Below are 72089 nucleotides of genomic sequence, written 5' to 3'. Positions count from 1 at the left end.
CATCGTGAAAAGATTCCCGTGTACAATTGCGAGCAATTTGTTCAGCAAATTATGTTGCTAGGGACCATCATAGAGTAACCAAGGAAATAGTCTTACATAAATGTGCATTGTGTGAATGAGGTCTGTGCAATGGAGGCAGCCCACACAAGTAATTACGCATGATTATCCATGTCACAAAGAGAGCTGCCCTTTTTATTCCTAGATGCTTTTCTGTTAGTTTTGCTAATCACATTTGGAAGCCCAGAGATTACCAATTCTAAGAAATCTAAGTTTTTTTTCCAACAGTTGTTACATGGAGATCCGAGCAGGTGCAGTAACATAAAGCCAGCAGAGGAGCATTTTAATTTTAAAAATATTTCAAAAATAAATATAATAGGAAGAAATGGAAAAGAACTTGTACAAAATATTACCGTCTCCACTCCAGTACTTTGTCCTTTCGCGTAAACCAGCGTCTAGATTTCTTGGTTTCTATTTAAAAAGTGCTGGAGTGACTCAATGGGTCAGGCAGCATCTCTGGAGAACATGGATCAGTGACATTTTGGGTTGGGACCCTTCTTCACATTGAAGAATGGTCCCGACCCAGTGGATCAGGCTGCATCTGTGGAGGGACATGTGTAAATGACGTTTCAGGTCGGCACCCTTATAGAGATACCTGAAATGTTGTCCTGTCCGTTTCCCTACACAGATGTTGTCAGGCCCTGCTGAGTTCCTCCAGCAGTTTGCTATTTGCTCTGGGTGCAATTCTTGTTATTCGGATAATTCAATCGTCGCAGTGAAATGCACTGGAGTCAGAATTTGTCCTCAGTTAATGATTAGTCACTGTGATAAACAACATTCCATATCATTGTCTTGTCCGTCACCCCCCCCCCCCCCGCCCACACCAACCTCTCTCTTTGAGCCCAATATCTGAGGAAGGATGTGCTGGCATTGGAGAGGGTCCAGATGAGGTTTACCAGAATGATCCCGGGTATGATTGGGTTAACATATGATACGATACAATAGAACTTTATTTATCCCAGGAGGGAAATTGGTCAGCCAATAGTCATAAAACGCAACGAGGTACATGAAACAGGAAATTAAACTGACAACGAGGATTGGGGATGTGCAAAGAATGGGGTGGGTGGGGGAGGGGAAGGGGAGTCAGTCTACCCCACGACAGAAGGGGGAGGAGTTGTACAGTTTGATAGCCACAGGCAAAAAGGATCTCCTGTGGCATTCTGTGCTGCATCATGGTGGAACCAGTCTGATGACGTTTGATGGCACTGGACCTGTACTTGCTGGATGTGGAGAAGATGTTTCCACTAGTGGGAGATTCTCAGACAGAGCCCATAGCCACAGAATAAAATAACGTACCTTGAGAAAGGAGAGGAGGAAATTTTCTTTAGTCAGAGGGTGGTGAATCTGTGGAATTCATTGCCAAAGACGGCTGTGGAGACCAGGTCAATGGATATTTTTAAGGCGGAGATTGACAGATTCTTGATTTGTACGGGTGTCAGGGGTTATGGGGAGAAGGTGGGAGAATGGTGTTGAGAGGGAAAGATAGCTCAGCCATGATTGATTGGCAGAGTAGACTTGATGGGCTGAATGGCCTAATTCTGCTCCTAGAATTTATGAACTTTCTTGTATGAAGAAGATCCAACCCAAAACGTCACGTATTTCTTTTCTCCAGAGATGCTTCTTGACCTGCTGAGTTACTTCAGCTTTTTGTGTCCATCTTTGGTGTAAACCAGCATCTGCCAACACATCTTTTAAAATATTTCCTTATTTGAGTTCTGGCCATCCATAATTAAATAAAGTAATCACCAACCTGCTCCTCTGGCAAGAATTGTTGGAAAATGCTGCAACATACATCTTCTTGAGAAATGAGCAGTTTCACCGAACTATAATATTAATCTACCTCTAACACTGAAACTACAGCTTCATGTGCGAGTTACCATTAGTCATAACGCAGCAATGAATAACTAGAAGTTAGACAAAAATGCTGGAGAAACTCAGCGGGTGAGGCAGCATCGATGGAGCGTAGGAAATAGGTGATGTTTCATGTCAAAACCCTTCTTCAGACTGAAAGTCGAGGTGGTGGCGGGGGGAATAAGCTGGAGACGATAAAGGGCAGAATAAATCAGGGCCGGGAACAGATGACCTCAGGAAGGGTGGAGCCCACAATGCCCCATTGTTGGCTGGGGAAGAGTGATAACGAGTGGGTTACAAGGATGCGAACAGTGGAACTAACTAGGGGGGGGGGGGGGGGATGGGGGGGGGGGGGGGGGGGGGGGGGGGGGGGGGGGGGAGGGGGGGGGGGGGGGGGGGGGGGGGGGGGGGGGGGGGGGGGGAGGAGAGAGGAGATGCAGGAGTTAATTGAAATGAGAGAAATCAACGTTCATACCACTGGGTTGTAAGATACCCACTTACAAACTAAACCAAACTAAAATTATTTCTTATAAGCAAGTATTACTTACTTAACTGAAACTAGGAATACCCTCTCTCTCTAGGAAGGAAGGACATTATTGCTATAGAGGGAGCGCAGCGTAGGTGCACCAGGTTAATTCCCGGGATGGCGGGACAGACACATGATGAAAGAATGGGTCAACTGGGTTGTATTCACTGGAATTTACTATAGAGAGGATCTTATTGAAGCATTAAAAGGATTGGACAGGCTAGATGCAGGAAAAATGTTCCCAATGTTGGGGGAGTACAGAACCAGGGATCACAGTTTAAGAATAAGGGGTAGGCCATTTAGGACTGAGATGAGGAAAAACTTTTTCACCGAGAGAGTTTGTGAATCTGTGGAATTCTCTGCCACAGAAGGCAGTGGAGGCCAATTCACTGGATGTTTTCAAGAGAGAGTTAAGGGCCTGTCCCTACGAGCATGCGACTCCATGTGGGTAGCGCAACCTAACGTGGTCGCTTGAGCCGTATGGCCTCGCAGGGCCGGTCCCACTTCGATCGCCGGAGCCGTATAGAGTTGTGCGGAACTGGTCCCGGGCATCACGTGGGGCTCCGACAAACTGACAGTTCAAAAATTCCACACGGCAACGGCCCGCCGCCTCGATGCCGTACGCAACGTCTTGACGCCGTAACGTCACGCGCGAACTTCCTGCGGACTTCGCTCGAATTTCACGTCACTCACCCGACCTCCGCGGGGCCCCCGCTTCCGGTTTGGTCAGGCTTGCTGCATGCAGGTGCATGCTGAAGGGACCGGCCCTGTATGGGGATCACTCGACCTCCGCGCGACCCCCGAGCGGCCCCCGCTTCCGGTTTGGTCGCGCTTGCCGCATGCAGTCGCATGCTCGTGGGACAGGCCCTTAAGATATTGCTCTTAGGGCTAACGGAATCAAGGGATATGGGGAGAAATAGGAAACGGGGTACGGAATTTGGATGATCAGCCAGGACCATATTGAATGGCAGTGTTGGCTCAAAGGGCTAAATGTCCTACTCCTGCACCTATTTTCTATGTTTCTAAGGTAACTAATAAAATCCGTGCATGCAGTAGGCCATTTGGCCCTTCGAGCCAGCATCGCCATTCAATGTGATCATGGCTGATCATCCCCAATCAGTACCCCGTTCCTGCCTTCTCCCCATATCCCCTGACTCGGCTATTTTTAAGAGCCCTATCTAGCTCTCTCCTGAAAGCATCCAGAGAACCTGCCTCCACCGCCCTCTGAAGCAGAGAATTTCACAGACTCACCACTCTCTATGAGAAAAAGTGTTTCCTCGTCTCCGTTCTAAATGGCTTACTCCTTATTCTTAAACTATGGCCCCTGGTTCTGGACTCCCCTAACATTGGGAACATGTTTCCTGCCTCTAGTGTGTCCAAGCCCTTAACAATCTTATATTCTCGAGTGACATTTGGTGAGTGAGAGAGATTGGAGCATGGTGGGAGTGTCCCGGCAAGCAGGCCCGGCATGCCACTGCGGATCCACAGCAGAGGTTTCCCTCGACACGGTCAGAGGACTGAGGATCTCCCTCCGTGGGCCGGTCAGTGAGGACTTGCCCGGTAGGCCCGACTTACCCACCGCGGACTCAAAATTGTCGACCGGTGCCGAGGGGAACTATGCCACCGAGAACAAGGAGGGACCCGAGAGTGAGGTGGAACCCAAGCGCGAGGTAATGGGGACTGCCGAGAAGGAACGGAATGAAGAGGGGCCCGGCAAGGGAGGGGGGGCTGCTGCCACGTGCGGCGGGCAGACGATAGGACTGTTCAGTTCTTCTGTAACATTGTCAGTGCCAGACACGTGGCAACACTTGTGTACCGACGAGGTTGTGCCCAAGACAAAGCATTTCAATGTACCTAATACAGCACTGTGGCGCAGCAGTAGAGTTGCTGTCTTGCAGAGCTTACAGCTCCAGAGACACGGGTTTGATCCCGTTTAGGGTCGCTGTCGCTACAGAGTTTGTTCATTCTCCCCATAATCGCGTGGGTTTTCTCCAAGATCTTTGGTTCCCTCCCACACTCCAAAGACGTGAAGGTTAGTAGTTGCTTGGTATAAGTGTAAATTGTCCCTTGCGTGTGTAGAATAGTGTTAGTGTGCAGGGATCGCTGATCGGTGTGGACCTGGTGGGCTGAAGGGTCTGGTTGAAACTAAGTTAAGCTTCATTCAAGGGAAGCAAACTGAGATGGATACATAGAAACATAGAAATAAGTACAGGAGTAAGCCATTTGGCCTTTCGAGCTAGAACCGCCATTCAATATGATCATGTCTGACCATCCAAAATCAATACCTCATTCCTAGTTTCTCCCCATATCCCTTGAGCCCTAAGAGCTATATCTATCTCTCTCTTGAAAACATAAAGTGGATTGGCCTCCACTGCCTCTGTGGCAGCGAATTCCACAGATTCACATCTCTCTGGGTGAAAAAGGTTTTTCCTCATCTCGGGTCTAAATGGCCTACCCCTTATTCTTAAACTGTGACCCCTGGTTCTGGACTCTTCAGAATTTAATGTTTCTATATGAGCCCCTCTTATCCTTCTAAATTCCAGTGAATACAAGCCCAGTCGAACCATTCTTTCATTATTTGTCAGTCCCGCCATCCCTGGAATGAACCTGGTGAACCAACGCTGCACTCCCTCAATAGCAAGAATATCCTTCCTCAAATTAGGAGACCAAAACTGCACACAAAGCCCCAGGTGTGGACAAAGGAACAGTGGGAAAGATGAGCCAAAAAAGCGGGCGAATCAGTCAGACAATGCATCCAGCAAAAGGAGACACAGAAACAGCCTTTGTTGCTCTGTGCCATACATCAACTGTATATCGGCTTGACAGAAGAACATTTGGGTGTCCTTGTAAATGTCCTGGCAAGTTGATTCTATAAATCATCAGGAAGATTTAGTCACCTGCCCCGAGGATGTAATCTCTAAATGCATTGACCAAGAGCCACTCTGCCTGCACCAAAGAGATGCAAAAAATGTGGGACAATCTCGCAGTTAGTGCAGACTCGCAGCCAAATATCTGCCATCTCTTCAGTTGGCTTGGATCTGCAGCAGCATGTAAAAATAAAGTATCCTGCACAAGATCCTAATACTTGGCGGGAACAGGTGAAATATGTTACACTTTGCACTGAAGTAAAACCTACCGAACAGACTGCAAGGAAACAGCACACACTCTCAGTTAGAAATGCTTACAATACAAATTGTTTCACACTGTATGCACTGAAAAATACTGCTTTTATAATATATTAGACCAAGTGCATCTGTTTTCCCCAATGGCGTTTGCGGTGGGGGGGGGGGGGGGGGGGGGGGATGGCGGGAATCAGTCTGGTGAACCCAATTTGTACTCCCTCTATGGCAACAATGTGTTTGAGCATTGGGCATTGTGACATCACACGATGGAACGTTCACCAGGGGCTGGGGCTGGAGCTGTTTCTGTGACTGAGAAGCCAGTGTTATTTGAAATATTGGGAGGGGGAGAAGGATTTGATTAAGAATGTGTACATAAACACGACAAAATGTAATGAGGAGCGGATACTTAGAAAGAAAAGTGAAATCTCTACCGAAATGGAAAAGATGTCGGTGATTCTGCGTCTGGTCTTGGAGTTGCAGGGAATCAAAGGAAGAAAGGCGGCCGGCAGCCGTCCATGTAAATGAATCCATTCCAATTGGACATCTGCGAGTATTGGGCATTGTGACATCACACGATGGAACAAATCAAAAGGCAGAAAGGCAGCCGGACGGCAGGCGGCAGCCATACAGTTTTAATATATAACTAGACCAAGTGCAGACCCGTTGGGTCTGTTTCCCCAACGGCGTTTGCGGGGGGGGGGGGGGGGGGGGGGGGGTGAGGTGAGGGAGGGGAGGGGGAGAGGAGGAGGAGGAGGAAACGAGATAGATTTGGGAGGGAAAGGAGAGCGGGGTAGGGGGGTGAGAGATGGGGAGAAAGATGTGGGGGAGGGGGGAGGGATGGGGAGAGGGGGAGGATGGGGAGGGAGGGGGGGGGAGGGAGGGGGGTGGGGGGGAGAGAGGGGAAAGAGTGGGGAAGGAGAGTGGAGGGGGAAGGGGGAGAGAAGTGGAAGAGTGGGGAGGGAGGAGGAGAGGGGTAGGGGGAGTGATGGAAGAGGGGCAGAGGGGTAGGAGGAAGGGGGCGGTGGAGCGAGGGAAGGGGGTGGCGTAGAGAGGGAAGGGGGTGGGAGAGAGGGGATGGGTGGGAGAGGGAGAGGGGTGAGTAGCGGGAAACATAGAACCATAGAAATTAAGTGCAGGAGTAGGCCATTCGGACCTTCAAGCCTGCACCACCATTCAATATGATCATGGCTGATCATCCAACTCAGTATCCTGTACCTGCCTTCTCTCTATACCCCCTGATCCCTTTAGCCACAAGGGCCACATCTAACTCCCTCTTAATTATAGCCAATGAACTGGCCTCAACTACCTTCCGTGGCAGAGAATTCCAGAGATTCACCACTCTCTGTGTGAAAAATGTTTTTCTCATCTCTGTCCTAAAGGATTTCCCCCTTATCTTTAAACTGTGACCCCTTGTTCTGGACTTCCCCAACATCTGGAACAATCTTCCTGCATTTAGCCTGTCCAACCCCTTAAGAATTTTGTACGTTTCTATAAGATCCGCCCTCAATCTTCTAAATTCTAGCATGTACAAGCCGAGTCTATCTAGTCTTTCTTCATATGAAAGTCCTGACATCCCTGGAATCAGTCTGGTGAACCTTCTCTGTACTCCCTCTATGGCAAGAATGTCTTTGAGCATTGGGCATTGGGACATCACACGATGGAACGTTCACCATGGGCTGGGGCTCCTGCAAAGGCAAATGAATCCATTCCGATTGGACATATGTGAACATTGGCCATTGTGACATCACACAATGGACGTTCACCAGGGGCTGGAGCTGCTTCTATGGGTGAGAAGCCTGTTTATTTTTGAAATATTGGGGGGGGGGGGAGTGGCGGGGGGGGAGAAGGATTTGATTAAAAACATGTACTTAAACACGACGAAATGTAATGAGGAGCGGGTACTTAGACAGAAAAGTGAAATCTGTACCGAAATGGAAAAGATGTCAGCGATTCTGCGTCTGGTTTCGGAGTTGCAGGGAATCAAAGGAAGAAAGGCGGCCGGCAGCCGTCCATGTAAATGGATCATTCCGATTGGACATCTGCGAGTATTGGGCATTGTGACATCACACGAAGGAACAAATCAAAAGGCAGAAAGGCAGCCGAACGGATGGCAGGCAGCAGGCACAGAGTTTTAATATATAATAGATAGATATAACAAGAAGCCTTTTCCCTAAAATCAGCTCAGAACCATTGAAAGAAATTTCAGAGATCCTTAAAAATTATCAGGGTTTAAACCAACAATGGACCATTGTGGGCTCCACCTTTCCTCGATCATCGATCCTGGCTTTCATTTGTTCTTTTCATACTTTTCATTCATTTGTTCCTTGTACCTTTTCAAACCTCTAGTTTCCTTCTCCCCTGAGTCTCAATCGTAAGAGGGGTCTTGACCCGAAATGTCACCTACTCCTTTTCTCCAGAGATGCTGCCTGACCTGTTGTGTTACTCCAGCATTTTGTGTCTATTTAAGGAGACTTATCCCTCTGCTTGTAAGGTTTAGGAAACCCTGAACTATTGTAGCGTTGTGATGAGGCGTACCCTGATCCTCTAGTCTAGCACTGAGGTCTAACTCAAAGTCAGCCCCGTTGAGTTTGAATGTCACCCGTGCCCTCTGGCTTCAACAGTTCCAAGTGAAAGGAACTGGATCAGTTTTCGTCGTTCTCCTGACAGGAGCGGACTTAGGGGCAAAAATGATCTGCAAGTCACGGTGTGGCTCAGTGTAGCTGCGGAAGGATGGTTGTGATGGGACAGGGAGAATAATGCCATGTATTAACTGTAGAGGCAGTGGAGAAGAAAGCGTATTATGCGCTCCCAAGCTGAACCAAGACTCTTGCATTTGGTACCAATGATAGGATAATTTACATTGATAGGATAAATGCACAGATTCTTTTACCCAGAGTAGGAGAATCAAGAACCAGAGGACATAGGTCATAAGATCAGAAGTTCATAAGTGGCAGGAGCAGAATTAGGCCAATCAAGTCTGCTCCACCATTCAATCATGGCTGGAAGAAAGAACTGCAGATGCTGGTTTAAATCAAAGGTAGACACAAAATGTTGGAATAACTCAGGCGGTGAGGCAGCATCTCTGGAGCCTGAAGAAGGGTCTCGACCTGAAATTTCGCCCACTCATTCAATCATGGCTGATCAATATTTCCCTCCTAACCCCATTCTCCTGCCTTCTCCCCATAACCTCTGACAACTGTACTAATCAAGCATCTATCTATCTCTGCCTTAAAAATATCCATTGATTGCATCCACAGCCGTCTGTGGCAAATAATTCAACAGATTCACCAGCCTCTAACCAAAGAAATTCCCCCTCATCTCCTTCCTAAAGGAACGTCCTGTAAGGTGAGGGGAGAAAGAAAGGAACCCGAGGAGCAAATTTTAAATAAAAGAATGGTATAAAGAATGAGTTCCTTGAGGCAGGTACTATCACAACGTTTAAGAAACGTTTAGTCAGGTACGTGGATAGGATAGGATTAGAGAGATACTAGACTAAGTGCAGACCCGTTGGGTCTGCTTCCCCAATGCAAGATTCCACCACTCACCTGTTCCCCCAAACCAATATTCCACCACTCTCGCATAGCCCCCAACGGCGCAGACACAGCTCATTTCCACTCATCCCCCAGCACCCTCCCCGTCCTCTACACCCTCCCTCTTCTTTCCCTTCTCCTCCCCTCCCCAATCCCTCCCTCACTTCTCCCTCATTTCCCCTACCCTCAGTCACTCCCTCCCTTCCTCCCACCATAACTCCTCTCCACTCTCTAATCCTCCTATCCCTCTATCCCCCTCTCCTCACCTCCCCTTATCCCCCCCACTATCCCTCCTGACCTCCCCCACTGCCTTCCTCTCCTCTATTCCCCACTCCCTACCTCCCCCACTCCTTCTATTGCCTCTCCTCCCCGCTCTCCCTCCTCACCCCCACTTTCCCCCCCTCTCCCTCCCTACCCCCTCCTCTCTCTCTCAATACCCCCACTGTCCCCGCTCACCTCCCAGGATCTTTCTCCTCCCCTCCTCCCATCCCACAATCCCTCCCTCACCTCCCCCTCCACCTCCTTTCCCCTCCCCTCAGTCATTCTGTCCCTCCCTCATAAAAAGCAGCATCTGCAGTTTCTTCCTCCACAGGTTAGCTGTGGTTTAGATCCCGTTGACTTGACGATGGGACTAGTTTGCATTGTGTGTGTGTGAGTTACTCAAACTTCGCGCAAACTGCTCGGCCAACCTGCAACCCGACTCTCCCTCCCTCCCTCTGCCCACTACCCACTCCAGCTCAGCCGCCACTCGGCCCGACTCGTCCGGCCTGACCACACACTGCTGCCTTTCGGCCCATCCCCGCCCTGCCCACCCGCCTGCCTGCTCGCTACGGCCATTAGGCCGGGCCAGGCCACGGGGTGGGATAGAGTCTGTTTGTCTCTGTGGCTACCACGAGTTTGGAAGATTTCCTCCGAGAGGGCCGTGAGGGTGAGTTGCTGCAGCAGTGGCGGCGGTGGAGGAGAAGGATGGTCGCAGCCATTCACCCGGGGGGACGGGTAGACGGGACCGCCATTGCCGCAGAGGGCGGATGGGGGAGAAGAGTGAGTGAGGGAGGGAGAGGCCACGGCCTCCACTGAACCACACCTTGGCCGCCGCCGGTGGTGGGGGAGACGGTAGACAAGTTACTGTGAGGAGGGGAAAGAGTAGTTTGGGAGGAGGAAGAGGCCACGGTGCAGAAAGGGGCATCGCTGTCCCAGCCGTGGCATTGGCCGACAGGAGAGGAGACCAATCTGCAGGGCGTTGACTGACAGGAGAAGAGACCAATCTGCGATTGCATAGTTTTTAAGATTTTTAAACCTTAATAACTTTTAAAATATACCATCACTCGGAACAAACCTTTTTGCACTTGCAGCACAAGGGAATGTTGAGTAAGGTGGCAAAAGTTTGTAGCATTATTATGTACCGTTTTAACGCCAATAGAAAAACCACGCAAACTGGACAGCACAAGATCAGAGTTTGTTATGTATAGAAGATGGATGGATGGATGGATGGATGGATGGATGGATGGATGGATGGATGGATGGATGGATGGATGGATGGATGGATGGATGGATGGACAAGACCAAGCGCAGGCAGGTGGGACTAGTGTTGATGGGACATGTTGGTTGGTGTGGACAAGTTGGTCCAAAGGGTCCGTTTCCACGCTGTATGGCTCTATGTTCTATGACCATCGAAACAATTAATAATATTCACATTTTATATTTATGCCACACTTTTTATCTTCAGGGAGTATAAATCAAATGAACCTTAGATACAAAAGTTTGATTCAAAGTTTGGTTGTATTGAGAGATGTGAAGGCTGATCAGCACCCTGCAACAGATAGCATGTTTGGGACTATAGAGTGAGCTGCTGGTGAAGGTAGTTGAGTCACTTGCATTTGAGTCACAACATTTAAAAGACATCTGGACAGGTATGTGGATAAGAATGATTCCAGGAATGAGTGGATTAGCAAATGATGAGCGCTTGACAGCACTGGGCCTCTACTCGCTGGAGTTTAGAAGGTTGAGGGGGGACCTCATTGAAACTTAACTGGTGGGAGAGTCTAGGACCAGAGGTCAGCCTCAGAATTAAAGGAACTTCGTTAGTCAGAGAGTGGTTAACCTGTGGAACTCACTGCCACAGAGGGTTGTGGAGGTCAAGTCAGTGGATATTTTTAAGGCAGAGATTAGAACGGGTGTCAAGGGTTAGGGGGAGAAGGCAGGAAAATGAGATTAGGAGGCAAAGATCAGCCATGATTGAAATGCGGAGTAGACTCGATGAGCCAAATGGCCTAATTCTACTCCTATAACTTGTGAACTGGTGGATAGGAAAGATTCAGATGATTGTGGGCCAAACACATGCAGGTGGAACTAGTGTAGATGGGGCATCTTGGTCGGCATGCACAAGTGTGGCCGAAAGCCCCGTTTCCATGCTGATCGACTTCGTGACTATCTGTACACTTTGGATGGCTTGATTGTAATCATGTATTGTCTTTCCCCTGACTGGTTAGCATGCAACAAAATCTTATTACTGTACCTCGGTACACGTGACAATAAACTAAACTCAAACTTATATTTCATATTCACAGCTTTGTTGAGTTTGAGCTTTGAGGATTTTTTGGGCGATCACTGTGGCGCAGAGGTAGTTGCTGCCTTACAGCGAATGCAGCGCCGGAGAGCCGGGTTCATTCCCGATTACGGGTGCTGTCTGTAAGGAGTTTGTACGTTCTCCCCGTGACCTGCGTGGGTTTTCTCCGAGATCTTCGCTTTCCTCCCACATTCTAAAGACATACAGGTTTATAGGTTTTTCAGAGGGAACTGCAGATGCTGGAGAATCGAAGGTTACACAAAAAAGCTGGAGAAACTCAGCGGGTGCAGCAGCATCTATGGAGCGAAGGAAATAGGCAACGTTTCGGGCCGAAACCCTTCTTCAGACTGATCGGGGGCGGGGGTGGGTGGGGACAAGAAAGGGAAAAGGAGGAGTAGCCAGAAGGCTGGGGGATGGGAGGAGACAGCAGGGGGGCTGAGGAATGGGAGGAGACAGCAAGGACTAACAAAATTGGGAGAATTCGATGTTCATGCCCCCGGGGCGACAGAGGTTTACCTGCATCTCTTCCAACCTCATCTATTGCGTCCGCTGCTCTAGATGTCAGCAGATCTATATCGGTGAGACCAAGCGGAGGTTGGGCGATCGTTTCGCCGAACACCTCCGCTCGGTCCGCAATAACCAAGCTGACCTCCCGGTGGCTCAGCACTTCAACTCCCCCCTCCCACTCCGCGTCCGACCTCTCTGTCCTGGGTCTCCTCCATGACCACAGCGAGCAGCACCGGAAATTAGAGGAACAGCACCTCATATTCCGTTTGGGGAGTCTGCACCCCGGGGGCATGAACATCGAATTCTCCCAATTTTGTTAGTCCTTGCTGTCTCCTCCCCTTCCTCAGCCCCCCTGCTGTCTCCTCCCATCCCCCAGCCTTCTGGCTACTCCTCCTTTTCCCTTTCTTGTCCCCACCCACCCCCGCCCCCGATCAGTCTGAAGAAGGGTTTCGGCCCGAAACGTTGCCTGTTTCCTTCGCTCCATAGATGCTGCTGCACCCGCTGAGTTTCTCCAGCTTTTTTTTGTGTAACCCCAGGTTTATAGGTTAACTGGCGCGATAAATGCAAAAATTGTCTCTAGTGGGTGTAGGATAGTGTTAATGTGCAGGGATCACTGGTCGGTGCTGACCCGCTGGGCCAAAGGGCCTTTTTCCTTGCTATATCTCTAAACTAAACTAAACTAAAAAAAAATTCATAAAGAGCTTTTATTTAAAGCAGAGTTATGTCGTTGATGAATTGTTCCTAAAGTGGAGGAGGTGAGCGGTGAAAGTATTATTACACAGAGTAGTTGGTGCCTGGAATGTGCTGCCAGGGGCGGTGATGGAGGCAGATATGATAGTGGATCTTAAGAGGCTTTTAGATCGGCCCACGGATATGCGGGGAATGGAGGGATATGGATCACGTGCACGCAGAGATTAGTTGGCATTTCGTTTAACACAGATATTGTGGGCTGTTTTTTCTTGTGCTCATTTGTTCCATGTGCTAGAATACTGTGATTTGTTTTAGTTTGAGAGGTTAATTTTAGAGATACAGCATGGAAACAGGCCCTTCAGCCGGCTGAGTCTGCGCCGACCAACGAATGCCCGTACACAATTTTCAGAAGCTAATTAACCTACAAGCCTACACGGCTTCGTACTGTGGGAGGAAAGCGGAGCACCCGGGGAAATCCACACGGTCACAGGGAGAACGTACAAACTCTGTACAGACAGCACCCGTAGTCAGGATCACACCCAGATCTCTGGCGCTGTGAGGCCGCAACTCTACCGTTGCGCCACACGGTCACATTCTGTTCCTGGACAATGAGAAATCACAAAAATAAGTTTGGCACCACCTGAATGACAGTCTCTACTTCTGCCACACTGCTGGCAATGGTGGCACAGTGGCGCAGCGGTAGAGTTGCCGCCTTACAGCGCCAAAGACCTAGGTTTGATCGGGTTACGGAGTTGGTACATTCTCCCTGTTACCGCATGAGTTTTCTACAGGATCTCCGGTTTTCTCCAAAGACGTACAGGTTTGTAGGTGAATGAACTTCAGTAATATTGGAAACTGTCCTATTGTCGAATAGTGCTAGTGTGCATGGACTCGGTGGGCCGAAGGGCCTGTTACCGCGCTGTATCTAAACTAAACTGTTAATTCATGCATTGCACATATTTCAGTAATATGCGCAAAGTTAATTTGCTGACTGCAAATGCACAGTTGCACAGATACAACTCGACGAATGCTCATAAGAATCAAGAATGTAATTAAGTCGCGATATTCATATATATCGCAAATTATTCACACGCACCAGGTGTAGTAAAGGGGAAACTGGTGTTAATGCTGGAAGAGCAGATTCAAGTTCAGAGATGAGCAATTTAAAGATAAAGAGGAGATGAGAACGACTTAAAATACTGAACGAGAACCATTGGCCCTTTAAAAATAGATCAATAGGAAAGAAACACTCCAGGCAAAGGAGGCATACAAAGAGATTGCTCCAATTTTAAACTTGGAAGTTAAAAGAAGCTTGAACAGTGTTAGGAAATGAAGCTATCACATTAATCAGGTACCAAGGAGAAAGAGGCAAACATACTGCCCTCACCCAAGGCCAGGGGAGGTGATCCAACTTTCCCAGCTTGACTAACACAGCGTTATCACCCAAATTACCCCGACCCCCACCAGGAAAGGGTTAAACGATGATACCATGTAAAATACAAATGAAGAACCTATTAAAATTAATTGTGTCGGAAGGAACTGCAGATGCTAGTTGAAACCGAAGATGGACACAAAAAGCTGGAGTAACTCAGCGGGAGAGAAGGAATGGTTGATGTTTTGGGTCAGGTCTGAAGAAGAGGTCTCAATCTGAAACGACACCCATTAAAATTAATTTATGCTTTGAGCAGCTCAAGAATACACACATCTCTTTCACAACCAGGGCTATGGGCACGGTGGTTAAGTGGTAGAGCTGCTGCCTTACTGAGCCAGAGACCCGGGTTCGATTTTCAAACCAAGTCGTGATGCAACTTGACAATATGTTTCATATGGTGCATCTCGAGTTATTAGTGAGAGTCATTGGTGACATGCTGAACCTCCTCAGTCTCCTTCCTAATAGGGGCGGCGCGGTGGCGCTGCGGTAGAGTTGCTGCCTAACAGTACCTGAGACCCAGGTTCGATCCTGACTACAGGTGCTCTCTGTGCAGACTTTGTCCATTCTCCCCGTGACCTGCATGGGTTTTCTCCGGGATCTCAGGTTTCCTCCCACCCTCCAAAGATGTACAAGTTTGTAGGTTGATTGGCTTTGGTAAAAATTGTAAATTGTCCATCGTGTGTAGGATAGTGCTAGTGTACGTTGATAGCTAGTCAGCGCAGACTGGGTTGGGCACGGACCTGTTTCCACGCTGCATCTCTAAACTAAATTAAATTACATTTCTTCATCACACATCTAGCTTAATAAGTTGCTTTCATCATTATGCCCTATCTAGTCAATGATCACTTGTTTATAGTCTAGATCCATTGACTATTGATAATTAGGTAAGTTGTGCATTTTTTTACAGTTTGTGTTTGTAATATCTTAATACGTGCTGCTTAGCTTTAGAGATACAGCACAGAAACAGGCCCTTTGGTCTAGCAATGTTACAAAATTTTGAGTTTTTAAAAATCAAGTCTGTAATTTATCCCATCAGATAAAGCATAAAAAGAAGTTTCATTTGACAACTAATTCATTTTCATATCTTCAGTATTAAAAACGTTATGGCCATTTTCATACTCGGAAATTAGCATCTTGTTCCCTATTGCTTTTCCATTGACTTAACACAAAAGCTGTGATCGAGGACAGTTAAAAGCCCATAACTTTCTTAAAAATTAAGAGAACTGAAAGAAATGTTCAGTTATTGTAGATTGAAGCATTCTGAAACAAATATGAACCAATCTTACTTAGATGAAATTAAAGCATATAATTAGTTAGTTATCCAATTGCTAATTACAAAATTCAATTACTAGATCTAAACATCTATCAATTTCTTAAGAATAGATGAACATTTTTAAATAGCCTAAGTGTCCAAATAACATTCAGACAAGAATTCACAATATAGCATAATTTTTAAATCTCATTGTCATGGATTTATAGGCCAAATGGAAAGAATTTAATGTTTAATACCTGTAAATTAATGGCCATTTAAATCATCTTGCGAGTGGGTTTTTCTGGAACGCGATAATTTGGAACGTTAAGGTTGCGGTGAATTTAAACCCCATATCGGCGGGAAAAATACTGCCAGTTCGTATGAGGAAAAAATCATCGCTTTGCAACGTAAAATGTGAATTAAAGGCATCTTAAGGAGCATTTTTATACATAAAATAAACGGCTTTACTTTATCTGTCCCGTAAGTGAAATCTGTCCCCGTCCTCGGCGTTGACGGCTTTAGAAGCTGATTTAAAAATTACTCCAGCAATGAACTTGTCGGGCGATTTAAAAAAAAATACACAGAATGGCCGTCGGAACAATTCTTCAGCAAAAGCTTGCACTCCAACATAATATAATCCAGGACAAGGTAGGAAAAAATGCGTTTTAACCCCCCCCCCCCCCCCCCCCCCCCCCCCCCCCCCCCCCTCAAAGGCGCCAAAATCTCGCACACGGCCAGTGGCAGAATTGCAGCGCCGCTGAAGGTAAGTATTGTAACATACCTATTTGGTCCACCGAATCCACGCTGACCATTGGTCACCTGTATACTAGTTCGATGTTATCTCACCTTCACATCCTACATGCTAGGTGCACTTTACTGAAGTCAATTAATCTACAAACATGTGCGTCTTTGGAATGTGGGAGGAAACCGGAATGTGGGAGGAAAACGTACAAACTCCACACAGACAGCGCCCGTAGTCAGGATCGAACTGGATCTGTAGCAGAGTGATGCAGAAACTCTACTGCTATGCCTCTGTGCATGCCATGTACTCTGTCATTAAGTCATGCAGCACATAAACAGGCCCTTCAGCCCAGCTTCACAATGCCGACCAGGGTAAACCATTTACACTAGTCACAAATACCTGCATTTGACCCATATTCCTCTAAACCTTCTCTGTCCATGTGTCTAAATGTCTTTTAAATGTTGTTGTCATTTCTGCCTCAACTACCTCCTCTGGCAACTCATATCATATACCCACTACTGTCCATGTGGAAAAAATGGACCCTCAGGTTCTTATTAAATCATTCCCCTCTCACCTTAAACCTTTGTCCTCTGGTTCTTGATTCCACTCAATCCTACTAATTCCGTACAATATAAAAACTATTATTAGTGGCCATTCCACTGAAAGTGAAAGATTTATCATAAATCTGATGCTTAAAATGTGTGCTATTTTGATTAACATGCCATGGTGCTATGGACGAAGGATAATACAACACAGTGTCAAACATAAATTCACAAACCTATGTGTTTGAGCCAGAGATAGAGTGTCATAGAATCATAGAAAACTACAGCTCAGCAACAGGCCGTTCAGCCCACAATATCTGTGCCAAACATAATGCCAAGATAAGCTAACCTCATCTGCCTAGCATGACTTGCATCCCTCCAATACCTGCATATCCATGTTACCTATCTACAAACCTCTCAAACACCACTATTGTATCTGCTTCCACCACCATCCCTGGATGTGCATTCCAGGCACCCACCGCCCTCTGTGTAAAAAGATTTGCCCCATACATTTGCCCCCCTTTAAACTTTGCTCCTCTCACCTGACTTCTCACCTCTCACCGGGCACCACTCCAAGAGGCCAAGCGTGAGGACCGGACTCGACCTACAGCGGCGGAGGACACCAATGGCCACACTTAGCCAGGCCAAACCTGCAACGTCACCAGGGCTACAGGCCTATATGGTCAGGTCAAGAACCCGCCACTTACAACAACTGCGACTTGAAAATGACGCCAAACTGGCGACTCAGTATACTATCTCAGTGTACTACTGCTATACACTTGTACTGTATCTGAGATGCGTATCCAACACGTGCTTATGTATAGTTATACCTATTCTAAATTGTATACAAAAATGAATTTCACTGTACCTCGGTATATGTGTCAAATAAATGACCTTCGAACTGGGAAAAATGTTCTGACTCTCTACCCTATCAATATGCCTCTCATAATTTTATATACTTCTAGCAGGTCTCCCCTCAACCATCGCCATTCTATAAAAAACCATCCAAGTTTATCCAGCCTTTCCTTGCAACTAATACCCTGTACCCCCTAATCCAGGCATTTTGGTAAAGCTCCTGCACCAGTTCCAAAGCCTACACACCTTTGCTGTAATAGGAAAACAACCAATATATTTTAACCTAATCAGGTCAGAATAGTTTGGCATGGTGGTGCAGCAGCAGAGATGCTGCCTTACAGTGCCAGAGACCCAGGTTCAATCCTGACTACGGGTATTGTCATAGAAATATAGAAACATAGAAAATAGGTGCAGGAGTAGGCCATTCGGCCCTTCGTGCCTGCACCGCCATTCAATATGATCATGGCTGATCATCCAACTCAGTATCCTGTACCTGCCTTCTCTCCATACCCCCTGATCCCTTTAGCCACAATGGCCACATCTAACTCCCTCTTAAATATAGCCAATGAACTGGCCTCAACTACCTTTTGTGGCAGAGATCTCGGTCCTAAAAGATTCCTCCCTTATCCTTAAACTGTGACCCCTTGTTCTGGACTTCCTGCATCTAGCCTGTCCAACCCCTTAAGAATTTTGTCTGTACGGATTCTCTGTCTGTACGGGGTCTCTGTTTGTACGGAGTTTGTACATTCTGCCCGTGACCTGCATGGGTTTTCTCCGGGTGCTCCAGTTTCCTGGCACATGCCAAAGATATACAGGTTTGTAGGCAAATTGGCTTATTGAAATTGGAAATTGTCCCTAGTATGTGTAGGATAGTGTTAGTGTATGGGAATTGCTGGTTGGCGTGGACTCAGTGGGCCGAAGGGCCTTTTTCTGCGCTGTATCTCTAAATTAAACTAAACCAAACTAATGATATACACAAAAAGCTGGAGTAACTCAGCGGGCCAGACAGCATCTCTGGAGAAAAGGAATAGGTGAAATTTCAGGTCGAGACACTTCTTCAGACAGAGTCGGGGGAGAAGGAAATGAGAGATCCAGACGGTGATGCAGAGAAACTAAATCCTTGCTGTAATAGTGACAGTCAATATGTTTTAACTTAATCAGGTCAGAATAAGTAAAATAAGAATTGAAGGCCCAATGATCAATTTAAAATCCAGGTAAGGTAAATTAATCTACATGAAACATAAAATTAACCTTTTGTGAGAAACATTACTAACTATATGAAGGCATGAAGTGTTTATGAATCACTGAAATAACAAACTTGCTTTTCTGCTTTGATATTCTAATTACTTATATAATGAAATGCCGACTTCATCAATTATACCATTAAAATATTTTGGCTATGAAGTGATAAATATCGCTGATGCTGTTTTCAAATATTTTGCATACAGCTGGAGGTTATTGTTGGAAATATAACCTAAATATATATGTAAAATAAGATAAGTAATGTGTGGCACGGTATACTGGGCTGGTATGAATATAACAAGAGTCAAGAGTGTTTTATATGTCATATATATACAGACAATGATATTCTTACTTGCAGCAGCACAACCGAATATGTAAACAAGTACTCTGTAAACAATAAAATAAGTGAAAGTTCATATATATAGGTCCCAAGTTCGCACTGTCCCCCAATGCAATATTCCACCTCTCCACCAATTCCAATATTGGTTGCCAGTGGGGGTGGGGGGGGGGGCTTTCTGAAGAGCTAGCATGGGTGTTGTGGGCTGAAGGGACTGGTTTTCAGAGGGCTAGTATGGAGATTGTGGGCCAAATGGATTCTTGGGCTTGCAGCTCAGTCACTCAGGCCTGGTGGGTTGGCAGCTCAGTCATTCAGGCCTGGTTGGCTGGCAGCTCAGTCACTCAGGCCTGGTGAGCTGGCAGCTCAGTCACTCAGGGCTGGTGGGCTGCCAGAAATTCTGCCCAAAACAAATGATAGACTCTGTGAGAGAGAAGGGGGAGAGGGTGGAGAATCAATTTGAGACAATTTTCATCTTTTTCTACAGATCACAGCAATGAAGGAGGAAAGTCCTGGAAAGGCCTGGAAAGGCCTAGATCTTACAGGTAACCAATGAAGGGAGGGAGAAAAATACTGGGGTGAGGTTTAATACTTACAGGGGAAATATGTACTGATGGGCCGAAGGGACTCCACCTGGGCTAGTACATGCCTGATGGGCCGAAGGGACTTTAAAAAAGAGTGACACCTCAGTAAACCAAAAGAGATGGGTGGTCTAGCGCTCCCCAACTTCATGTACTATAATTGGGCGGTAAATATTAAAAATATGATTCACCTGCTGGACAACTCTGCCCAGCAGGTGGACTGGATTATAATGGAGAGAGAGGACTGCGCTCCTGGTAATACAGGCGCGACTCTCCTCTCACCAACGAATTTGAATAACAAATATTATAATAAAAATCCAATGATACATAGTACAATCAGAACTTGGAAACAAATAAAACAGAACTTAAAATTAAGAAATCTATCTCTGCTAATGCCAATAGCCAATAACCCTTCGTTTAAACCCTCAATTATAGATAAATCATTTACACAATGGGAAAGAACGGGAATCAAAACGCTCGGAGACCTGTATGAATCAGGGAAATTATTACCATTTCAACAATTGCAACTGAAATATAACTTGAAAAATAATCAATATTTTAAATATCTTCAAATCCGTGATTATCTGAAAAAATATACAAAAGAAAATAATATGCCCCCAGACTTATTAGACGAAGCCATGAAGATAAAGGCTGAATGAGCAAATCTAATATCATACTTATATAATATTATATTGAATATAGAAATACCTACAACAGATAATATTAGAAGAGATTGGGAACAAGAATTAGCTATAAAAATTTCAAAAGAGAGCTGGGATAAACACTTAATATATGTGCATAAATGCTCGATCAACGTACGACATACTCTAATCCAAAATAAAACATTACACAGACTATATTATTCAAAAACTAAAATAAATAAACTCTTCCCCAATGTCTCACCCATTTGTGATAAATGTCAGGTACAAGAAGCTAACATAGCGCACTCTTTTGTTTTCTTAATTATGGGCTAATAATTGGAAAAAAGCTTATACTTAAATTTTGGAAAAATGCTCCAATACCAACAACAAAAATGTGGATTTCAAACATGTTCGAAACATTACACTTGGAAGAGATGAGACTCCTCCTAGCAGGTAAAGCAGATCACTTCCAAAAGACGTGGTCTGCATTTATGGAACTATTACAAGCTAAGGTGCAATAATAAGTTAAAAATATAAAGGCTACCAGGACCTGGTAATGGGGGGTATAAAATACATTTTTAATAAAAACATGGTTGGTATATCCTTTTTTGCGGAGTTTTGTGTTACAATAGAGCGACTGATTTTCCTTTTTTCCTTTTTTTTCTTTTCTTTCTAGGGTCTTAATTATTTTCTTTGCTTCCTTCTCCAATTCCTTCCCTAAGGGTTCTTTTCTCCCAACACTTTCCTGCACCTTCACGATTCTTGCTTACTTTTCTTACTTCTTTTATTTCTTTCTCTTTTAAAGCTCAAAAAATGAAGTGGTACAACATAATGTAATAAGATATATGCGATGTATTAAGTGTTTAAGAGGGAACTGCAGATGCTGGAGAATCGAAGGTTACACAAAAAGGCTGGAGAAACTAAGCGGGTGGAGCAGCATCTAGGGAGCGAAGGAAATAGGCGGCGTTTCGGGCCGAAACCCTTCTTCAGACTGATCGGGGGCGGGGGGGGGTGGGGGACAAGAAAGGGAAAAGGAGGAGTAGCCAGAAGGCTGGGGGATGGGAGGAGACAGCAGGGGGGCTGAGGAAGGGGAGGAGACAGCAAGGACTAACAAAATTGGGAGAATTCGATGTTCATGCCCCTGGGGTGCAGACTCCCCAAACGGAATATGAGGTGCTGTTCCTCCAATTTCCGGTGCTGCTCGCTGTGGCCATGGAGGAGACCCAGGACAGAGAGGTCGGAGGCGGAGTGGGAGGGGGAGTTGAAGTGCTGAGCCACCGGGAGGTCAGCTTGGTTATTGCGGACCGAGCGGAGGTGTTCGGCGAAACGATCGCCCAACCTCCGCTTGGTCAAATGTCCTCACTATTCAGGGAACGGGGGTTCCCCTCCTCCACCATAAATGAGGCCCGCACCAGGGTCTCTTCCATACCCCGCAACACTGCTCTCTCTCCCCATCCCCGCACTCGCAACAAGGGCCGAGTCCCCCTAGTCCTCACCTTTCACCCCACCAGCCGTCACATACAAAAAGTAATCCTCCGTCAGTTTCGCCACCTCCAACGTGACCCCACTACTCGCCACATCTTCCCATCTCCCCCCATATCTGCCTTCCGCAAAGACCGCTCCCTCCATAACTCCCTTGTCAATTCTTCCCTTCCCTCTCGGTCCACCCCCTCCCCGGGCACTTTCCCTTGCAACCGCAAGAAATGCAACACTTGTCCCTTTACCTCCCCCCTCGACTCCGTTCAAGGACCCAAGCAATCGTTGCAGGTGCGACAGAGGTTTACCTGCATCTCTTCCAACCTCATCTATTGCGTCCGCTGCTCTAGATGTCAGCAGATCTATATCGGTGAGACCAAGCGGAGGTTGGGCGATCGTTTCGCCGAACACCTCCGCTCGGTCCGCAATAACCAAGCTGACCTCCCGGTGGCTCAGCACTTCAACTCCCCCTCCCACTCCGCCTCCTACCTCTCTGTCCTGGGTCTCCTCCATGGCCACAGCGAGCAGCACCGGAAATTGGAGGAACAGCACCTCATATTCCGTTTGGGGAGTCTGCACCCCGGGGGCATGAACATCGAATTCTCCCAATTTTGTTAGTCCTTGCTGTCTCCTCCCCTTCCTCAGCCCCCCTGCTGTCTCCTCCCATCCCCCAGCCTTCTGGCTACTCCTCCTTTTCCCTTTCTTGTCCCCACCCACCCCCGCCCCCGATCAGTCTGAAGAAGGGTTTCGGCCCGAAACGTTGCCTATTTCCTTCGCTCCATAGATGCTGCTGCACCCGCTGAGTTTCTCCAGCCTTTTTGTGTAACCTGCGATGTATTAATGTGATTTACTGTACTGCTAATAATAAAAAATAAAAAAAATTTTTAAAAAAGAGTGAAATCTCAATGAAAGGCGCTGTTTTGTAGACTTTTCCTGGCCTAGCATGGACCTTTTGGGCCAAAATGCTCCTCCTGTGCTAATACCGGCATTTTGGGCAAAAAGGACTGGTTTCTGAGCTAATAGGGGCCTTCTGGGCCGAAATGAGTGGTTTCAGGTAGGCCAAAGGAGGGCTGGCAGTTCACTCACTCACAGCTGGTGGGCTGGCAGTTCACTCACTCATGGTTAGTGGGCTGGCAGTTAACCGACTCACGGCTGTTGGGCTGGCAGTTGACTCACGGCTGGTGGGCTGGCAGTTGATTGACACACAGCTGGTGGGCTGGCAGTTCACTCACAGCTTTTCCTTGAAATTTAATTTCAAGCAGAGTGCAGACCACCAAATTCAAATGCAATTTCATGCCATTTCAAGCAGAGTGCAGGCCACCAAATTCAAATGCAATTTCATACCATTTCAAGCAGCGTGCAGGCCATCAAATTCAAATGTAATTTCATGCCATTTCAAGCAGAGTGCAGGCCACCAAATTCAAATGCAATTTCATACCATTTCAAGCAAAGTGCAGGCCACCAAATTCGAATGCAATTTTACTTTGGAGTCACGCAAGTGACTACGTGAAGAAGCCCGCTAGGACACATGCGTGTCATATCGCTACACGCATTGCAACGAGTCACAGCAGGGAGAACAACGTTCCCTTAGTGGCAGGTGGAGACATGGACCAGATCCACGAAGGCTGCGAGAAAGCTGGCGGGGGAGAACCGCGGAGTTGCGGGCAGCTGGCAGCAGCAGCCAATGGCACGCCAATCTCCCGAAATGGGAACAGCTGTGCCCGACTTCGCTCCCGCACCGGCCACGGCCGGGCGGTAGAGTGAAGCAAAAAACTAACAGAGTCGTTGACTCCGATGAGTCCGACTCTGAATAGCCGCGAGCGGCCAGTGCCCGTGCGCATTGGGGCCGGTTGGAGCGGCTTCAGGAGCAGCCGCGAGCGGCCAGTGCCCGTGCGCATTGGAGCCGGTTGGAGCGGCTGGGAGTGGGGAACAAAAGCAGCCGCGACGGCCAGTGCCCGTGAGCATTGGAGCCGGTTGGAGTGGCTGCAGGATCAGGAGCAGCCGCGACGGCCAGTGCCCGTGAGCATTGGGGCCGGTTGGAGCGGCTGGGGAAACAGGAGCAGCCGCGAGTGGCCTATGCCCGAGAGCATAAGAGCCAGTTGGAGCGGCTGCTGGAGGAAATACTCCAAGTGGCAGGCTCCCGGAGATGGAGGCTAGCCACAGTGGGCAGTTAGTAAGCCCCACAGCAGTACCTCTTGTGGGGCTGCACAGTGTTTCTCCTGGGCTGACCCTGAAGAGGGGAGTGATCAACATACCCCTAGTATGTCTGGGGTGAAAGAAAACATGTTGGATATGGTATCCCAGTTTATCCAACCCGACCAAACTGGCCTAAACCTGGAGCCGAAAATAGCGGTAAGCATTGACTACATGTCTTTTAACCAACTACAGGGACAGGCATTATCGGACACCACGGCACGACACTTACCACCAGGGAACTGCAAGTCGCTAAATGTTCCCAGTGTCAACCAGTGCATCTGAAACATGTTGGGGCATCAATTAGAACCAGGGACTTAAAAATACAGAAAGTCCTAAAAGTCCTAACAGCAGGAATTACGGCTTTTGCCCGCACATTGAATGAGCAAAACATAACCCTAGGCCACCAAGATGCACTGGCTTTACTCTGCAACTCACAATACGAGTTAAACAATATTAGGAAAAGTGCTATTAAACCAGCTTTAGACCACAAATTTGCAGGCCTCTGCAAACCTGTAACCTCCAAACCATCAATACTACTATTTGGAGGGGATTTATCAAAACAAGTCAAAGAACTTGACGAAGTCAAAAACCCTGGGGCTCATAAAAGCAGCATCCAAAAGCTACTACGGCCAAAAACAGCACCCCTACGCACCCACCAGTCGGCCAAGACAAACTGGAGAAAGCGCAAAACCAGGAACACCCAACATCGGTCTTTTTTAGACCATGGCCCAGACCGACCTTCCTGGAAAATGCGCAAGCCCTCAACACCAACCCAACTACAGACCCAGATAACGGCGCCTCAACGTCCATGGAGGATGCCGAAGAAGTAACATACTTACCACTGATATGGAGTGGTAGGTATGGAGGTAGGTGGGTCTGGTTCCTTAAGAATTAAAGGGAGCATGGAAGTTGGTGGGAGATTACGATATTATTTGGATGCATGGAATAAGTTAACTACCGACATTTATATTCTAAGCGGTATCCAGGGTTATACCATAGAATTTATACAAAAACATAACCCTCCAGTTCAGCATGTACCGAACCGAATGTTCGTGCGCACAGGCATAGAAAAATTTAAAGCACATGCTGAATTACAGCGGCTTTATAAAAAAGGAGTAATTGAGAAAACCCAACACGAATCACGTGTCCAACATCTTTATAAAAAACAAGAAAGATGGTGGTTGCCGCATCATCATCGATTTAACTACTTTGAATACCTTTGTACAATATATTCATTTCAAGATGGAAACCTTTGTTACTGCTAAGCAATTGATTTCCGAAGGCTACTACATGGCAAGCATAGATTTAAAAGATGCTTACTATACAATACTCACAAGAGGTGACCACAGATGTTATTTAAAATTCAACCGGATGGGTCAGCGCTGGAAATACAGGGCACTTCCTAATGGGCTAACATCAGCCCCAGGCTGTTCACAAAAAAATTGAAACCAGCCATAGCGTTACTGCGGGGGGAAAAAACATGCTAAACAAGCGTTAACAGCCACAAAACAATTGTTTGGAAAACTGGTGTTTATCATCCATCCAGTTCAGTCTAAATTAACGCCTTCAACAAAAATGGATTATGTGGGGTTCACCATTAACTCAGTTCTCATGTCAGTGACTTTGCCGAAAGAAAAGGTTACAGCCTTAATAGAGGCTTGTAGCGAAATCATTGACATCACCAAACCATCCATTAGACTGGTAGCTAGAATAATTGGGACGATAGTGGCTGCATTTCCAGCCACACAATTCGGACCTTTACGCTATCGAAATTTACAGAGAGCAAAAACAAGAGCACTCAAACTTAATGGTGGCATTTTTGACAGACCAATGAAGCTACCAACCTAATGGAACTAAAATGGTGGGAACATAACATCAGGTATTGTTCCAATCGAATAATTATCAGCATCCCGTCTATGGTACTACAAACTGATGCCAGTGCACTTGGTTGGGGTGCTACCAATTCCATTTCCAGCTGTGGAGGGAGATGGAATGCACAGGAGGCATCAATATTACAAACAAACATAAACTACCTGGAAATGTTAAGTGCATTCCATTGCCTTAAGTCATATTGTTCTGGGTTAAATCACCAGCATGTTAGACTACAAATTGACAACACCACCATGGTAGCATATATCAACCATATGGGTGGAAACAAATCAACATCATGTGACAATCTGGCCAACACAATTTGGCAATGGTGTATCCAGAGAGATATTTGGATATCAGCTACCTGCTTACCAGGTAAACTAAATTTAGTGGCAGACACCAGGTCACGCAAATTCAATGAAAACACTGAATGGATGTTGGATAAAAATGTATTTACTGAAATTACAGCATGGTATGGAACACCAGATATCGATCTATTCGCATCCAGGCTCAATCACCAGTTATCAAATTATGTTTCATGGGAACCAGACCTGGGGCAGCAGCAACAGTTGCATTTTGCTGCATTGGGGGGAAATTGTTTATTTAAGCATTCCCTTCTTTCTGCCTCATCAGTCGGGTATTAAGGAAAATACTGCAAGACTCTGCGTCTGGTATTTCGATAGTACACGATTGGCCTACTAAACCATGGTTCCCGGTGACACTAGACACGGTATTAGAACCATGCATCACCATCCGGAATAGACCTAGTTTACTGGTCCATCCGGTAACAAAGGAAAGATCACCCACAGATCTATGAACATCCCGTCTGTTCTGGAATTCCTGGCAAGCCTCCATTACGATGCAAAGCTCAGTCATAGTGCCATCAACTGCGCCAGAAGTGCTCTGTCAACATACCTGTGGCAAGGAACAGAGCGGCATTCTGTTGGGACACACCCTGGTAACCAAACTCATGAGGTGCATTTTAATGTTAATCCCCCAAGAACCAGGTACTCCCAAATATGGGATGTGAGCATTGTACTGACCATGTTAAGAAACTAGTCTCCAGCTACAGCTCTGTCCCTACAGAAACTGACTATGAAAACAGTCATGCTGATGGCCTTAGTCACGGCACAAAGGGTCCAGTCACTACAGAACCTAAGGCTGGACAACATGATTATTTCATCTGGAAATTTAACTTTTCACATCAACGAATTAGTCAAACAGAATTGACAGGGGTCAGCAGGCCTAAAAACAGAATTCAGGGCATACCCGACAGATGTATTGTAACACACTATTATATATGGAGTATACTAAGATCATCAGAGGGAAAGGAATGTCACTTTTAATCAGCTACAAACAGCCACTCAAAACAGGGACAGTCCAGACCATCTCTAGATGGCTAAAACAGGTCCTAATAAGGCTGGAGTAGACACTAGCATTTTAAATTTCACTCCACCAGGGCTGCCGCTACATCGGCAGCTATGAAGTTGGATGTTGCTATGGACCAAATCCTCAAGACAGCAGGATGGTCAACGGAGAAAACTTTCCAATGATTTATAACAAAACAGTCATTAAACCTGGAACATTTGCAGAAACAATTTTAAGTTCTGTAATATAATTTACCCCATAAATAGGGGCTATAATTTGGTGTTAATATATTTATCGTTGGGTTTTCATTATCGTATTGATGTCTAATAATGTTAACACTATTCTCCCCATAATCAAGGCAGATGTGATGCATGGACTCATTTCCACGGCATGAAATCACAGAGCTTTCAAATCTTCACGTAGTCACTCACGTGACTCCGAAGTAAAATAGTGAGATTAAATGAGAACTTACCAGTTTGACGTTTGATCGTTATTTTATGAGGAGTAACTTTGAGGGCTCAAACACCGCGGCCCGGGGTGGTTGAAACTGCCGCCCACCAGTCCTGCAGAAGCAGCTGCTGGCCCGCGGCCGAACCCCGGACTCAGGCCACCGCCGCCAGAACACCGTCCCAGCCACCCTCACGTGTGTACTGTGCCGTCTTCAGCCTCCCCCACTTCTTACTATGTTTAGTCATTACAGTTATCTGTGATTTCACACCGCTGCTTTGAAGAATGACACGCATGCATCCTGGCGGGCTTCTTCATTGTATCCCTCAACGTTACTCCTCATAAAATAACGATCAAACTTCAAACTGGTAAGTTCTCGTTTAATCTTACTATTACATACCATTTCAAGCAGAGTGCAATCCACCAAATTCAAATGCAATTTTTTTACCATTTCAAGCAGAGTGCAGGCCGCCAAATTCAAATGCAATTGCATACCATTTGGGCTTTATACTCCTGCCCCCCCCCCCCCCCTCCCCCACCCCCCTCCCCTCCGGAAGGGGCGTTACTTTCATCATGGTGATTGAGAGACGAGAGGACCAATCAGCTGATGTCATTTAAACATTCATAACTTTATTATTTTTCATCGGTCGGAAAAATCCTCGGGGCTGCCTCAGGGGAGGAGGATCCTGAGTAAGATGGCCAAAAATCAGTGATACATGGTAACGTTTTTTTCTAAAATCAATATACAGCGCAGACAGAAAGTTGTCAAGATGAGACTTTTAGTTATATAGATATATATACATACTAGACTAAGTGGGACCCGTTGGGTCTCAGCATCACACGGGAGGGCTGGTCCTCCAATGCAACATTCTACCTCTCCACCAATTTCAATAGTGGTGACAAGTGGGGGGAACTGGTTTCCAGAGGGCTAGTATGGACATTGTGGGCCGAATGGATTCTTGGGCTGGTGGCTCAGTCACTCAAGCCTGTTGTACTGGCAGCTCACTGACTCACGTTTGGTGGGCTGGCAGTTGACTCACAGCTATTCCTTGAAATTCCATTTCAAGCAGGGTGCAAGGCCACCAAATTCAAGTGCAGTTTCTTACCACTTCAAGCAGGGTAGCAAGGCCACCAAATTTAAGTGCAGTTTCATACCATTTCAAGCAGTATGCAAGGCCAATAAAGACAGTGAGTCGTGACCTGTCCATCCTCCATCTTGCAGAGGCTGAGCCACGCCCACACTTCTGGGTTTTATAGTCCCCCCTCCTCCCACCAGAAGGGGCATGGCCTTCATGGCATGATTGACAGGAGAGAGAATCTCAACATTTTTTAAACACTAATAACTTTTATTTTTCATCGATGGGAACAATCCTCGGCATCTGGTGAGCAGACAGGGACTCTGAGTAAGATTGCCAAAAATCACAGCCGTACATTTTAGCGTTTTTTCTCAAATCAATAGAAAGCGCAAACAGGAAGTAGTCAAGATTAGACTTTTAATTATATAGAAGGCAAGGCAACTTTGATTAGGCAAGGCTACTTTAATTTTACAAGGCTACTTTAATTTGACAAGGCAACTTTAAGTAGGCAAGGCAACTTTAATTAGGCAACACAGCTTTAGCATTTCCAAACCAAAGGCAACACAGATTTAGCATTTCCAAACTATATTTTCAAGCCACATTAAGGGCACTGACAGGTCAGTAAAACCACTCACAGTTTAGTAGACATGTATTCAGTGTAATTCACACCTCAGACAGAGACGTGACCCACTCGCTCCCCCATGTTGCAGAGACTGACTGAGGCACTCAACACTTGCGGGTGTCATAGTCCCTCCAGAAAGGGCGTGGCCTTCAGGAGAGAGAACATTTTTTAAACACTAATAACTCTTTTATTTTTAATCGATGGGAAAAATCCTCTTGTCCTGCGCAGCGGAGGGGACTCTGAGTAAGATGGACAAAAGTCACAGCAGTAAGTGGCAGCGTTTTTTCTAAAATCAATATAAAGAACAACAGGAAGTAGTCAAGATCAGACTTTTAGTAATACAGATAGAAATACATATATACCTACATGCATAGAAACATAGAAAATAGGTGCAGGAGTAGGCCATTCAGCCCTTCGAGCCAACACCGCCATTCAATGGGATCATGGCTGATCATCCACAATAAGTACCCCATTCCTGCCTTCTCCCCATATCCCTTAACCCTAAGAGCTCTATCTAACTCTCTTTTGAATACATTAAGTTGAATTAAATGCTCCACCGCCTTCTGAGGCAGTGAATTCCACAAATTCGCAACTCTCTGGGTGAAAAAGGTTTTCCTCATCTCAGTTCTAAATTGCCTACCCCTTATTCTTAATCTGTGGCCCCTGGTTCTGGTCTCCAACAACAAATGGAACATGTTTCCTGCATTTAGCCTGTCCAATCCCTTAATAATTTTATATGTTGCTATAAGATGCCCTTTCATCCTTCTAAATCCTAGTGAATAAGCCCAGTCATTTCATTCTTTCATCATAGGTCAGTCCCACCATCCCGGGAACGAACTTCATGAACCTGCGCCACACTCCCTCAACAGCAAGAATGTCCTTCCCCAAAATAGGAGACCAAAACTGCACCAAATATTCCAGGTGTGGTCTCACCAGGGCCCTGTACAACTGCAGAAGGACCTTTTTGCTCGTATATTCAAATATACATTATGAAGGCCAACATGCCATTAGCTTTTTTCACTGCCTGCTGTACCTGCATGCTTACTTTCTGTGACTAAACACCCAGGGCTCATTGCCCCTCCAGTTTTTTTATTCTGACACCATTCAGATAATTCTTGTTCTTGCCACCAAAGTGTGTAACCTCACATTTATCCACATATACTGCATCTGCCCACTCACCCAACCTATCCAAGTCACCCTGCATGCTCATAGCATCCTCGGCACAGTTCATGCTGCCACCCAGCTTTGTGTCATCTGCAAATTTGCTAATGTTACTTTTAATTCCTTCATCTAAATCATTAATATATATTATAAATAGCTGTGATCCCAGCACTGAACCTTATGCCACCCCAATAGTCACTGCCTGCCATTCTGAAAGGGACCTGTTAATTCCTGCTCTTTGTTTCCTGTCTGCCAACCAATTTTCTATCCATGTCAATACCTACCCCCAATACCATGTGGTCTAATTTTGTCCACTAACCTCCAGTGTGGGACATTATCAAAGGCTTTCTGAAAGTCCAGATACATACATACAAACACATATGTGGTTGTGGCCCATCGGTAACGGCAATGGCGGGTTGTGCAGTCTCAATTCTAGTGAGTTCTGACATGATATACGAGTCCAATTCGTGAAGCGCACATTCGAGGGCAGTGGGGGGGAGATGAAGGTCATTGCTGGTGGGTTCTGGGTGGGTTCTGGGTGACAGTCTTTCTCCTCTCCCTGGCTTTGGTAAGTCACTCTAGGTGGCTCTCCTCAAAGCTGCCGGCTGTTCTTCGCGCTACTGCTCGCCAGCGTGTTCTGTTGCTGACCCAGGCTTCCAGTTGCTTGGGCGCAAGACCACAATAGTGGAGATGGGCCGATGCAATCTTTGTACCGCTTTGCTGGGATGCCCACAGTTCATTTGTCCCTGGGAGAGCACGCCGTAGAAGACCTGTCGAGGCATGTGGGTTTCATCCATCCCAGTCCATCAGAGCTGTGCTTTGATGATCATTGCCTCGATGCTTGTGAAGCTGGATCTGTAGTCTAATAATTCCAGGTTGGGCACTTTGTCCTGTCAGCGAATGCCCATGATGGACTGTAACAAGCGCATATGGAACTTCTCGTTGATGGATGTGATTCCTATACAAGTTCCACGTTTCACAGCCATAGAGCTGGCTGGAAAGCACAATTGCTCTGTAGACTTTGTTTAATTGACAGCTTGATGTTGCGGTGGTTCAATACTCGTGTACGCAGTTGTCCAAGTGCATGACTGGCTTTGCTGATTCTCGTTGAGAATTGAAGGAGTCAATGGCTTTCAGCAGTGTGCTGTCAATGTGGACACTTGGGGGCGTTGCTGCAGAGCCTGGAGCCGGCTGGTGGATCACTTCCGTTTAACTGATGCTGATTGTGAGACCAAATGTGAGACAGCTGATCGCCCTGCTTCCGCAAATTTGGTCACAATGAACTGGAGGTCAGACGCCTCGTGAACCATGAGGCCGCAGTCATCCGCAAAAAAGACTTTGAGAATGAGCAGTTCGTGTGTCTTGGTTTTGGCGTTAAGTCATAGAAACATAGAAACATAGAAATTAGGTGCAGAAGTAGGCCATTCGGCCCTTCGAGCCTGCACCGCCATTCAATATGATCATGGCTGATCATCCAACTCAGTATCCCGTACCTGCCTTCTCTCCATACCCCCTGATCCCCTTAGCCAGAAGGGCCACATATCTTAAATATAGCCAATGAACTGGCCTCAACTACCCTCTGTGGCAGAGAGTTCCAGAGATTCACCACTCTCTTTGTGAAAAAAAGTTCTTCTCATCTCAGTTTTAAAGGATTTCCCCCTTATCCTTAAGCTGTGATCCCTTGTCCTGGACTTCCCCAACATCGGGAACAATCTTCCTGCATCTAGCCTGTCCAACCCCTTAAGGTCAAAGGTCAAAGAGAGTTCCGTCCAGATGGTGCTTCAGGTACATGCCACGATCGAGGTTGAAGAATACAGGGGCCAGAAGTTTTGCCGTTGACCAGAACTGTTCTGTAATGTGTGAACTTTCTTGGGCTTGTGAAGTATCAACCACAGAGCCTCCTGGTTGACCGTGTCAAAGGCCTTTGTCAAGTCGATGAAGACTGCGTAGAAGTCCATCTTCTGCTCGATGCATTTTTCCTATATCTGTCTCACCATGAAGATCATATCAGCAGTGTTGCGACCAGGTCTGAAGCCACACTGAGACTCCGGCAAGCTTGCTTCCACGACCTCATTGATGAGGCGGTTGAGGATGACACGGGCCAGTATCTTTCCAGCGACGGACAACAAGGAGATGCCTCGGTAGTTGCCACAGTCAGCTTTGCTACCTTTGTTTTTGAACAAGGAGACAACAGTGGCATCCCTGAATTCATCAGGCATACTTTCTGTCTCCTAGATGCTGGACAAGATGTTGTGGAAGGCACCTAGTGTCTCAGGGCCTGCTGCCTTGTAGAGTTCAGTAGGGATTCCATCCATGCCTGATGCCCTGCATGTGCTGTAGTGACTGGTGTCCTTCTTGATCTCTTCCAAACATGGGTGGAGGTCAAGGTCGTCAAGTGTTGGCTTTTGTGGGATCTGGCCGAGAGCGACTAGGTCAACGGCAGAGGGTCTATTGAGGAGGTCGGCGAAGTATTCTCTTCATGCTGTCTGAGATGCTGCTTTTATCCTTGAGCAGGGTTTTGATGTCAGCTGACCATACACAGCCTTGATCAAGGTGAAAAACTGCTCAGAGTTGTTCAAGTCTGTGTCATGTTAAACTTTGTCAGCTATACTCGCCCACCAGCTGTCTTGGATCTCGTATCTCCTTCTGTGCCTTGCTCTGCAGGTGTTTGAAGCGGTTCTTTTTGGAGAAGGAGGATACATCGTTCTGCCACCCGATGAATGCCTTGTGTTTCTCATTGTTTACATCAAACCAGTCCAAGTGTACTCGTTGCTTGTGTCCAAGCACTTCCTTAGCTGACTGACAGTCATCAGCTCTTTGAACAAACAAACAATAATTATGCAAAAGCCAAAACCAATTCCCCCAAGTCTATGCAGTTGAGAGCTTATTTGGAGGTTGTAGTGTTTAATAGCCTGACGATTGTTGGGAAGAAGCTGTTCCTGAGCCTGAATGTTACAGTTTTCAGGCTCCTGTATCTTCAGAGTGAGATGAGAGTGGGGCCAGGGTGGTGTGGGTCTCTGATGATGCTGGCTGCCTTTTTGAAACAGCGACTCCTGTAAATCCCTTTGATGGTGGGGAGGTCAGAACCCGTGATGAACTGGGCAGTGTTCACCACCTCCCATGTTATGCATCCATATCTTCTGCTTGACAGGTGTTGGTGGAGTGGGCCGCTGGAGGCCTTGCAGCAGCCAGGGGCTCGAGGGGATCAGACGGCTTCAAGAGGCAGAGCACGCAGATCAGATGCGGACTGCAGCGGCTCAGAGCAGCGGCAGAAGACACCTACTGCAACAACAATTTCACTGGTATATGTGACAATAAATTATTGTCATGTGAAACTGAGGCTGTGTACAGTGAAAAGCTTTGTTGCATGCTAACCAGTCAGCGAAAAGACAATACATGATTACAATCGAGCCATCCACAGTGTACAGATACATGATAAAGGGAATAACATTTAGTTCAAGATAAAGTTCAGTAAAGTCTGATTAAAGATAGCCCAAGGGTCTCCAGTGAGGGTCTCCAGTGAGGGTCTCCAGTGAGGGTCTCCAGTGAGGGTCTCCAGTGAGGTAGGAAGTAGACTAGGACCACCCTCTAGTAGTGGTAGAATGGTTCAGTTGCCTGATATGAACTGGGAAGAAACTGTCCCTAAATCTGGAGATGTTCATTTTCATACTTCTGTATCTTTTGCCTGATGGGAGAGGGGAGATGAGAGAGTGGCCAGGGTGCGTCCTTGATTATACGAGGCAGTGTGAGGTGTAAATGACGTCAATGTTGGTTGGTTGGTTTGAGTGATGCTCTGGGCTGCGTCCACAATTCTCTGTGATTTCTGGCAACATAGCTGGCATAACATTAACCAGTCCAAGAATTTCTACTCACCAGTGTACTACGTCAAGTTCACCAGTGTACTATGAATTTCACCTCAACAGTGCACTATGTCCTAGCTTCCTTCTGGTTAATGTTCTAATTTTTAATTATTTCAATTATTATCCAGATGACTGATTTAAGGTATTACTGACGTTTGTAATGCACGCTGCTAACTATAGACACACATGCTGGTTTATGCATGTGTAACTCATTAAAAAGACCCTACTTTCACGAGGAAACATTTACAGGAAATAAGTTCTCATTTTCGAAGAGATGTGGTTCCATCCAAAAAAATATTGTACTCACTTTGAGAATTACTGATAAAGATTCTGCAGGTAAACGGAAGTACCTTGGACAACTTAATAGTTATCTTTGCCTTGTTCTGATGAAAATAATCTTTGTGAAGATAAAATTAAATCCTTCGGCGGCCAGCAACTCTTCCTTGATTGAGTAAATGCAGTATCATTTACCACTGAGACAAGGAAAGAATGTAAGTCAAAGTAAAGAAGTCCTTGTGTGGGAATGATGTGAAATTGTAGGCTAGGAATAATTTAATCAGAGCAAATTTACAAGGGTAGGAAACATAACTTGGAGACGCAAAGATCTGCAGATGCTGGAATCTTGCGTAAAACGCAAAATGCTGGAGTAGCTCAGCGGGTCAGGCAGCATAACCATATAACACATATAACGTGACTCCAGCATCTCTGGAGAACATGGATAGGCCATGATTTGGGTCCGGCTGATTGTAGTAGGGGGAAAAGCTGGAAAAGCCTGATAAGTGATAAGTGAAAACAGGGAGGTACAGTGGTGCAAGGCAGCACAATGTCATAGTGGTTTAAGGTATTACTCGGTAGGCGGTAGGCGGCGCGACTCTCGTCAGCAGCGGCCTCTGCAGCCCGTCCGCGTTTTTATTATTTTCTGTCTATGTTTTTATGTAGTTTTTTTGTTTTTTTTGTTGGGGGTGTGTGTGGGGGGGTGGGGGTGGGGTGGGAGGGAGGGGGAAACTTTTAAATCTCTCCCTGCACGGGAGACCCAACCTTTTCTTGTCAGGTCTCCGTTATCGTTGGGGCTGCAACGAGGAGCGGCCTCCAACAGGAAGAGCCCGGGGACTCTGGTGCCGACGACTCACCATCACCGTCGAGGGGCTGGCCGAGTCCGGAGCGGGTGGAGCGGTGGTGGAGCGCTGCTGCTGCTGCTGCTGCTGCGGCCCGACCTCCGGAGATTCGGAGGCTTCAACTGCAGGTCTGGCGGACGACGGCACCGGGAGCCCGCGGGTCCCTGGAGAGAGACCGCTTTTCAGGGCTCTCGCAACGGCGACTTCTCCCGTCCGAGTTGCGGGGTCGAAGAGCTCCTGGAGCGGGGCCTGACATCACCGCCCCGCGCGGCTTGGAATGGCCGCGGGACTCTGCGAGCGCACGACGGGGGCTCCAACGACCTTGCACCACCCGGCGTGGCTTTAATGGCCGCGGGACAATTGCCATCGCCAGCCGGGGGCTTTGACTTTGACTCTGACATCGGGGGGGGGGGGGAAGAGTGCAGTGGAGAGATAAGTTTTTTTGGCCTTCCATCACAGCAATGTGATGGATGTTTATGTAAATTATGTTGTGTCTTGGGTCTATTTGTTTGTAATGTATGGCTGCAGAAACGGCATTTCGTTTGGACCTCAAGGGGTCCAAATGACAATTAAATTGTATCTTGTATCTTGTATCTTGTAGTGGCAGAGTTGCTGCCTTACAGCGCCAGAGACCAGGTTCGATCCTGACTACGGGTGCTGTCTGTACGGAGTTAGTACATTCTCCCTGTGACCGCATAGTTTTCTCTGGGTGCTCCGGCATCCTCCCACATTCCAAAGATGCCTGGGTGTTCAGGTTAATTGGCTTCTGTAATTTGTCCCTTGTGTATAGGACAGAACTAGTGTACGGGTGATCACAGAATGGCGGGGACTCGGTGCGCTGAAGTACCAATTACCACACTGTATCTCTAAACTAAATTGCATCTCTATACTAAAAGGACACAAAGTGCTGGAGTACCTCAGCGGGTGAGGCAGCATCTCTGGAGTAACATGGATAGGTGATGTGGCGGGTCAGGAACCTTCTACAGATGGGATAGCCAAGCCAAGTCAAGTCAAGTTTATTTGTCACATACACATACGAGATGTGCAGTGAAATGAAAGTGGCAATGCTCGCGGACTCTTGTGCAAAAGACAAACAACAAAACAACCAAACAAATTATAAACACAATCATAACACACATATTCTTTTACATAATAAATAATGGAAGGAAAAACGTTCAGTAGAGTTAGTCCCTGGTGAGATAGGCGTTTACAGTCCGAATTGCCTCTGGGAAGAAACTACTTCTCAACCTCTCCGTTCTCACCGCATGGCAACGGAGGCGTTTGCCTGAACGTAGCAGCTGCAACAGTCCATTGCAGGGGTGGAAGGGGTCTCCCATGATTTTATTTGCCCTGGAGTTGCACCTCCTGATGTATAGTTCCTGCAGGGGGGCGAGTGAAGTTCCCATAGTGCGTTCGGCCGAATGCACTACTCTCTGCAGGGCCTTCTTGTCGGCAGAGCAATTCCCAAACCAGATGGTAATGTTCCCGGACAAGATGCTTTCCACCGCCACTGCGTAGAAGCACTGGAGGATCCTCGGAGACACTCTGAATTTCCTCAATTGCCTGAGGTGGTAAAGGCGCTGCCTTGCCTTACTCACGAGTGCTGAGGCGTGTGATGCCCATGTCATATCCTCGGTAATGTGGACTCCCAGATATTTAATACAGTTCACCCTATCCACAGGATCCCCATTTACCCTCAATGGAGTGTACGTCCTCGGATGATGTACCCTCCTAAAGTCCATGATCAGCTCCTTCGTTTTTTTGATGTTCAAGAGGAGGCTGTTATCCTGGCACCAGAGTGCTAGATCAGCCACCTCCTCCCGGTAGGCCTTCTCGTCGTTGTCTGAAATCAGGCCCACCACCACAGTGTCATCAGCAAACTTAATTATTGAGTTGGAGCTGAACCTAGCCACACAGTCATGTGTGTACAGGGAGTACAATAGGCGGCTGAGGACGCAACCCTGGGGCGATCCTGTGCTCAGAATGGAGACGAGGAAACACTTTTTTTTCACGCAGAGAGTTGTGAGTGTGGTATTCTCTGCCTTAGAGGGCAGTGGAGGCTAGTTCTCTGGATACTTTCAAGAGAGAGCTAGATAGGGCTCTTAAAGATAGTGGAGTCATGGGTTTGCAGTCTCTTGCTGCGGGGGAATGCGACCTTTTTGTCCTATACCCCTTCGCTGCCTCCGTCTGCGCTGAGGCCTAATGGAGCTGACGACCTCGAGGCTCCGGAGGCAGAGCCCGTCAGGACTCGCTCTGAGCTCGCTCCCATGAGGGTGGTCTAGCTCAGGGCTGGAAGAGGTTGGGACGCTCCCGTGAGGGCACCCAGCCCGAGGGTGGAACGAGGCTCCCGTCGGAGCGGCCGAGATCGGGGAGGTGCGGTGCTCGCAGCCCGAGGGAGGTTCGGCGCCCAAGTCAGGGCAGCCCGGCCCGGGGAAGAAGCGATGCCCATGTCGGGGCGGCCCGGTCCGGGGGAGGTTCGGCGCCCATGTCGGGGCGGCCCAGCCCGAGGCTGAAGACAGTGCGGTACTCACGTGAGGGTGGCTGGGACGGTGTCCTGGCGGTGGTGGCCTGAGTCCGGGGTTCGGCCGCGGGCCGCGGGCCAGCGGCTGCGTCTGCAGGACTGGAGGGCGGCAGTTTCTACCACCCTGGGCCGCGATGTTTGAGCCGCGGGACTGATTTATAACATCGCCCGGGGGGTATCGCCTCAGCGCAGAGGGAGAAGAGGAGGGAAGAGACTGCAGACCTAAGACTTTTGCCTCCATCACAGTGAGGAGATGTTGGGTGGCCTCACTGTGGTGGATGTTAATATGTGTTTATTGTTGTTTTTATTGTATTATATGTATGACTGCTGCAATTTCGTTCAGACTTCGGTCTGAATGACAATAAAGGCTATCTATCTATCTATATGGGGAGAAGGCGGGAACTGGGTACTGATTGGGGATGATCAGCCATAATCGCATTGAATGGCGGTGCTGGCTCGAGGGGCTGAATGGCCTATCCAACACCTATAGCCTATTGATATTGTCTATTGTTATTCCCTTAATCCTGTATCTGTACATTGTGGGTGACTCAATTGTAATCATGTATAGTCTTTCCGCTGACTGGTTAGCACAAACAAAAGCTTTTCACGTGACAACAAACTAAACTCAACAAAACTCAACTCAACTCAAGATCCAAAAGGCGAAATATAATAGAACGCTCTCCACATTTTTCTTGGATTTGATGAACGGAGAAGATGGTTATTAGGAACAGAAGTCTTTTTTTAACATTCATCCACTTGCAAAGATGTGATACACACAGTAAATAATAGGGCACTGAGGAATGCTAATGAACAAAGCTGCTGAACCTTTGGGAATTCTGTACAATTTTTCCAGATTGTATACTAAACAAAGAATTTTACTGTACCTAGGTAATACAATAAAATATCATTGACCATTGAATCATTAAACTGAATCAAATCTCTAGTCCCCTGGCAACAAAGGCAGAAAGAGTGGTGGAAAATACATATAACATACTTTCCATTGTAGGTCAGGGCATTGAATTTAAGAATCAGATTGTTGTGTTTCAAACTTTACAAAATATACTTGTAAGAATGTATCTACAGTTTTGGTCACCATACTAGGAAGGATGTGGTTTCACTGAAGAGATTGTGGAGAGATTCACCAGGATGGTGCTTGTACTGGAGGATTTTAATTATGGGGAGAGATTGGACAGACGGGTCTTCTTTTCCCTGGAGCAAAGGAGGCCGTGGGATGACCTGATAGAGGAATATAAAATGATAAGAGGCTGAGGTAGAGCAGACAGTCAGAATCTCGTCCACATGGTCAGGATATCAAAAACAAGAAGCCATCAGGTGGAGTTGAGAGAAAGAGGATCTGAGGGGTCAGCTTTTTACACCCAGAATGACTTATATATGCATTGGGATGATATCTGGACCAAACTGATAGAGATAGTGTCAGATTCAATCACTGCATTTAGACTTTAGATATTAGAGGTACAGATAAAGCGCGGAAACAGGCACCTTGACCCATCAGGGACACACCAGCCAGCGATCACCCTGTACACTAAACCCACACACACTAGGGATAATTTTACAACAATTTAAGGGCCTGCCCCACTTGGTGATTTTTTTCGGTAACTGCCGGCGTCATTGACTGACGTATCAGGTCACCAAAAAATACGTGGCGTGATGTGGCGTGACGCGGCGTGATGATGTATGACGAGCGGTGTTTTTTTAAGTGGCGCAACATATTTTTTGTCGCTGCTGGATATTGAAATATTCTAAAATCTTTTGGCGACACTGATATGACATCGGCAGTCGCCAAAAAAAATCGCCAAGTGGGAAAGGCCCTTTATCAAAGCTTATTAACCTACAAACCTGTACGTCTTTGGAGTGTGGGAGGAAACTGGAGCGCCTAGGAAAAACCCATGTGGTCATGGGGAGAATGTACAAAATCAGTACAGACAGCACAAATAGCCAGGATCAAACCCGGGTCTCCGTTGCTGTCTACTGCTGTTCCACTGTCCTGCAAGGGGCATTTAGTCAGGGACATTTAGATATCTACATGACTAAGCTAAGCATAGGAAGATAATGCAGGCAAATGGGACTAGTATAGATGGGCAATAAGGTTGGCATGGACATGGTGAGCCGAAGAGTGGTACAGCTACAGCATTCAATAACTGGAACTCACCAACACTCTTTTCAATAATCCAAGACAACAGAAATGATAATTCCAAGGTACACAGAAATGCTGGAGAAACTCAGCGGGTGCAGCAGCATCTATGGAGCAAAGGAAATAGGCGACGTTTCAGGCCAAAACCCTTCTTCAGACTGATGGGGGGTGGGGGGGGAGAAGGAAGGAAAAAGGGAGGAGGAGCCCAAGGGCGGGGGGATGGGAGGAGACAGCTCGAGGGTTAAGAAAGGGGAGGAGACAGCAAGGGCTAGCAAAACTGGGAGAATTCAACGTTCATGCCATCCGGGACGCAAGCAACCCAGGCGGAATATGAGGTGCTGTTCCTTCAATTTCTGGTGTTGCTCACTCTGGCAATGGAGGAGACCCAGGACAGAGAGGTCGGATTAGGAATGGGAGGGGGAGTTGAAGTGCTGAGCCACCGGGAGTTCAGGTAGATTATTGCGGACTGAGCGGAGGTGTTCATCGAAACGATCGCCCAACCTCTGCTTAGTCTCCCCGATTTTGTTTTTCTCCCACACTCCAAAGACGTACAGGTTAATTGGCTTGGTATAAATGTAAGTTGTCCCTGGTGTGTGTAGGATAGCGTTAATGTGAGTGGTTCGCTGGTCGCTGTTGACCCGTGTTCCGCGCTAAACTAAAACTAATTGTGCTGCATCACTTGGATGTTGACTTGTTTCCAGGTGAAAATAATTCAATTATTTTAATTTATGTGAGTGTTAATAGACATAGACATAGAAAATAGGTGCAGGAGTGGGTCATTCGACCCTTCGTGCCTGCATTGCCATTCAATATGATCATGGCTGATCATTTATGCAATGAATTAATTTATGCAATAAATTTCAAAACACCATGGCATTTTATGAAATCAGTTCACAATCTCAATGATTTGGATGAGAATGTACAAGGCCTGATTAGTATGTTTGCAGAGTACATTAAAGTGGCAGTTATCGTAGGCAGCAAAGATGATTAGCAAAGATTACAGCAGGATCTTGACCAGCTGGGCAAATGGGCTGAGGAATTGTTAATGGAGTTTAATGAAGTGTGTTTGTTGCATTTCAGGAAGTCAAACCAGAGCCAGATCTTCACAGTGAATGTTAGGGCCCTGGAGAATGCTGCAGAGCAGAGGGATCTAGGAGTGCAGGTACACAGTTCCCTGAGTGGCATCACAGGTAGATAGGGTGGTCAAGAAGGTTTGAAAGATAGGGTGAAGGCAAGAAAGGTCCCAACCCAACAGGTCACCTACCCTTTTTCTCCAGTACTTCTCCGTGACCTTTTTCATCGGTCATGGTGGCGCAGCGGTAGAGTTGCTGCCTTACAGCGAATGCAGCGCCGGAGATCCGGGTTCCATCCTGACTGTGAGTGCTGTCTGTACAGAGTTTATACATTCTCCCCTTGACCTGCGTGGGTTTTCTCTGAGATCTTCGGTTTCCTCCCACACTCCAAAGACGTACAGCTTTGTAAGTTAATTGACGATAAATGTTAAAATTGTCCCTGGTCTGTGTAGGTTAGTGATTATGTGTGGGGATCGCTGGTCTGTGGGGACCCATGGGCAGAAGGGCCTGTTTCCATGCTGTATCTCTAAACTAAACTAAACTAAAAGATGTTGCCTGACCTGCTGACATACTCCAACACTTTGTGTCTATCTTTAGTATAAACCAACCTCTTTGTTTCTACGAAACATCATAATAAGTGCAGACTACCTCTGCAAAGAATGAGTGATGTGATTAATCACAAAATAAAAGGCATGCAATAATCCACGCCTGATCTTGCAACCTCTATTTACTACCCCGCACCCCCCACCAATCCCGCCTCAGCCTGGTTATCCAAATCACTAGTTATCTTCGAGACCCCCTTACAACTCAACTGAGTTTGAGTTGAGTTTATTGTCACGTGTACCAAGATACTGTGATAAGCTTTAGTTGCATGCTAACCAGTTAGTGGAAAGATTATACTTGAATATAACCGAGCCATCCACAGTGTACAGATACATGATAAAGGGTAAAACGTGATTATGTTTATTGCAAGATAATATTAGTAAAGTCCCATCAAAGATAGCCCGAGGGTCTTCAATGTGGTCGATAGTAGTTCAGGACCACTCTCTAGTTGTTGGTATGATGGTTCAGTTGCCTTATAACAACTGGGAAGAAACTGTCCCTGAATCTGGAGGTGTGCGTTTTCACACTTCTAAACCTTTTGCCCGATGGGAGAGAGGAGAAGTGGGAGTGGCCATGGTGCGACTGGTCCTTGATTATGCTGCTGGCCTTGCCGAGGCAGCGTGTGGTGTAAATGGAGTTAATGGAAGGGAAGTTGATGATGGTCTGGGCTGCGTCCGCATTTCCCTTCAATTCTCTGATCTTTGGATCAGCTCAGGTTTTTTTCCCCTTTTGGAGAACATTGGGAAATTTCTCGACTGAAGAAAACCCACAAATAAATGCAAGTTGTTGTTGATATTGGTGGGAATGACAAGTTGGGGCCAAATGCCAAGAAAGAGAGTTATGGAAAGCCTACTGCCATAAGTACTACATTAAGGTGATAAACATTGCTGCATGATTTCACAGTTAATTGATGAACAAAAACAATGCTTGCATGCTTGATACATTCGTCGTGTCTATTGGTTTGGAAGAGATTTTTGCTGCATGTTGCTCTGTAAACAAAGAGATTTGAGAAAGATAAACTGCAATATCACAGTGGGAAAATTCTTGAGCTAAACTATGAGATTCAAAATAACAGCAGGAACAACATCAACACTAGTGTTGGAACATTGCCAATAAATATTTCAGACTTAAGTCAAAGATATTACTATGGCTTTTAAATGAAATAATTTAATAATTAAACTTTAAAGCAGGATAAAATGGTAGTCTGGTGATTCTGTAGTTTTTTTAGTTTAGTTTTGTCCCAAGATACAGTGCGAAAACTGGCCCTTCGGCCCACTGAGTCCACACCCACCAGCGATCCCCACACGTTAACACTATCCTGCACACATCGGGGACAATTAACACATACACCAAACCAATTAACCTACTCACCTGTAGGTCTTTGGAGTGTGGGAGGAAACCAAAGATCTCGGAGAAAACACATGTGGTCATGGGGAGAACATACACACTCCGTACAGGCAGACATAATTGTCTGAAGGGAATATTCCAAGTTATCACACACAAGACCAGATACAAGTAGAGAAGACAGTCTGGGAAATCTGCAGACTTATTATTGAACAGTTTGTCTTCTACAGACTTCCTAAAACGACCTTCTCCGGCTGTTCGCTCCATACACCCACCGCCCTTTGTGTGAAAAAGTTACCCCTCAAATTTGTATAAAATCTTTCCCCGTTCACCTTAAATACAGGTAGACACAGGAGATTGGTGGTGGTGGTGGTGGGGGGGGGGGGGGGGGGGGGGGGGGGGGGGGGGGGGGGGGGGGGGGGGGGGGGGGGGGGGGGGGGGGAGGGGGGGAAGGGCTGTTAGGCAGATGCTTGGAACAAAGGGCAGAGACTAAAACTGAAGGTGTGAGACCAAGGCAATGAAGAGTTACAAATCGTGAAGCCAGAGGAAGAAATGGGAGTGGAGGGAACGGGGAGAAATAGGTCCGAGTCTAGCTGGAGGGAGGGGGAATAAAGGAGGGGGATGGGGAGGGGAAATGGGGGAGAAAATGGAGCGGGGGGAGGAGGGAGAGTTTTAGGGTTTACTGAAAATTAGATAACCTGATAAATATCTGTTAGACAGGCAGTACAGTGTCAGGAAGGGGTTCAGATTGGGGTCTAAAGGAAATTGGAAGAAGTCTTTAAATCACAGGAGAACAGGTCTTTTCAGGGAGATGAAGGAAGTTGTAGGGAGGAATTACAGATGCTGGTTTAAACCGAAGATAGACACAAAAAGCTGGAGTATCTCAGTGGGTCAGACAGCATCGCTGGAGAAAAGGAATGGGTGACGTTCAGGGTCGAGACCATTCTTCAAAATGGGTCTGGTGAAGGTCTGGGAAGGCCCTGGCCTGAAAAGAACGTTTCCCTCCACAGATGCTGCCTGACCCGTTGAGTTCTTCCAGCAGTTTGTTTTTTGGTCTGTTCTGTGAGATATGGCCAACTCAACTTGTTTCTGGATCGATGAGCAACACACTGTCATCAGGGCTGCCAACTCTCACGCTTTGAGCGTGACACTCACGCATTTCAGCCAATTCTCACGCCCTCACGCTGAAGACAGAATTCTCACGCTGACAGGCTGTCTTCAGTCCCTGCACAGCAAAGATTCTATAGCGGAGCTGTATAGCGGAGCTATAGGATCTTTGCTGCACAGTTTGTCTCTTTGCGCCACATGACAGCGATCTGCACGGATTGGGGAAGCGCATCGGTCCTGGGCAGCGTGTGACCACGCTTTTGTGCGCCGTCTGCGAGCGCTGCGCTTCCAGCTGCTGCGGCAACCTTGCTCCCTCCCTCACTTCTGCCCTTCAACTCGGCAGCGGCAGCGCCAGCGCCGCCAATCCACGCTACACCGTGCCCGCCAGACCGCATTGGGGAAAGAGAGGGAGGGGAGAAAGAGAGAGAGAGAGAAAGAAAAAAAAGGAAGGGATGGAGGCAAAGAGAGACAGGGGGAGGGAATGTAGAAAGGGGATGAAGGAAGGAAAGGAGAAAAGGGAGAAAGAGGAAGCGTGAGGAAAAAGAGGGAGGGGGAGGAAAGAGGGAGGGATGGGGGGGATGGAGGGAAGGGGGGAGGAAAGAGGGAGGAAGGGGAGGAAAGAGGGAGGGAGGGGGAGGATGGAGGGGGGGAAGGAAAGGTGTGTGTGTGTCTGTTTCACTGTGTGTGTCTCCTTGTGTGTGTGTGTGCCTCCCTGTGTGTCTCCCTGTGTGTGTGTGCGTGTCTCTGTGTGTCTCCCTGTGTGTGTGTGTGTGTGTGTGTGTGTGTGTGTGTGTGTGTGTGTGTCTCCCCGTGTGTGTGTGTATCTCCCTGAGTGTGTGCGTGGTTGTGTCTCCCTGTGTGTGTATCCCTGTGTGTGTGTGTGTGTGTGTTCCTGTGTGTGTGTCTGTGTCTCCCTGTGTTTGTTTGTGTGTGTATCCCTGTGTGTGTCTGTGTCTCCCCGTGTGTGTGTCTGTCTGTCTTCCTTTGTGTGTGTGTGTGTCTGTCTCCCTGTGTGTGTGTGTCTGTCTCCCTGTGTATGTGTGTCTGTCTCCCTGTGTATGTGTGTCTGTCTCCCTGTGTATGTGTGTCTGTCTCCCTGTGTGTGTGTGTCTCCCTGTGTGTGTGTGTCTCCCTGTGTGTGTGTGTCTCCCTGTGCATCTGTTGTCACATCCTGGCCTTAGACAGGGCTGCCAACTCTCATGCTTTGAGCGTGAGAGTCACTCATTTCAGCCACTTCTCACGCTGATGACAGAATTCTCATGCTGTCTTTAGTCCCTGCACATTGTCTTTTTGCGCCGTATCACAACGATCTGTACAGTCTGGGGAAGTGCGTCAGTTGGCGGCTGTGAGTGACGTCACATCTCTTCTCTTCTCTTCTTTCTTGGTTGGATGTGCAGCCGCCGGCAACATGAAGCAGCCGGAGATAAAACTAACCAGGTGAATCGGTTGTAAAACATGGGGAGGACCACAATGAGGCCAAACATCTAGGACAGGGTTCGGCAACCTACGGCACACGGGCTGTATCCGGCCCGTAACCCGAAAAACCAAGTTTCTTTTCAATTTGTTTTCGCTGGGTCGGGGCAGGCGAGCCGACCTGAGAACTGCAGCCGGTCCCTGGGACACGAGCTGATCTGGGAACGGCAGCCAGTCCCTGGGCACTCAGAATGCCAACTTGATCATTATGGACAAATTGGGCCAGCCATGTACATGTTGTATAACTCTGACTCTATGAAGATCTGAATGGGCTTAGAATTACCATTTAAGCAAAATTGCCCTCACATTCCCCATTTTGATTCTTGAGATTAATATCCCTTTGCTCTGTTAACAGTGTTAAAGTACTTATGAGGTCGAGTCAGGGAAGGGAACGTTATTTCTTTTTAGTTTGCTTTAATTTGTTAGTTGATTGTTTGTTGAGTCCCATCATTTCTGAAATGGTCTTAAAGTAACTTAACTGTTATAAAGCAGTAATAAGTGATTTTTGTCCAAACAATTGGAACTTGCATAAAATGTTTGCATTATTAGCAGGACTGCCAACTCTCACGCATTGAGCGTGAGACTCACGCATTTCACAAAATTCTCATGCTCTCACTTTGATCACAAAATTTCGCACGCTCAAATATCTGCGGGTGCTGAAAGTTCAAAATAAAGCAAAAATTGTTTTAGAGGTGAGTAAAAAACCACGAGGGGAATATCAGGTGACTATATCATAGTCTTTTCCCCAGGATATGTGATTCAAACACTAGAGGGGATTGGTTTAAAGCAGGGCTATCAAACTATCAGCACCAACCCCCCTCCCCTTCCTCCCTGAGGCACGGCACACACCTCCCACCCTCACCTCCGGTGGCTCTATGTCCGTCAACCGCTCTGTCCACACCCCATGGAGTTTTAACCCCGGCCCGGAGCCAGGAGCGGACCGGGTGAGTGCCGCCTCCGGAGTCTACTATGGGAGTGGGAACACCCCCTCCCACACCCTGCCCCCCTCGGTCGCTACTCTCCCTCGAAATTTCTCACTCTCAACTCTCACCCAATGTTGGCAGCCCTGCTGTCATAGACATGACTGGCCAAACGCCCTCTGATCCTGCTGTGGATTTTGTGCTATTTTAATGCAATTCGTCAACCTAGTTAAGGGTTAGCACTTCCACTAAAGGAGAAATAACAATGTCATACAGCAGCATTAGACACTCAGCTATTAATATCATGGACAATAACTTTGAGAGTGAAATCTTCATTGTTTGCTGGCATCGCTAACTTTGTCCTTGTGATCCTTTGTTCCGCATTTATAAAAGGAAAGGGATTACTTTCTCCATGAATTTTTATCAACGGGTCTTATCTGGAAAAGCCGTATCAAAAATCTTCTCAATCCCCTTTTTTACTACCAGAAGTAATTCAGCTTTTTTTGTAGTTCCTTAAAGCTTCAATTTCCAGAATTGTTATTTAGTTTAGTTTAGAGATACAGCGTGGAAACGGTCTGCGGCGGCCAGCAATCTCTGCACACTAGCACTATCCTACACAGTAGGGACAATTTATAATCTTTACCAAAGCCAATTAACTTACAAACCTGCACGTCTTTGGAGTACGGGAGAAAACCAAAGCTCCCGGGGAAAACCCATGCGGGTCACGGGAGAATGTACAAACTCTGTAGTTGGGATCGAACCTGAGTCTTTGGCGCTGTAAGGCAGCAACTCTACCCCTACACCACCGTGCCTCCCCTGCCCTATATAACTGCCTTTTAAAAACCTGGTCCATCTTAGGTACTGATCTTCCTGCCATCTAAGGGATGCACTGGAGGTCCACCCTGGCCACACTCTTTTTCAGTCCTACCATCGGGAAGAATGTTCAGGAGCCAGAAAACCGTGTCCTGCAGGTAGAAGAACAGCTTCTTCACTGCAACCATCAGACTCTTGAACACTAACATCAGCTAGTGTTGCCTAGTCTGTGCCTTTGATTATACTATGGACCAGTTTTTTTGCACTAGTAGCATGGGGTTATTAATTTATCTATTTAATTAAAAATATATATTTATCCATGCCTTGCATTTACAGTTTTAGAATAGTTTAGAGATGTAGCATGGAAACAGGGTCTTCGGCCCACCAAGTCCACGCTGACCTGTGGTCACCCCATACACTAGCACCGACCTACACACTAGGGATAATTTACAATCTTGAACGAAGCCAATTAACGTACCAACATGTACGTCTTCGGAGTGTGGGAGGAAACCGGAGCACCTGTGGATAGCCCACGTGGTCACGGAGTGAACGTGCAAGCTCCGTACAGGCTGTCCCGTAGTGGGAGTTCCGTGCTGTATCTCTAAACTAAACTGAACGATATCCTACCGGTTTGTAGGAAGGGACTGCAGGTGTTGGTTTACACCAAAGATAGACACAAAGTGCTGGAGTGTCTCAGCAGGTCAGGCAGCATCTCTGGAGAAAGGAAATACCTTACTGATGACTCTTTGATCTTCTTTCCTCAACTAGAATTCCTAGCCTTCATCCTGCCATGCACCATCTTCCTCACAGGCACAATCTGACCCACTTTGCTGACCTAGTTATGGTAATAAAGCTTACATCACCTCAAATCTATTTGCCCCTAGCTGTTCCCTGCACTGTACTTGCTGGAAACTCAAATTTGTTTGATTTCACCTGGCAATGGCGAAACCACTGGCTGCTCTACATTCACACATGAAAGGCACCCTCGCCGATAACCCGCCTCCTAAACGTTCTTCCTCCCAATCTCAGACATTCTTTAAATGCTAACTCTTACAATCAAGCCTTTGGTCATCCCTCTATACATCTCCCTCAGTTGGCTGTGATCCATGTTTAATACACTCATAGGAAACTCAGGTTATTTTCCCTTATTTGAAGCAACTTACAGTAAATGAGTTGTCCTTTCTTAACTCGCTGTTAATTGTAGGGCAAAGCTCCAGAAATGTCATAAAGCAGGCGTGGTTTCTCGTGGATTGTGGTGTGTTGAGTCACTGCAAAGTGTAAGCAGTGTCACCTTTAAGCCAAGTCCACTGTGGACCCCATCAAACTGATACAGCCGAGACAAGAGAAACTCATACTAAATTACAGCCCTCGAGTCCCCGGCAACATGTCAATTTATACAAAGAACTACTCATGTGATGGAACCATGAAAGGCCTGGCTGGTTTAAAGTAAGAATCATGGGGCAAAACCAGTCCCGAGCGGCACGGTGGCACAGCGGTAGAGTTGCTGCCTTGCAGTACTTGCAGCACCGGAGTCCTGGGTTCGATCCCGACTATGGATGCTGTCTGTACAGAGTTTGCATGTTCTCCCCATGACCGCGTGGGTTTTCTCTGATATCAATGGTTTCCTCCCACACTCCAAAGAAGTACAGGTTTGTAGGTTAATTGGCTTGGTATGTGTAAAATTGTCCCTAGGATAGTGTTAATGTGCAGCGAACGTTGGTCGGCGCGGACTCGGTGGGCCAAAGGGCCTATTTCCATGCTGTAACTGCAAACTAAACAAAACTAAACTAAAACCCTGATAATCCACAGCCTTGTGAATTTGGTATTGTTTTTGGTTTAATATTATCGCGTGTTCCAAGACAAATCTCATCAAATCAAACTATACATGAGTACATGTGGCTGCACAGTGGCGCAACGGGAGAGATGCTGCCTAACAGCGCCAGAGTACAAACCTGACTAAGGAGTGCTGTCTGTTCAGGGTTTGTTCGTTCTCCCTGTGACCGCATGGGTTTCTTCCAGGTGCTCCGGTTTCCTCCCACATTCCAAAGACGGAAAGGTTTGTAGGTTAATTGGTCTCTGTAAATTGTCCCTGGCTTGTAGGCTAGAACTAGTGTGTTGGTGATCACTGGTTGGCGTGGACTTGCTGGGCCAAAGGGCCTGTTTCCACACTGTATCTCTGAACATAGTGCAGCGGGCAGCACAAAATCCCAGAGTGCGGAATATAGTGTTACAGTGTTATAGCATTACAGTTGCAGAGAATCTGTGGCGCCAAAGTGACAGATTTCTCTGGACTGTTGGGTGTAACTCCTGGTGGAGCTGCTGCCTCACAACGCCAGAGACCTGCGTTTAATCCTGACCTTGCGTATTCTCCTTGGGGTTTCATCCTGGTGCTCCAGCCTCCTCCCACATCTCAAAGACGTTCAGGTTTGTACGTTACTTAGTCTCTGTAAAAAAGACCCCAGTGTGGATACGACAGTGGGAGACATAGAACTAGTCTACATATCCCACTCTCGTAACTACACAAATTAGATTTTAGTTTAGTTTAGTTTAATTTTGTTTAGTTTAGTTTATTGTCAAGTGTACTGAGATACAGCAAAAAGCTTTTTTGTTGTGTGCTATCCAGTCAGTGGAAAGACTACACATGATTACACTTGAGCCATCCACAGTGTACAGATACATGATAAAGGGATAACGTTTAGTGCAAGAAAGGAATAACCTTTAGTATGAGATATCCAACTAATACCCAACTAATACCCAGATATGTTTTTATTTCCCACTTTTTGATGTTATACAGTAGTGTAATATATTTTCTGGTGAACCTGGTGAGTTTCTAGAGTGATTTCACGGTTGACACTTGATCCTTACTTGACCCTTACTGTCTGGCAGTGAATCACGCCGTGTGCGGGTCGGGGTCTGTGGGTCAGTGGGGTGAATCACCCCGGTGTCGGGGTCGGGGTTCGCGGGTCAGTGCAACGTGGTCAGTGGTTCTGGGTGGGCGGAGGGGCCAGACTCTACTGCAGATGACGGGGACATTGCCGGGTTTATGGCCCCATGTGTCCACGGCCCCGCTCCACCCGGCCCCGTGTGTATGCGCTGCCCACCCACAGCCCGTGACAGTGTGGTCGAACGGGGAGGCCGCTCAGTCACCCTCCAGCCCCGGGCGGTCGTGGGCCTGGACTTGCCCTCAATCCGCCGGCGCGCTGCTCTTTCGCAAGTCAGTGAGCAGCAATGATTTTGGCGTTTTTTTCCAGGTAAGAACTAGTGTTGCGTGTGTTACTAGTGTATGCGGAAAGTTGCCTTGTACTCCAGAAGGCTTGAGTGACTCCATGTGTCACGCCCTTTGACCTTATGACCTTCCGTGCAACCTTCCTATAGGAAATGGGAAAGATGCAGCTCTCCACACCTGGGTAGCGGCCACAAACTCAGCCACGGTCCCGACGCCTGTTATTCTGCAGCCCATCCCCACGTCTGGTCCTGACATCCAGCAGGACTGCAGACCCTCAGTTCCGGCAACACCCCCCCCGGCACCTTGGACCCCAGCCCAATGTTCAATGGTTCTTGTCACGTACGCACAGCACAGTGAAATTCTTGTGCACATCCCACAAGTGCACAGTCGTCACATTTTGCCGCAGTTTACAAAGAAAAATTCCAAAGTCCATGTCCGGTTTCCATACTGGAAGTGCTGGAGCGCACCTGAACCAGGTAACCCCAGGTAAGCCCAGGTAAGCCCAGGCTGCTGCAGGCAGACCCGTGGCCCCACCTCCCACTTCTCGCCCCAACGCATCTGTGCCATGGGGCTCCTCTAGTATCTTTGCCCGTGGGTGACTCCTGCAGCGGGCCTTGAAGGCGCTGGGGGCAATCCTCCTCCTACCGCCCACTCCACCGTCCGTCGGTTCCAGCGGCTCCATCCTCCCCTGGGGGTTTCTGAGCTTCCCCCCTGCAGGCAGCGGCCTCCTGGGTCCTTCTTCCCAGCGTCGAACCAGGCCTGTCGCTGCATGTGGCCACGGGCAGCACGTTGCGGCTCCTTGTTCTCGCTGGCCGCGGGGCCTTGGTCAGTGGGTGCCGGGGCCTTGGTCAGTGGGTGCCGGGGCCTTGTTCTCGATGGCTGCTGGCTCCGCTCCAGCACCGATCTGGGAGCTCCCCTTCTGCACCTCCACAGCGCCCGTTTAGAAGCAATCAATGATAGAGCTATTGAATGCCGAACCATCTCCATTCCCAAACCATCAGACACCACTATTTAGATGCTGTTTAGAGATACGCCATGGAAACAGGCCCTTCGGCCCACTGAGTCCATGCCGACCATCGATCACCCTGTACACTACCTCTATATTATCCCACTCTTGCATCCTACACACTCGGGCAAGTTAAAAAGCCAATTAACATACAAACCTGCACCTCTAAGATCTGGGAGGAAACCAGAGTACCCAGAGAACACCCACGTGGTCACATGTAGAACATGCAAATTCCACACAGACAGTATCCCTGGTCAGGATTGGACCCGGGCCCCCAGCGCTGTGAGGCAGCAGCTCTACCACTGTGTCACTGTGTGCTGCCTGGGATTATTGGAGTTTTACTGATTACACTTGCAGCACTATCCACTTGCCTAGTGTGGGATGCGATTTAGAATAGCAACCGCAAACCTGGGTGGTGCCTCCCGCTGGTCCAAGATCAACAACAAAGCATTGATTAAACTTGCCGAGATGCATCAAATGCAGGTACTCAGCATGGAGCTACTTTAGTGGGCTTACTTTAATCATGTCAGCCACCTAGAATGCAGCTGGGCAATATATTCTTCATGTGAATAATTAACAGCATTAAATGCAGCGGAGCAGCAAGATCACAAAAGTAGGTTGAAGACGATCCTAACAATCTTGCAAAGAATTATTGCTTCCTCTGAAATAGAACATATCCATTGTGCCTCTTTTAGTCTGTCATTGCATTTGTCTCCTCTTTCCTGCTTTTTGCAAAATTGCTGCCTGTAGTCAGCTGTATAAACCAGAGCCTGCACTCAATACAAACCTGGCAGAGGGCTGATCACTCATGGTCTTGGAGGACCCCAGAGATTGGAACCTCCTTCCAAGGTCAACCCAGATGCAGGTGTCAATGAAATAATAAATGGTTTATTTTAGTTTAGAGATACATCGCGGAGATAGCCCACCTAGTCCGTCCCGACCAGCGATCCCCGCACACTAACGCTATCCTACACAATTTTACCAAAGCCAATTAACCTACAAACCTGTACGTATTTGGATTGAGGGAGGAAACCGGAGCTCCCGAAGAAAACTCACGCGGGTCACGGAGAGAACTACAAAATCTATATGGCCAGAACCCGTAGTCAGGATTGAACCCAGGTCTATGACGCTGTGAGGCAGCAACTCTACCGCTGCGCCACCGTGCCATCAATGGTGATGAACAGAAATCAAGCACATAGCCAATGGAACATTGCTGTGATCCATCAACACTGGTGGATATTGGACCCTTTGCAGCTAGACATTTGGGGGGAAAGATTGAATATGAGCCCAAGGGGCAACCTTTTTACACGATAAGGTGGGTACATGGAACGAGCTGCCAGAGGAGGCAGGTACTAGGTCAGGCAGCATCTCTGGAGAACCTGGATTTCACTGTACCTACACGTGACAATAATAATCAACTAAACTAAACCAGGTGCCATTTCGGGTCAGGATCGTTCTTCAGACTGTTGATAAATGCACAAAGTCTCTTGCCCAGAGTAAAGGAATTGATAGTGTAGATGGGTCAAGTTGGTAGGTGTGGGCAAGGTATGCTGAAGGGCATGTTTCCATGCTCTATGACTGTATGACTATGACATTTCTAAGCAGTAGTACTGGACGATATGTGACATTGAATAAAATAGAATTCTATCTAAACAGTGGTACAGCAGTAGAGTTGCAGCACCAGAGACCCGGGTTTGATCCTGACTATGGGTGCTGTCTGTGCGGAGTTTGTACGTTCTCCCCGTGACCAGCATGGATTTTCTCTGGGATCTCCGATTTCCTCCCACACTCCAAAGACGTACAGGTTTGTAGGTTAATCGGTTTGGTATAATTGTAAATTGTCCCCAGTGTGTGTAGGATATTGTTAATGTGCGGGGATCACTGGTCGGCATGGACTCGACGGGCCGAAGGGTCTGTTTCTTTGGTGTATCTCCAAACTAAACAAAAAAATGTGTATTAGTTGGCTGTCGTCTTGCTCCATTTCCAACTATTCCAATGTTGATTTGGACCCTGGTATAGTAATGCAGCTGCATTGAGGTGAAGCTGCAACATTGAATTTCTTTCACTTCGAGAAGTTGTGCCTCCGTACCTCTGTGGGTTTGCCATCAGACTTCGAAGACGCTCAGTCAAGTTTATGTGTAACTCACTTGGAAGTTGCTAAGTATGTCAGCCTCTCTAGTGTTTACTTATGTAAAAGTATGTCACGGTGATACTTTAATGGATGATGGGTCCCCTTTTGCCAATAAGATATAAAGCACTGTCATAGTATAACAGATCGTGCCGCTGAGAGAATGGTACAATATAATTCAGATGAAAAAGCATTATTCTTCTGAAACTGAAACTGTTCTTCTGAATTTGGTTTTTGCTCTTTAGTTTAAGTTTGTTTATGTATGATTTACTACTTATTACTTCTGAAACTGTTCTCTTTCATTTTTCAGTAACACCATACAGGTGTAACATTCAGAATAAAAGAACGTACCTTAAGAAAGGAGATCAGGAGGAATTTCTTTAATAAGAGGATAATGAATCTGTGGAATTCATTGCCACAAAAGACTGTGGAGGCCAAGTCAATGGCTATTTTTAAGGCAGAGTTGTTGATTAGTAAGGGTGTCAGGGGTTATGGGAAGAAAGTAGGAGAATGGGTTTGAGAGAGAACGATATATCAGCCATGATTGAGTAGGTTGGAGTAGGCTTTTTTAGTTTTAGAGATACGGCGTAGAAACAAGCCCTTGGGCCCAACGTCCACGCCGCCCAGGGATTCCCCGCACACCACCACAATCCTACACATTCTAGGGACAATTTACATTTATACCAAGTCAAATAACCGATAAACCTGTACATCTTTGAAGTGTGGGAGGAAGCTGAAAAATGTCGCAGAAAACCCACGCAGGTCACGGGACAACATGCAAACTCCATACAGACAGTACCCATAGTCAGTGTGTAAGAAGGAACTGCAGATGCTAGTATAAACCGAAGATAGACATAAAAAGCTGGAGTAACTCAGCAGGACAGGCAGCATCTCTGGAAAGGGTGACATTTCAGGTCGAGTCTGAAGAAGGGTCTCGACCCAAAACATGACCCTTTCCTCATCTCTAGAGATGCTGCCTGTCCCGCTGAGTTACTCCAGCTTTTTGTGTGTACCCATAGTTAGGATCAAACCCGGGTCCCTGGTGCTGTAAGGCAGTAGCTCTGCCACTGCTCCACCCTGCCGCCCAAATGACATTAAAACTTGATGGGCCGAATGGCCTAATTCTGCTCCTAGAACTTATGAACATTAACAGAATCAGCAGAACTTTGGAACTAAAAGGCTAACAGATACCTAACCACACGTATCAGTGATTGCATCTGTGAAATGAAGGCTCTAATTCCCACTTGATTCCCTAGTTTTCTGCATACAGTATCGGCACTGGTTTCGGAACAAGCACACGAGGGAATTAAACAAAATGTCAGACTAAATTAGATTCATAATTTTAATGGGATGGCACATCAGTTTATTAGAGGCAAGATTAATTTACCCCGTGGATGTGCAGTGTGAGAACGTGCGTGCGAGTGTAATCAGTGTTTCTGAATCTCTCTAAGAATTTTTTTTTAAAGTGGAAGTTGAAACAACATGAGTAATTTTGGGCAGCGAGTTGGTGGAGGAAATGAGTGGGATTGAAAATTGGGGTCAATTCTATAATTGGTGAGCAATGTATTTCACCAATTTACCGCTGAAGAAGTGAAGGTGAAGTGATTTGCAATATCTCAGAATAACCATGTTGCACGTATTCAGTCTTGTGAAAAAAATAGAACAGTCAAGTCTTTGTGTTGCTGCAATTTATATATAAGTGCACAAACAAATGTTGTTTGTTCTTATAATATATTAGAGAGGATATAGTCCATTTAACCATTTTAAACAAAACATTTTTTACTGCAGTGCCTGTCAAGAACCTTCAAGAACCTTGACTACCACCCTATGTCTTGACAAAGTGTTCTACTTTCCCGCGTATAGACTGACAGTAAAGTTTTAATGTCAAGGATTTCAGTGGCAAAATATCGTTTTGCAGCACAAACTTTTATTCCTTCTTTTCTCTCTTTCCCATTCCCTGTCCCTGTGATTATAGAAAAGATGGAAGCACTAGGTTGGGATTTGGGATGAATGTGCAATCCAAAGGTTTCTTTAGTTTTAGCTTTTAGAGATACAGCGCGGAAACAGGCCCTTCGGCCCACCGAGTCCACACCAACCAGCGATCCTCGCACACTTACACTACCCTACACACACTAGGGACTGTGCTGCCCTTTACATGGGATACTGCAAGCTGGTGAGGCCATTTTGACCCTCCAAAGGTAGACACAAAGTGCTGGAGTAACTCTTTCACACATTGGCCTTCATCCATCAGAGTACTGAGTATAGAGAAGATATACACAAACTGCTGGAGTAACTAAAAGGATCAGGCAGCATCTCTGGAGAAATTGAATTTCGGGTTGAGACCATTCATCAGAGTAGCGAGGTTGGGAGGACAAGATACAATTATATATTGGTGAGGCCACATTTGGAGTATTGTGCTCAGTTCTGGGCACCATGTTATAGGAAAGATGTTGTCACGCTGGAAAGGGTGCAGAGAAGATTTACAAGGATGTTGCCAGGACCCAAGGGCCTGAGCTTTCAGGAGAGGTTGAACAGACTAGCACTTTATTCCTTGGAACACAGGAAGATGAGGGGTGATATTATAGAGGTGTACAAAATCATGAGAGGAATAGATTGGGTAGATGCCCAGAGTCTCTTCCCCTGAGTGGAGGAATTGAGAACCGGACGTCATAGGTTTAAGATGAGACGGGGAAAACTTTAATGGGAACTTGAGGGGTGACTTTTTCACACAAATGGTGATGGGTGTATAGAATGAGCTGCCAGATGAGATAGTTGAGGCAGGAACTGTCGAAATGTTTAAGAAACATTTAGACAAATACTTGGAGAGGAGAGGTTTAGAGGAATATGGGCCAAACGCAGGCTGGTGGGACTAGTGTTGATGGGGCATGTTGGTTGGTGTGGTCAAGTTGGGCCAAAGGGTCTGTTTCCACACTGTATCATTCTATGACTCTGCGGCTACAATTCCATGGGTCAAGCGGCATCTCTGGAGGAAAAGGATGGGTGATTTTTCCAGTCGGGACACGTCTTTTGATCGTGCAATCAGTTTGTGTTTGAATCACAATAACTTAATTCCCAGCCAATTTCTAATCCCGGAGATACAAAAGACTGCAGAATTTGGAATCTTTCAGCAAAACAAAACACAGTGTTGGAGGAACTCAGCAGGTCAGGCAGCAGCTACATAGGGAAATGGACAGACTATGTTTTGACCTGCGTTGGTTTTCCCTAGATACGCTTGTTACTTCCCACATTCCAAAGACGTACAGGTTTGTAGGTTAATTAGCTTTGGAAAATTGTAAGCTGTCCCTAGTGTGTAGGATAGTGCTAGTGTCCGGAGTGATCACTGGTCGGCATGGACTCGGTGTGCAAAAATTCTGGAGTATCTCAGCGGGTCAGGCAGCATCTCTGAAGAAATAGAATTGACGATGTTTCAGGTCAGATCCCTCCTTCAGACGTCTCCGACCCGAAACGTCACCTATTCACATATTAGGTTAGTTTAGTTTAGAGATACAGTCCGGAAACAGGCCCACTGAGTCTGCACTGACCATCAACACCCACACACTAACACTATCCTTCACGCACATGGAACAATTAACATTTTATACCAAGCCAATTAACTTACAAACCTGTACGTCTTTGGAGTGAGGGAGAAAACGGAAGATCTCTGAGAAAATCCACGCAGGTCATCGCGAGAATGTGCAAACACAGTACAGACTGCACCCACAGTCAAGATCGAACCCGAATCGAATCTCTGCCACTGTAAGGCAGTAGCTCAACCCGTGCCACCCATTCTTTTTCTTCGTTAAAATGTTCTTTAATCATTCTATTCCAAAGTCTTCCTTTTTTGTTTGAAATTAGATCTGAAATCATACTAATGGGATGGGATGTACTGGTTCCTGTTAATTTTATCCTGTGCTTGGTCAGGTAGCTGTGTCTCTATATTAACTTGAGGCCATCTTTCACCATGAGTGAGAGTGGGTTGGATGACCTAGTTACCATAAAAGGAAGAGAACCATAGATAGCAAACTGGAGTATCACTACCTCCGGTCCCCATCGAGCCACGCAAATATAGCCATGTATATTCCTGTGACTTTCACATTCCCTCTCCCTCCCTCCCTCCCCGTGTCTCCACAGCCCATTCTGGGAGAGGATTCCTGCTCTGGATGTTGGTTATAGGAGGCAGGATGCAGTAAGTGAGAGTGGGGGGGGGTGGAATCCATCATCGCTATTCCTCCTGACTACCACTGCTACAAGTAGAATGTGCGAACATTTTGAATCCAGGCTAAACTATCTGCTGCCCCAGAAGAATGGCAATAATGTGGATATTCAGACATAGTTAATGACTGTGGGGCAAGTTGTGTAAGGGTTCAGTTGCTAAGAGGTTGATGTTCCAGAGAAAAGTATGCTTATCATGTATGAGCGGCTAAGTGGCGCAGCGGTAGAGCTGCTGCCTCACAGCGCCAGAGATCCAGGCTCGATCCTGATTACGGGTGCTGTCTGCATGGAGTTTGCACGTTCTCCCCGTGACCTGCATGGGTTTTCTCCCGGTGCCCCAGTTTCCTCACACATTCTAAAGACATACACGTTTGTAGGTTCATTGGCTTCGGTAAAAGTGCAAATTGTATCTAGTGTGTGTAAGATAATATTAGTGTACGGATTTCTGTGCTGTATCTCTAAACTAAACTAAACTCAAAAACTTCATTGCATTGTTCTGCAATGTTATCCCACGTACCTTGAGATATGTTCTTGGGATTTTCTTGCAGCTGAGGCAATGAGCCTGGAAGACTCTTGGATGCAAGCAACATTGCTGGTGTTTCTACTTTTTGTCAATTGATGCACTGAGTCTGACTGAGTGCAGCTGGAGAGGGCAACTCTCAAATTGAACCCTCTTTATTACAGACATCTTTATTTTGGATTTTGGTTATAGTGGACTGTCTCTAAGAACACAGACTGATAGTTATACTGTGGAGGCTATCAAGGCATTGACATTGATAAGGCATTGACATTGTGTGCAGAAAGGAACTGCAGATGCTGTTTGACAACGAAGATAGACGCAAAATGCTGGAGTAACTGTGCGGAACAGGCAGCATCTCTGGAGAGAAGGAATGGGTGACGCTTCGGGTCGAGACCCTTCAGACATTGTTTCAGAGATGCTGCCTGTCCTGCTGAGTCACTCCAGCATTTTGCGTCTATCAAGTCATTGAAATTGACAAGCAATTACTTTGATTGACACTTAACTCTATGAGACATCCTTTAGTATTTTTAGCTTGCATTAACAAAAATACGTTTTTAGCTGTTAAAAAGACCTTTGTGTTTGAAAACAACATTGTTTCAGTGAGTGACGGCTAGGTGGTTGAAGACAGTCCCTTATTTGTTTATAGCAACCATATTTCCCCCTCCTATGGTTCGTTATTACAAAGGTTTACTGATTTGAAGAAGGGTCAGTTTGAAACATCACCTATCCATGTTCTGCAGAGATGCTGGCTGACCTGCAGAGTTACTCCAATACTATGTGTGCTTTTTTGTTTGTAAACCACCATCTGCAGTTCTCCAGCTTACGACTCCTTTTGGCCTTCTGCCCTTGGCGGCACTATTAGTTTTGATCTTTTCATACTTTCAGCAGCGCAACACAGTGGTGCAGCGGTGGAGTTGCTGCTTTACAGCGCCAGAGACCCTGGTTCAACCCTGACTCCAGGAGTCTGTACAGAGTTTGAACGTTCTCCCCGTGACCTGCGTGGGTTTTCTCTGGGAACTCCGGTTTCTTCCCACACTCCAAAGACGTGCAGGTTTGAGGGATAATTGACTTGGTAAAATTGTAAATTGTCCCTAGTGTGTGCCGGATAGTGTTAGTGTACGGGGATTACTGGTCGGCATGGAATCAGTGGGATGAAGGGCCTGTTTCTGCCCTGTATCTCTAACCTGAGCTAAACTAAACTCAACAGTGGTCTTACCTTTGTCCCCCTCCACCGCCACCTCAAAGAGTTCCGCGCCCACCACGACTTGGAGCTCTTCTACCGTCGCCTCCGCCTCACAGCGTTCTTCCACGGGAAGGAGTCCTCGCCCCCCATTGATGATCCCTTTTCCCGTCTCCAATGAATCCCCTCCGGCTTTAGAACTTTTTATCCAAAACTGCCGTTGCAACATCAACCACCTCAACTTCCCCACTCCCGTGTCTCACTCTAATCTCTCCCCCCCCCCCCCCCCCGAACGTACTGCCATCGACTCACTCCGCAACAACCCAGACTGGGTGATCAAACCACTCTACACCTCCATCCCCCACCAGGATTGTCTCAAAGCCCTCCGGTTCTTTGTCGACCGGAGGAGCAACCTATACCCAGCCACTGACACTCTCCTCCGCCAAGCGGAGTTGGTCCTTGCCCTCAATAACTTCACGTTTGACTCCTCCCATTTCCTCCAAATCCAAGGCGTACTAGGGCACGCGCATGGGCCACAGTTATGCCTGCCTCTTTGTTGGGTACGTCGAACAATCATTGTTTGAGGCGTACCATGGCCCCATCCCCGATATCTACCTCCGCTACATCGACGATTGCTTTGGTGCCACCTCCTGCACCCACACACAATGGACTGACTTCATCCACTTCACCACTAACTTCCATCCGGCACTCAAATACAATTGGAGCATTTCCGACACTTCCCTACCATTCCTTGACCTCACTATCTCCATCGCATGTGATAGACTTCTGACCGACATCCACTATAAACCCACTGACTCCCACGGCTTTCTTGACTACTCGTCCTCCCACCCTGCTTCCTGTAAGGACTCCATCCCCTACTCCCAATTCCTCTGTCTACGCCGCATCTGCTCCCACGATGAGGTGTTCCACACCAGGGCATCGCAAATGTCATCGCATTCTTCAGGGAACGGGGGTTCCCCTCCTCCACCATAGATGAGGCTCGCACCAGGGTCTCCTCCATACCCCGTAACACTGCTCTCTCTCCCCATCCCCCCACTCGCAACAAGGGCAGAGTCCCCCTGGTCCTCACCTTTCACCCCACTAGCCGTCACATACAACAAATAGTCCTCCGTCAGTTTCGCCACCTCCAATGTGACCCCACCACTCGCCACATCTTCCCATCTCCTCCCCCCCTGTCTGCCTTCCACAAAGACCGCTCCCTCCGCAACTCCCTTGTCAATTCTTCCCTTCCCTCCCGCTCCACCCCTTCCCCGGGCACTTTCCCTTGCAACCGCAAGAGATGATACACCTGTCACTTTACCTCCTCCCTCGACTACATTCAAGGACCCAAGCAGTCGTTCGAGGTGTGACAGAGGTTCACCTGTATCTCCTCCAACCTCATCTATTGCATCCGCTGCTCTAAATGTCAGCTGATCTATATCGGTGAGACCAAGCGTAGGCTTGGCGATTGTTTCGCCAAACACCTCCGCTTGGTCTGCATTAACTGACCTGACCTCCCGGTGGCTCAGCACTTCAACTCCCCCTCCCATTCCGTATCCGACCTCTCTGTCCTGGGCCAGAGTGAGCAACACCAGAAATTGGAGGAACAGCACCTCATATTCCGCTTGGGGAATCTGCATCCTGGTGGCATTGAAATCTCACAATTCTGTTAACCCTTGCTAGTTCCTCCCCTTCCTACCTCAGCCCTTGGGCTCCTCCTCCCCCTTTTTGCTTTCTTCTACCCGCCTCCCCCCACCCCCTATCAGTCTGAAGAAGGGTTTTGGCCCGAAACGTTGCCTATCTCCTTCACTCCATAGATGCTGCTGCACCCGGTGAGTTTCTCCAGCATTTTTGTGTACCTTGAACTAAACATCAAATGGAAAGCCAACTCCCTATCCCCATGACGTGCCCTGGTCCTGATGTACCCCTGTGAAAGGCAATAATCCACGTTGGTGATGTTCTTAAATGTCCACCTCTCATGTGAAGAAACAATTGGAGGTGAAAGAAAGTCGACTTAGACTGGGCGAGGTATGAATGCTCTGCAAAGTGCCACTGTGAGTCTGAAGAAGGGTCTCAACCCGAAACGTCGCCTATTCCTTCGCTCCATAGATGCTCTCACCCGCTGAGTTTCTCCAGCATTTTTGTCTACCTGTGATTTTTCCAGCATCTGCAGTTCTTTCTTAAACAAACTGTGATATTTCAGTCACTGTTGAAATAAGTTCATGTTCATATGTCATTGGAGATGAAATAGGCCATTCGACCCATCAAGTCTACTCTGCCTTTCAATCAGGGCTGATCTATCTTTCAAAATCATCACCTCATTCTCCTGCCATAACTCCTACACCCGTACCAATCAAGTATCAAGAACCATCCTCTCCACATCTACTCGATTCAGTTGTCTATCTATCAAGTCACTCCATCAAGTGACTATGGTGGCAAAGACATAAATGTGTGGTTGGAGTCCTGGTCGCATCTCTCATTTCCATGACCATCTGCTCAGCCGTTGTCACATGTACGATGGAAACCTTTCTCTCCCCTCCTCCTGCAAGGGAGCAGAGAAGAAACATGTAGAGAGGGTGTAACGGCCTCATGGTTGGACTGTACTTAATGAAGATAACTAAAGTCCCTGTCCCACTTGCGTGTCCATGGCACGCTAATTACGTGACCTCGTGGTCGCGACGAGCATCAACAGTCCCGCGAAGGTCCTACGCGACTTAATTCGCCCGCACAGCCATCTGGAGCGCGTGACATCATTTGAAGACTGACACAAAATGCTGGAGCAACTCAGCGGGACCGGCAGCATCTCTGGAGAGAAGCAATGGGTGATGTTTCATGTCGAGACTCTTCGTCAGTCTGAAAGAAGGGTCTTGACGCGAAACATCACCCATTGCTTCTCTCCAGAGATGCTACCAGTCCAGCTGAGTTACTCCAGCATTTTGTGTCTATCTTCAATTTTCTTGGCCCCACTCTGGAGTAGAAGTGGGGACGGATCCGGACTGCAACGGCCGTGAGCCCCAGGCCGAGCTCGACGATTGTTTGCCTGCTTCTGGTGGTGTTGAAGGTGAGACGTTGCGTTGCGCCAGGGTCTTGGGCCTGTCCCACTTTGGCAGTCAGTTCCGCGACAGGCCGTTGGCGCGCGAAGATTTTGTCCGTTACAAAGATTTCGGAGCCCCGCGCGATGTCGCGCACAACTACATACCCCTCCGCACTTGTCAGTGGGACCGGCCCCGTGCAGCCATACGATGCACGTGTGCTTCAACACGACAACAGGGTCGCGTAATTTGCGTGCCAAGGACACGTAAGTGGGACAGGCCCTTAAGGGAGAGGGAGGAAATTGCCTAAAGACGATTAGATAGAGAGGAATGTTAGAGTGTACATGGAGACAAAAGCATTAGGGCGGCAGGGTGGCTTAGTGGTAGAGTTGCTGCCTCTCAGCATCAGAGACCCGGGTTCGATCCTGACTATAGGTGCTGTCTTCATGGAGTTTATATGTTCTCCCTGTGACTGTGTGGGTTTTCTCCAGGTGCTCCGGTTTCCTCCCACACTCCAAAGACGTACAGGTTTGTAGGTTAATCAGCTTCTGTAAAATTGTAATTTGTGCTAGCGTGTAGGATAATGCAAGTATACAGGGTGACCGCTGGTCAGCGTGGACTCAGTGGGCCGAAGAGTCTGTTTCCATGCTGTAGCTCTTAAATCTAAGGTCTAATGCAGGGGCTCACCTGTAGGATGTTTCCTCGTCATAGAGTGATATAGTGTGCCCACACCGGCCAACATGCCCACACCGGCCCAGATACACTAGTCTCGCATAAAGATCACCCCTTCAAGGAATAAAGTCCCTGCCTGCTCAACCTCTCCCTATAGCTCAGACCCTTTATCCCAGGCAACATTCTTGTAAATCTTCTCTATACCCTTTCCAGCTTGACAACATCTTTTCTATAACGAGGTGCCCAGAAGAGGAGAATCTTCAATCTTGAATGTGGAACTCGACAGGTCAGTTCAGGTGACAAAATAATGGTTTAAGAGGTGGATTAAGCTTGAGAATTAGAGGGAGGTGAGAATCTAGGCTGGTGATGGGATAAATGGCCCGTCACGGCCACCTTGAATGAGAGGTGCAAGGGGCTATATCTATTCCACTTCTTCTGTTCTAGAGTCATAAAGTCATAGAGTCTTACAGCATGGATACAGCCCCATCAACCCAACTTAATTCAAATTTACACATGCACTGACTTCACAGCCCAACACCCGGACTTCCATCTGTATACATGTATATAGCGCCGCAGAATTGTGCACCTATCCCCCCCCCCCCCCCTTCTCCCTTCTCTTTTTTTTGTTTTTCTGTTTCTTGTTTTTTGTACTAAATTATATGTATGCACTGAGTACGAGCAGCTTTCAATTTCACTGTACATGTATAGTGACAATAAATGGCATATCTATATATCTATATCTTGCCCACACCAGCCAACATGTCCCATCTACACCAGTCCCACCTGCCTGCATTTGGCCCATATCCCTCTAAACTTGTTTCATCCTAAATATTTCTTAAACGTTGCAACAGTATCTGCCTCAAAAACCTCCTCCGGCAGCTTGGCCCAAACACCCATCAACCTTCGTGTGAAAAAATAACCCCTCAGATTCTTATTAAATATTTCTCACCTCATCTGGCTCTCGATTCCCCCACTCTGGGTAAGAGTCTGTGTATCTACCTGATCTATTCCTCCCATGATTTTGTACACATGTCAAGGTCAAAAAAGGGAAATGCTGTGGAGAGAGGGATACAGCGCTGGAAGCAGGCCCTTCAGCCCATCGAGTATATGTTCACCATCAGCCACCCACTAACACTAACCGTTGTCATTTTGTCCGGATTATAGGAGGCGCCGGTCCAACTGTTGACGGGATATCGGTGATGGACCTTTGCTGCCATGTCATTCTCCTTACTCAATAAAGCAACTCTCTATCCTCTTTTACCCCCATCAGATGCTTGGACCACATTTAGACTCTCACCGACCACTTGCCCATTCTGGCAGCTCTGTCCTTCAGACCATGACCTGTTCAGTCAGTGGTGATGCTTCCAGCTACTCTCAATGTTAAGCTTTGAAGTCCACCAGCAGAGTACATTCTCTGTCCCTGCTACACTGATTGTTTCTTCCAAATAGTTATACAGTGTGGAAATAGGCCCAACTTGCCCACACCAACCAACATGCCCCATCTACACTAATCCCACCTGCCTGTGTTTGGCCCATCTCCCTCTAAACCTGTCCTACCTATGTACCTAAAATATATCCCTCAGGTCCCTATTAAATCATTCCCCCTTCACTTTAAACCCATGCATTCTGATTCGCAATTTCCCTACTCTGGGCAAGAGACTGGGCGCCTATCCGATCTATTCCTCTCATGATTTTGCGCATCTCTATAAGATCGCCCCTCATCCTCCTGAACCCCAAGGAATAAAGTCCTAGCCTGCTCAACATCTCCCTACAGTTCAGGCACTTGAGTCCTGATACCACCCTTGTAAATCTTCTCTGCACCCCTTCCAGCTTGGCAACATCTTTCCTATAACATGGTGACCAAAACTGAACACATACTCTTAATGTGTCCTCACCTTAGGCTTACAGTATGTAACTGTAACATGACCTCCCAACATATATACACAATACTCAATGACTGATGAAGGCCAATGTGCCAAAAGTGCTTTTTGACCACTCTATCTACCTTTGATGCCACCTTCAAGGAACTGCAAGGTACAAATAAGAAATTATTCATCAAATGTAGAACAAGGAAATTATTCATCAGCTAAAAAAAAAAGGAAGTAATAATCATGACATTTGCTTCCTCTTAAGATAGACAAAAATGCTGGAATAACGGGTCAGCCAGCATCTCTGGAGAATAGGAATCAGTGATATTTCAGGCCAAAACCCTTCTTCCGACTGAGAGTCAGGGGAGAGAGAAACTAGAGATATGAACAGGTACAGAACAAATCGGAGCCAGCACCGATGACCAAGGAACACACAATGGCCCATTGTTGGCTTTGGAGGAGATGATAACAAAGAGAAATGAACAGTGCAACTAGCAGGACAACTAGGGTGGGGGAGGGACGGAGCAAGAGAGAATGCAAGGGCTACTTGAAATTGGAGAAATCAATATTCATACTGCTGGGTTGTAAGCATTCACTCCTTCTCTCTGTTCCTTCCCCCTTCTCCCCACCCTAGTCACCCTGCTAGTCTCACTGTTCATATGCCTTCATTGTCACCTCTTCCACAGCCCACCATGGACCATTGCGGGTTCCTTGGCCATTGGTGCCAGCTCTGATTTGTTCTGTACCTTTTCATATCTCTAGTTTCCCTCCCCCCTGACTCTCAGTCTGAAACATGGAAACATAGAAAATAGGTGGAGGAGGAGGCTATTTGGCCCTTCGAGCCAGCACCGCCATTCATTGTGATCATGGCTGATCTCCCCCAATCAATAACCTGTGCCTGCCTTCTCCCTATATCCCTTGATTCCACTAGCCCCTAGAGTTCTATCTAACTCTCCCTTAAATCCAACCAGTGATTTGGCCTCCACTGCCCTCTGTGGCAGGGAATTCCACAAATCCACAACTCTCTGGGTGAAAAAGTTTTTTCTCACCTCAGTCTTAAATGACCTCCACTTTATTCTAAGACTATGGCCCCTGGTTCTGGACTCGCCCATCATTAGGAACATTTTTCCTGCCTCTAGCTTGTCCAGTCCTTTTATAATTACTCTAGCATTTGGGTCTATCTTTGGTGTAAACCAGCAATTGTAGTTCCTTCCTGCACATATCCTTACTCTTGGTCAACATACTTCCTGGATTCCTCTGCGATAGAAGACCCTCCCCACTTCTAGCAGATCTCACCGTTTTCATCAGAAACCAAATAGTTCAAAACCTCTCAGTACATCAATTGTCCCAGTCCCAGGGCCACCATTCTAGTAACAAGGGTCTCATGTTGTCCCCAAGGTTTCAGTGACACTACATGCCATACCTGCAACCACCTTCTTATCTACCTACTAATTTGAAGTAGCTTCATCTCATACTCCCCTCCCCTCCCCCCTCCTTTCATGCCCACCACTCCCTAATCATTTTCATGTTCATAATTTATCAGAGAGGAATTAGACCATTCGGTCTACTCCACAATTCAAACCCATTCTCCTGCCTTCGCCCCATAACCCCTGACACCTTTACTAATCAAGAATTTGTCAATCTCCATCTTAAAAATATCCATTGATGGCCTCCACAGCTGTCTGTCTGCGGCAATGAAGTCCCTCTGACTAAAAGTAATTCCTCTTTTACCTTTTTACAATTTCCACAGTTTTCGACGTTGTTTCTCTTGAGATCACATCTTCCCCAGCCAACAATGGGCCCATCAGGCAACACCGTGCCTGAGGTCATTTGCTGCAGCTCTTCTCTTGCCTCCAGCTCTTCACTTCCCCCTTCCACCATCCTCCTCCTCCCCCCACCCCCCCTCTCTTCATCCCCTACTTTCAGTAAGTATGTTACAAAACTTACCTTCAGTGGCGCTGCAATTCTGCCACTGGCCGTGTGCGCGATTTTGGCGCGTTTGGGGGGGGGGGGGGGGGCGGAGTTAAAACAGGGTTTTTTCCCGACCTGGTCCTGAATTATATTTGTTGGAGTGCAAGATGTTGCTAAAGAATCGTTCCTAAGGCCGTTCTGTGTGTTTTTTTTTTTTAAATTCACCCGACAAGTTAATCGCTGGAATGATTTTAAAACCAGGTTTTGAAGCTGTCAATGCCGAAAACAGGGACGGAATTTATGGACCAGGTAAAAGAAAGCTGTTTATTTTTATGTATAAAAGTGTTTCTTAAGATGTAGGTAATTCACATTTTAAATTGCGAAATGGTGATTTAGTCCCCGAGCGAACCAGCAGTGTATTTGCTGCAGATACGGGGGACTAAATTCACCAAAACCTCAACATTCCAAATGGTCCCGTTCCAGAAAATCCCACTCGCAAGCTGATTTAAATGGCCATTAATTTACAGGTATTAAACATTAAATTCCTTCCATTTGTCCTATAAACCCATGACAATGAGATTTAAAAATTATGTTATATTCTGAATTCTTGTGTGAATGTTATTTGGACACTTAGGCTATTTAAAAATGTTAATCTATTCTTAAGAAATGGATAGATGTTTAGATCTAGTAATTGAATTTTGTAATTAGCTACAATTAGGTAACTAACTAATTATATGCTTTAATTTCAAGTCATCCAAGTAAGATTGTTTCATATTTGTTTCTGAATGCTTCAGTCTATAATAACTGATAATTTATTTCAGTTCTCTTAAATTTTAAGAAAGTTATCGGCCTTTAAATGTTCTCGATCACAGCTTTTGTGTTAAGTCAATGAAAACGCAATAGGGAACAATATGCTAATTTCTGATTATGAAAATGGCCATAACTTTTTTAATACTGAAGATATGAAAGTGAATTAGGTGTCAAATTATTCTTTTTATGCTTTATCTGATGGGATAAATTATAGACTTGATTTTTTAAATCTCAAAATTTAGTAATATTACTACTGAAAAAGGGTCCTGACCCAAAACGTCACCCTTCTTTTTTCTCCAGAGATGCTGCCTCACGCCTGTCTATCTTTCCTACTGACTTGCCATGTAAGACTTCTACCCGATCATCCTTTTACTATCTGGGTTTTTATAGAAGTTTAAGATAAAATTAGCAGCAAAGCTTAATGGCAATTAACGATACCCAATCATTTCCAAGCCCATCTGCACACCACTGATTACTTGAGGCTGAAAGTAAAAACTCTCCATTCAATTAAAAAGAGCAAATATTTAGTTTAGTTTAGAGATACAGTGCAGAAACAGGACCATGGGCCTAGTGCGTCTGCGCCAACCAGCGATCCCGCACTATCCTACACACTAGGGACAATTTACAATTTTACCGAATCCAATTAACCTAAAAATCTGTATGTCTTTGGCATGTGGGATGAAACCGGAGCACCCGGGGAAAACCCACACGGTTACAGGGAGAACGCACAAACTCCGTACATGCAGCAACCGTAGTCAGGAACGAACCTGGGTTTCTGGCGTTTTAAGGCAGCAAACCTACCGCTGGGACACAATGCCCTCCTCTGTGTCTTGTTCAATCTCCAAACCCGCTGCCTCAGATACTTTAAGAAGGCTGGCTGCTTCTCCCAAGCTCACTCTCTCTCTTTCTCTCTCTCTCTCTCTCTCTCTCTCTCTCTCTCTACGAGTCTCGGAGCAGGCGACGTGGGCACTACAGCCAGTCCCGGGGACACGAGAGATCTGGGAACTGAAGCCAGTCCCGGGGCATGCAGGTGATATTGCCGGCCCCTAGACTAAACCAAACCCTTGATCTTGTCCCACCATCCTTTTCTCAAAACTAAGCAACTTAAGTTGGGGGTGCGTCTTCGACGCATGTGTATCTTCATTTCCGGGAAATACGGTAGTTTATTTGGAGGTTTGAGGGTGTCCTGTGTAAACCATGCTGGAAATATGGACGTCTCTAGAGATGCTGAGCAAAATAGAACTCGTTGGATAGAACTCAAAATCATTCTGGAAATGATGAGTTTAAAGTTATAATTGCTAAGCTGCTTTGAATTCCTAGAACTCCTCAAGGCCACATTTATGATTAGTTTGGAAACAATCAGGATCACAGAGGGTGGAGTTAATTCTTCAGTCAAATGCGTTTGGCTCTTTCACTTCCTTGTGATAAATCTTGCCATTGGGAAGAAGGTACAAGAGCCTGAAAACTTTACCGTCCAGGTTCAGGAACAGCTTCTGCCCTACAGCCATCAAGCTATTGAACAATACAAATAGGCTTTGAACTACATAGACTTGAGGGATTTATTTTTGATTTTGCACCCTATGATTTTGATTTTAGATAATTAACCTACAAACCTGTATGTCTTTGGTGTGTGGGAGGAAACTGAAGCTCTTAGAGAAAACCCACGTAGTCATGGGGAGAACATACAAACTCCATACAGACAGCTCCCGTAGACGGGATTGAACCCGGGTCTCCGGCACTGCAAGTGCTGTAAGGCAGCAACTCTACTGCTGTGCCACCGTGCCGCCCTTGATTGATTGAAAGATGCAGCATGGAAGCAGGCCCTTCACCCACTATGTCCATGCCGGCCATCGATTGTTCACACTAGTTCTATTTCATTCACTTCTTACACACTCAAGATCATTTTAAAGAGGGACAATTCATTTACAACATCGCTTGTTATTGGGATGTGGGAGGAAACCGGGAGCACCCAGGAAAAACCATGTAATGACATCGAGAACGTAAAAATTCCACACAGACAGCACTCGACAGCAGGATCGAACCAGAGTCTCTGGCACTTTGAGACAGCTAATTGCACCACTGTGTGGAGTTTGCATGTACTCCCTTTGATTGCACGGATTTACCCCGGGTTCCTCCCACATCCCAAAGACATACGGGATTGCAGATTAATTGCCCCAACACAGCCTTAGGAAGTCCTGGTTGGTAGTTTGATTGCCTTGTGTATATTGCCTCGAGTGTGTAGGTGAGCTGTGGAACCCGAGGGGGCAATGGTTGGGAATGTGGGGAGAAACGTGGAATCCATGCTGCATCTCTCTCTGACTTGGGGCGGCACTGTGGCAGTAGCATTGCTGCCTTACAGCGCCAAGGACCCGGGTTCCAACTTGACTATAGGTGCTGCCTGTACGGAGTTTGTACGTTTTCCCTGCGACGGTGTGGGTTTTCCCCAGGTGCTCTGGTTTCCACCCACATTCGAAAGACATACAGGTTTGCAGGTTAATTGGTTCCTGCAAATTGTAAATTGTCCCTAGTGTGTAGGATAGTGTTAGTGTACGGGGATGATCTGGTGGTCGGTGCAAGCTCAGTGGGCTAAAGGGCCTGTTTCCATGCTGTATCTATAAAGCCTAAAGTCTAATGACTATGACTCTATGACAGCAGCTGAGGATAGGATTGAACCTGGGTCATTGGAGCTGTGAGTCACCATGTTGACTGGTTGACTGACCACAGAGTGCCAATTTTGACCCATTCTGTACAAGGATACTGGCTTCGGAGTGTAGTCTAGTTTAGAGATACAGGCCATTCGCCTCACCGAGTCCACGCCGCCCAGTGATCCCTGTCCACTAGCACTATCCTACACATGATGGGCTCAATTCACAATTATACCAAGCAAATTAACCTCCAACCTTGTACGTCTTTAGAGTGTGGGAGGAAACCAGAGCACTCAGAGAAAACCTATGCAGGTCACAGGGAGAAAATACAAACTCCGTACAGACAGCACCCGTTGTCAGGATCAAACTCAGGTCGCTGGTGCTGTAAGTCAGCAACTCTACCGCTGCGCCAGTTTCTAGTTCACTGATTTAATTGCAATTAAACTTTGGTTTCAACATGACGTTGGCCCTAGGTTGCCGCTCCCGGCAAGCGACCAGCTATAGGGAGAGGGCGAGCAAGCTAGGACTTTATTACATTGAGCGCAGGAAGCTGAGGGGTGATCACACAGAGGTGTATAAATTCACGAGGAGAATAAATAAGGTGAATGCACAGAGTCTTTTACCCAGGGTAGAGAAATTAGTGTCAATATATTGACACTTCTTGGAGCACAGGAGGTTGGCGGGTGATCTCATAGAGGTGTATAAACTCATTGAAATCATGAAGGGAACAAATAGGGTTGGAGTACTTTAATAAGTGGTAATGTTTTGACAATTGGCCCACCAAGTCCGTAACGAGCAGAAAGCACTCATTTCAGGTGACTTGGTGTTGGAAGGAGCTAGGTTTATGATATAACCCTTCTTTTGGGACAGGAGTGGCAATCAATGCGGACCACAAAAACAGTGTATTCTTTTATTGATTAACACCTCCGACTGAACAAAGAAATTGGAAGGATTAGCACCAATATATTTATTGGTATTTGAAATTTCATATTGTGGACAACAGATTGAAATGGGGTTAAAATGTTCGTTATGTAAATATATCAGAAAAATAAAGAAGCACAACAGTTTCACCCTTTTTATTAAAGAAATTGATAATGTTTAAAATTATTTCAAAAATGTTTTATAAGGAAAGCAAATGGAAACAATCTTTTTGGAAGACAATGTAGATAACACTGTTAGTAAATCTGCGGATAACATCAAAATAGGTGATCTA

The sequence above is a fragment of the Leucoraja erinacea genome, chromosome 29, assembly GCF_028641065.1.
Source record: "Leucoraja erinacea ecotype New England chromosome 29, Leri_hhj_1, whole genome shotgun sequence".
Taxonomy (NCBI): domain Eukaryota; kingdom Metazoa; phylum Chordata; class Chondrichthyes; order Rajiformes; family Rajidae; genus Leucoraja; species Leucoraja erinaceus.
This window is presented reverse-complemented; position numbering follows the sequence as displayed.